Below are 64,712 nucleotides of genomic sequence, written 5' to 3'. Positions count from 1 at the left end.
CCCACAGTCTTACACTCTGAGGTAGTTGTCCTGATGCTCTGGTTCCCACAGCATGCCCTTCTTTTCTTGCACTTATCATGATTTATTGTGATTTTCTGCTTTTATGTCTGTCTCCTGCTCCAGACTGTGAATGAATTCCCTAAAAGCCGAGGTGCCCTGACTGTATCTTCCAACCCAACCTAGCATGGGGCTTGGCAACTGGTGGTAATAACAAAAGCTAATGTTTAATGACTGATTATTTTGTACCAGGTGCTATGCTAAGTGCTTTACATATGGTAAATCATTTAATCCTCATGACAACTTTATGAGGTAGGTGCTACTATAAGTCTCAATTTATAGATGAAGAACTGTAAGAAGTGAGAAGTTATTCAAACTCAGGTGGTCTGGCTCTCTAGCCTGTACTGTGACCTACTATGACAAGTTGCCTCATACGTAGTGGCCACTGATAAATGTTTATTGATTGAAATGATAGAAGGAGTGTTACCAAAGCCAAGGAAAGAGTTTCAGGAGTCAATTAGTCAGCTTCAGCTAAGTTATGCTGCAGTGACAGATAATCCCCCAAATATCAGCTTACAGAAAAGTTTACATGTCAGCTGCAGGTCAGCTATGGTTCTGCCACATATCAGGGGTGCTGGCTGAAGGAAAAGGCCCTATCTAGAGACTTGCTGCCCTCGGGGGAAAGAGAAAAGATAGACAGGATGCTGGAGTGGGCTTGTACTACGGAGAGCTGATAGTACCCATCTCTTTCCAGCTCCATGCTCAGTGGTACCACAATGGCAGCTTGAAATCAGTCATAATGGGGGTATTTACACTATGGAAATCAGCAAATTCTTCCCTCCCCCTCCCCCAAGAACCTGTTGTTAAGCATTTACCAGCACAGCACTAGAAAAGGACTATGAGGTTAGCCCTTAAAGCTTCTGCCCAGCTATGGCTCAGGTCATGGAAGTACCACAGGTCACATACACTCACATTTTACTTGTCAAAGCAAGTCTCATGGCCAAGCTGCAATCAGTGGTACCAGGAATATACTTCTCCCACTGGGAGAGGCCCACTAGGAGGGGCAGTAAATTATTCATGAACGATGAATAATGCAGTCTGCCTCTATGAAGGCATCCAAGATGAAGACTGAAAAAAGCCCCTTGGAATTGGCCTTGAGGAGTTTGTCCATGACCTTTAACAAGGGAGTAGTTTCAGTAGAAGCTGGGGTGGGGAATTGGATTTTGAGGGGGCGAGGTATGAGTTAAGATCCCTCATTCCTGAGGCTGTCAGGGGGAAGGAGCGAGGCAGGTGAGCTGGTAACCGGACGGGGTGACCAAGTGGAAGGCAAGGGGTCTTCTAGAAAGAGACAGCCTGTTTATCAGTGGGCCTGAGTGTCATTTTTAGTAGTAACCAGTCTCTTTCTGCAATCGTTCTTCCACCTTCAATGCCAGGGATGACACTAGGGAAGGCAAAGAACAAAAGAGAAAGAGTCTCATTTTGAGGGTTCTAAAAGCACAAGAGGGAGAGGGGCAGAGGGACAGGGAGGGGAAAAGAATCTCAAGCAGACCCTGTGCTGAGTGTGGAGCACCTTGTCGATCTCATGACCCTGAGATCATGACCTGAGCGGAAACCAAGAACTGGACACTTAACCAACTGAGCCACCCAGGCCCCCAGCATCTGTCACTTTTCTGGTGGTAGGGAAGGTCCAAGAAAGCGCAGGATCTCAGAGCCCCACCCCCACCGCACGATGCAGGGCAAGGCCAAGGACTTGAGACACCCCCGAGGGTTCCCTCATGACTCCATGTGCCGCAGGGGGCAGCAGAATGTGTTGCATCCATTGTGGTTTGGGGGGTGGTGGGCCCTGGTGGCAGGTGGCCTAGAAGAGACCTCGAGGAGGGGACAGGGAGCTCACAGCAGGGACCTCTGTGACGTGCCCGCATGCCTTCTTGGGAGGAGCCAAGTGCGGTAGTCGGCTGCTGCCGCTGCTGTTACTACCGGAACAAGCCCACAGCCTTCTCTAACACCAGAGCTCATTCAGAATTTGGAATTCTTTCGGACCTTAGACATAGGTGATCCGGGGCACGTGCAATGTGTTATGTAACACTGCTTAGTATGGTCCAGGGGCAGCCCCGTGTACTGACATAAAAGAATATTTCTGCAGCAAAGTGTATGGGATACATAAAGATTCTAGAGCCTCGTTTAAATCAGAATGTCTTTGAGGTCAGATTTTGCTGTCAAGTTACTTTTGGTGCCAAATTTTATTTTATTTTATTTTATTTTATTTATTTATTTCTTAAAGATTTTATTTATTTATTTGAGAGAGAGAATGAGATAGAGAGAGCATGAGAGTGGGGAGGGTCAGAGGGAGAAGCAGACTCCCTGCCAAGCAGGGAGCCCGATGCGGGACTCGATCCGGGGACTCCAGGATCATGACCTGAACTGAAGGCAGTCACTTAACCAACTGAGCCACCCAGGCGCCCTTGGTGCCAAATTTTAAAAGTCTTTCCAGTTCAGTCCTGGGAGTCACCCTGGCTCCTTCCTTTCCCTCCTTGCTCTCCCCCAGATCCAAGGGGTCAGCTAATGCCCCCTATCCTATCTCCCTAACACTTCTCACGTCCGTCTCCTTCCTTCCATCCCTCCTGCTGCGTCCTGGTGCCGGCCACCTTCCACTCTCACTGGGACCGGCACACCCACCTCCTGCCCGACCTGCAGCCTCCAGTTTCTGCTCCATACTGCCCCCAGAGGAGTTGCTCTAGAGTGCAAACTTTTGGCCTGGCCTGGGTGTCCCGTCAGGATAGTGATGTGTTTACCTGAGAAATACCAGCAGAATTGAAGAATGTTAAACTTTCTTTTCTTTTTTTTTTTTTAAAGATTTTATTTATTTATTTGAGAGAGAGAGAACACAAGCAGGGGAGAGGCAGAGGAAGAGGGAGAAGCAGGCTCCCAGCTGAGCAGGGAACTCTATTCGGGACTCGATCCCCAGGACCCTGGGATCATGATCTGAGCCGAAGGCAGACGCTTAACCGACCAAGCCACCCAGATGTCCGAATGCAGACTTTCTTTAATGGTCGTGGGTGTGGAAAGTTACCTTTTGGAGTCCACTAAGCAAGAAACGGTTGCCGGCTCCCGGATGGAGGTATAGGTGGCTTGCAATGTTCCACACTGAGGTGTAAGCTGCAAGAAGCTCTCCCCCGCCACCCCCACCCTCCCCCCCGCCATTCTCAGGAGTCTGGTTCCATTCTGGACCCTCCTGACTGCTCAGGCTGGGTATGTGCCTGCCTGCTTGTCAGGTCCAAGTAATTCGTGCAAAACATACATCCCAGTGCCAATTTCTCAGGCATAGGAGGACCAGGCTTCAGTTTGCTGAGAGTCCTCACTGCAACTCCAAAATCCAGTGCTGACCCCCAGAGAGTCTGGTTGGTCACATCCATGGCCCTGTTCCGTAGGCTACCTTGGCCACGCTGTCTAGAATGAATGCAGACCAAGAGGCCAGCTCTCCTTCTTGTGCTCACAAAGGCCAAACAAAATCACAGGGCTTCTCAGGCCCGGGAAGCAGCCCCTGATCCCAGTGGTTGCATATATAAGAGAAAAAAGGAGGGAAATGGCAGCTCCAGGTTCTTGCTGTTCGAGCTGCAATGAAAGAAGTGATCACAGGACACCTGGGTGGCTCAATCGGTTAATCGCCTGCCTTCAGCTCAGGTCATGATCCCAGGGTCCTGGGATCGAGTCCTGTGTCAGGTTCTCTGCTCGGGGAGTCTGCTTCTCCCTCTGCCTGCCGCTCCCCCTGCTCGTGCGCTTTCTCTCTCTCTCTCAAATAAATAAATAAAATAAAAAAGAAAGAAGTGACCACGAGGCTTTCCTTTTACTCTTGCCTTTCGGTGATCAAGGTTTTCCATAATTTAATGTTTAAAAAGTTACCATTTATGGAGCAAGCCTTTATAGCGGGCCTGTGTTCAGCTCTCTCTATACACTCTCACTGAGTCAGTACAATCCTCCTGCTCTGTCAGAACTGTCACGATCTCTACTTTCTGGTTGGGAAACCTGAGTCCCAACCTGACTGGTTGGCTTGCCTGAAATCATACAGTTAGCGAAAGCTCCCATCACATAGCATTTTCTTTTGTGATGAATTAGTGTTTTCCACAAATACTTGATGTCCCTCCCTATTGATATCCTTGCTCTCTTAAACTTAGGCCAGAGCATATGACTTGCTTTGGCCAGTGAAATATGAGCAGAAGTAACACGCATGCTGCGTCCGGGTAGAAGCTTTCAAGAGCTGGTACAGGACTCACATACTCTCTTTTCCCTGCCTCGGCAGTTTTAGAAGCCTGTGGTGAGATGGAGCATTTATCAGCCCAGGTCTCTGACAGCCGACCTTGAGCAGAGACCACATCTCTGAAGTTGATGCTTCAGATGAGCATCAACTATGAGCAAGGAATTTATTTTGTTGTTTTAAGCTCCTGGGATGTTCCCGGTTGTTTCTTACCATAGCAAAACCTAGCCCGTCTTGACCAATCTCTCCCTCATGTGGCGTCAGAATGGAGAGGCTAGCCATGGGGGCCAAGACCCACTTACCTTAAGCTCTGAGTCCCGCTTACCTATGCGGACCAAACCCCTCCCACCTGCCACAATGCACCCCTTCTTCTGCCCCCTTCCTGGCTTCACAACCCCACCTGACCTGGCACCCACTTCCCAATTTGTGTAACACACTTCCTGCTCTTGCCACTCAGACCACAACGCTGAGATGTGGTTTTCTAAAAAACTGGCTAAGCCCGAGCCATCTGAAGAGACTTTCAGCTACTGTTTTGAGGTCACTGTGGCCAAATGCTGATTTCCATATAAGCTGCCAGTATTCCAAGAAGATGTTAGCGGTGACAAATACACACTTTGTTGGGAAATGCTGCACCCTGGGCACTGCCTGTGAGGAAATCTTTGCAGAATGAACCAGAAGTTCTGTTGGAAAACGATGATACAGAACAGAGGGCACTGGGTTGGAAGTGCTCCTAGAACAACATTTATTGAGCACCTACTGTGCCTGGCAATCAGAACTCTGCTGTCCCTGTGTCAGGGAACTCAGATGAGACAGACAAGTATGAGCAGAGGGTGATGATGATACAGCACGATAAATGAGGCTGGCTGCCTCGTCTAGTCATTTATTCATCTAAAGTGTATGTATTGAGTTCTCCTGATATGGTAGGGACTGGGCATTAATTGCAAACCAGACAAGGACCATCTTTGCCCTCCCAAAGTTTGTAGTCTAACAGGCCGAGAGAAATAGACACAGAGTGCTAAGGGAGCATCTAGCCGAGGCAAATAACCTCCTCGGGGGTGGGGGTGTGGTTCTAGGATAACTTTATTAAGAACATGACTCCAGAAGAGAGTCCTGAAGGATGAGCAGGAAGGAGGCAGCAAAGAAGGGGGAAGGGCATTCCAGGCAGAGGGAACCCTTGAAGCAAAGACCTGGAAGCATGAATCAGCTTAGCACATTTGCTAAGTGCAAACAGTTTAGTCTGACTAAAGCAGAGAGTTTAAACTAAAGAGGAACAACAGAGAAGGCGAGAGCCCAGGCTAACAGGGGCGACATCTCAAAGGGTCTTGGATGCTGGCTTTCGGTGCTTGGACTTAACCTGAAGACAGAAGGAGCCCTTGCAAGAGTTTTGAGCTGGAGTGTTTATTAGTTAGGAAACAGGCTGAGGTACAGTAACAAAAACACTAAACTAACAGTGGCTTAAACAAGATAGACGTTTACTTCTTGCTTATGTAAAAATGCAGATAGGCAAGCCAGAGTGGGCATGGTGGCTCCACAATGGTGAGGGACCCTGGTTCCTTCTGGTTTGTTGCTTTGACATCTTATACAACACACGGCTTCCTTCTTGCGGTCCAAGAGGGCACCTCCGGCTCCCACCATCAATTCTGCATTTCAGGCAGCAGGCAAAAGCACGAGGGATGTGGCAGACTTACCCCTTCCCTGGAAAGGCATAACCCAGGACTTGCCCACATCACTTTCATTCACATTGTACCACCCAGAATTCAGTCGCATGGCCTTGGCTAGCGACTGGGCTGCTGGGAAATGTAGTTTCTATTCTGGGCAGACATGTGTTTGGCTAAAAGGCAGAGGCTCTATTACTAAAGGAAGGATGGAGGCTGGGAAACAACCAGCTGTCTTCAACAGGGAGCGACGATCCTCTTTGCCTTTTGGAAAGATCTCTCTGGGAAAGGGAGAAGGAGGAAGGTCTGGATGGCAAGGGACCAGGGCCAAGGAAATCATCCAAGTGAGAGCTACCGAGGCCTGAACCGAGGCAGAGACATCTGCAGTGGAGGAAGTGGACAGAGGCTTAGGAGAGAGTTGGAGGTTGAACGGACCAGGACACAGGGACCAACTGTACTTAGACACACATCTAATTCACTGTACTTAGCACAGGGCTGTGACCAGCATATAGTAAGTGCTTATGAGAGCGTGAATGTACGAGGTGAGAGCAGGAGCCAAGGACAACAAGAGTAATAATAAAGGCTCCTGGAACTAACTTGACAGAGGAATATCAACACTTAAAGGTAAATATCAAATAATTTTTTTTTTCTTTTAGAAAAATAACTGCTACCCACTGGTCCTCCAGCTGGTTCTGAAACTTTCAGTCATTTTAGTTATTAATGCAGTCTCTTCTTTTGGGCATTAACTTGGTCTTTCTAATGCCTCCCTCCTCCTTCCTTCCTTCCTTCCCTCCCTCTTTCCTCTTCCTTTTCCTCCCCTTCCTCCTCCTCTTTCTTCTCTCTCACTCCTTCCTCCTTTCTTTATCCTTTTTTTTTGCCTATTTTCAAATATTAATCTCGTACTGGACTCCAAGTCCCAGCAGACAGGACTTGTGGTGAGAGGGGAGGTGGTCATGGTCTGCCCTCTCCTCTCTGCCCTCTGGTGGGGAGGAATAGAAGGAAAACTTAGGTGTCCCCTGCTGACCCTTGGCGGGCCCCTTCTTCACAGCTTGTAAGGGGGCTGATTTCCTGTCATCACAGCTGCTCAGCTCATTGTCTATAGACATGGAGTGGGGGGCTGGGCCCTGCACAGGCCATGCTGAGAAAGGACTCGGTGCCAAAGTGCTCTCCTCCGCTGGTGGCCTCAGGCTCACCACTTTGCCCCCAGCAGGCCTGCTGTGCCCATCACATCTACCCTGTGTGGCCCCAATCCCGGAGCCTATGGACAAGGTCTCTCAGAAAGCTTACTCTATAGACACTCCTTCTCACCCACTGGCCACCCAGTCACACCCTCGGCCTTCTCTCTCGGGTGCCCTTTGCCCTACTTCAGTTAGCACCGAGGCGGGTCAGAAGTACAGGGGCTTCAGCTGACACCCACGGGAATGTGAGGCCATTCCCCCCATTGGCACCCCAAACTTGAAGAATACTTCTCTGGACTCTGCTCCACTTGTCCTGTGCTGTGTACTAGACCACCCCGAACTTCGTGGCATAAACAACCACGAATTTTACCATCCTCGCAGATTCTGTGGGCCAGGAATTTGAAAGGATGCAGGGGGCATGGCTGGACTCTGATGGAGGTAGGCAGCCTCCGAGATGCCTCCCAGGACTCATGCCCTTGTGTGTTCGTCCACTCTCACTCTGTATCAAGGTGGGTCTCTGTGGCCAGTCAAATATGGCAGAAGGGATCATATGTCACTTTTGAGGCTAGGTTATAAAAGATATTGTGGTTTCTGCCTTTCTGTCTTTTGGATCCCTTGGGGGGAAGCCAGCTGCCGTGTCATTAGGACACTCACCCATGGAGAGGCCAGCCTGGAGAGGAAGAGAGGCCTCCCACCAGTGGCCATGTGAGGGAGCTTGGACGTGGCCATGGCTCCTCTGGCCCTAGGGAAAGTCTAAGACTTTTGCAGCCCTTGGCTGACAGGCAGACTGCGACTCTGTGAGACAGCATGAGCCAGAACCACCCAGGTATGCCGCTCTCAGATTCCCGGCTGTCAGAAACTGTGGCAGAGGATAACTGTTTATTGTTTGAAGTTGTTACACTTTGGAGTCATTTGTTATGCGGCATTAGGTAGCTGATACACTGCTCCAGGATGTCTGTGCCCTGAGCTGAGAGGACTCAAATGGTGGGGGGCTGGGATCTCTTGGAGGCTGCTTCATTCGGGTGGCTGGAGCCTTAGCTGGGATGGCTCAAAGGCTCTGTCGGCCTTGTCACCTGGAGGGTTGGCATGTGGCCTGTCCACGTGGCGTGGCTTCTCATGGCATAGTAGCTGGGCCATGAGAAGAAGTGTCTGTAGAGTAAGCTTTCTGAGAGATCTTTTGGCCTTGCCTCCAAGTCAAGCAGGGTAATTTTCACTGTATTCTGTCGTCACAGGTGAGTCACCAAGGCCAGTCCAGATTCCAGAGGATGGGATTTAACTGGTTCTCTTGATGGAGGAGTGATAAGGTCACATTGCAGAAGAACAAGTGGGATGGGAGATATGATGGCCATCCTTGCAAAATACAGCTGGGGCCCTGCCTCAGGGGAGGAGCCAGTCCATTGGTCTGCCCCTCAGGAGAGAGGGATATGTGGCTTTTTACTGGCAACACGCCTCCAACACCCTTGGAAGAGTGCTGGTTCTGCTGAAGTGGTGCTTCCTATCAAGCCCTGGGAGGAGCCAGTCATCCTCTGAGCTTGGAAGGTAGAGCAGTGCATGCCTTTTCTTCTCAACTCTGGATTCTGGGGCTCATTTCCCTTTCTGGATAAACAAGGAAGGTCCCAGTGGGCACCTTCTCCCACCAAGGCCCACCACCCTCTCCCTACCAGCTACAGTGCTAACCAGTTTCCCTCATTCAGTTCTGTACTCATCTACTAGTTGAGAATTAGGACTTCCTGCTTTTGCAGAGCAGGAAGTAATCTGACCAAGGTCACATAGCCGGAAGTGGTAGAGCAGGGACTTGGCCCCCTGACCCCAAAGTCCAGGCTCTAGGGCCCTGGGATTCCAGAAAGCCTACGGGGCATCGGCCATCGGAGCCTTAGCCCTGGTCTCCTCGGGGCCTTGCTGAGGGCAAGGCCAGTGTGAGCAGTGTGAGGGGGAGGGGATGGACTCTGCCAGAGGGTTTGGGCTAGTTGTCAGGTGTGCTGTTGGGTGAAAGGGCAGGAGAAACAAGTAAAGGAATAATCCATTTTTACCTTCTTTTCAGGCCTGTCCCCAGTTAGTGAGTTTTCCAGGGGCCAGAGGGTGACCTCCAGGGTGACAGCCTTGGACTCACTACCCCTCTGCATTTTTTTTTTTAAGATTTTATTTATTTATTTGAGAGAGAGAGAATGAGAAAGAGAGCACATGAGAGGGGGGAGGGTCCGAGGGAGAAGCAGACTCTCTGCCGAGCAGGGAGCCCGATGCGGGACTCGATCCCGGGACTCCAGGATCATGACCTGAGCCGAAGGCAGTCGCTTAACCAACTGAGCCACCCAGGTGCCCTACCCCTCTGCATTTGTAGGACTGAAACCCCCTCTCTGTCCTGGAGCCTCTGGTCGGAGAGCCCTCTGAGCTCCTGGGACCCATGGATGCTGGGTCTCGGAGTGATTTCCGGCCCCAGTGAACATGTCTCTGGCCAGTGTCCAGCTTGCCTGGCCCCTCCTTTCCCTGTGACCCCTACTTCCCATCCTGCCACACCTCCAGATCCCAGAATGGGACAGTTCCCAGCGCTTACTGCCTGCCAGACACTGAACTCATGTTGCGGATCCAGAAATAAGTGAGATACAGCCTCTGTCCTTGAGCAGGTCACAGTCTAGCGGGAGGAGAAACGTGAAGTGTTAACTGCCCGGTGTCAGGTCAAGGGCACGTTGAATAAGGGTAGGCATCACAAAGGTGAGAGGTGCAAACTCAATGATAAAAAGCAACAACATGGATGAATCTCTGGATCATCATGCAGAACAAAAGAGTCCAGACTGTATGATCCCATCTTTATAAAGCTCTAGGCCAGGTTTATAAAGAGATATAAGTAAGATCAGTAGTCGCTTGGGGGTGGGGGTGGGGTGGCTGGGACGAGGCAGGAGGTGATGGATGTCCTGCAGTGTTCTGAGGATGAGGAATAGTCTGAGGTGGTGAAAATGTTCTAAACCTTGATAGGAGTGTGGGTCACCTGAGAATATTTGCTTGTTAAAGGGGAGCGGTTCGCCTAAGATCTGTGAGTTTCATCATGTGTAGATTATACCTGTGGTGGGCAACATTCAAAATAGCCCCGGGGACCCTTGCCTCCTGGTGTGCATGCCCTAGTGCAAACCCTGTCCCCTAGATGGCAGAAGGGATGGTGAGTCCCTGCTGAGATTGGGGTATAAAAGACTTTGCTGTTCCATCTTAGTCTCTCTCTCTCTCTCTCACGGCTTGTTCTGGAAGAGGCCATGTGCTGAGCATCTCTATGGAGAAGGGCGTGTGGCAGAGGAATTGAGGGCTCCTGCCAAGAGCGATGTGCGCGAGCTTACGGTAAGGGCGTCCCTCCGTCCCAGTTAAAGCCTTCGGGTGTCTGCAGCCCTGGCTCGCTGCTTGACCACAAACTCATGAGAGACTCTGAACTAAGCTGCCTCCCGATTCTGCCTCTCAGAAGTTGTGTGGGATAATAAATGCTTATTGCTTTAAACCACGACGCTTTGGGAGTTATTTGTTCTGCAGCTATAAATGATGAATACGGTATTTCAATAAACTAAACATGTGAGGAAAACAGCTTCTACGTGCTCTTGGCCCAGCTGGCTTTCCCGGGGACTTTCAAGCGCTTTCTGTGACTCAGACTTCTGGGCTCAGTCTCCGGAACAGGGAGATGAGTGGCCTGGAGCTCTGTCTAGACATCAGGAGTTGGCGTCTTCAGCATAGCTACAGCTTCTACCCACCCACCGCACCAGCCCCGAAACACCTGCACCCAGCGCCCCGCCCCCCACACCTGCCATGGGGAGAAGACCCCAGAACTGCTCCTCCATCCCCCTCCCACACGCCGGCCTCATGCCCAGGTGTACCTGCAGGAATCCACACAGGGCTCTGAAGCTAATCACAGCTCCTATTTTTGGAACACTTTTTGTGTGTCAGGTGATATGCAAAGTGCCTGGCGTGCATCTTTTAATTTACTCTTCCCACCATATTAGGTATTTCTAAACCCATTTTACAGCCGAAAAAACTGAGCTTGCCGCCCTGAAGCCAGCTGCCCGGGTCCTAGAGCTACTAGGGTGTGGCTGCTCTAGACTTCAATCCAGATTTGTCTAGTTCCCCTCGCTGAGAGGCCGGGAAGCAGCAAACCCCAGACCTGAAAATATTTTTCTTATCTACTCCCTGTGAGAAAAAACCCACGTGCATTCTTCTGTCAGAGAAAAGGCCACAATCTCAGTCCAGATTCCCCAGGGCAATGATATAAAGAGACGGGGGCGATGGTGATATCCCAGCGCTGAGAATCTCAGAGATCACAGGAGTCGCAGAGGGAACTGAGATCCAGAGAGGGAAGCGACTTTTCCAAGGACTCCAGCCCTGTGCTCTCTGTACGGCACTGTCCTGTCTCTGCCAGACAGAGGGGAATGGTCACCGTGTGGGAGAAGCGTAATAGGGTAAAGGAGGGCTTTGGGGGAGGGGAATGAGAGAGAAAGGGAAGCCAAAGGTAACAATGGCAAAATTGAGGTCTGCTAACTTTGTCTTGGGTCAACCCCGCAATGGCTAGGGGCTCTGTGAATCAGCATCACAGATGGTCCCATTGAGAGCCTCGGAAGCCCCAGAGGACATCACAGAACAGCTCTGAGAACGTGCGTGGCTTGTGGCAGGACCTGCTGAAAAGCACTGTGTTACTCATTTGCTCTGACATTAGATTGCCCTATTCATTCATTCATTCATTCATTCATTCATTCATTCATTCCATGAGTATTTGTTGACCGTCTGCTATCTGCTCAGTACTGTTTTAGGAGCATGGGATATTTTAGTGAACACAAGATCCTCGTCCTTATGAAGTTCACCATACATAGACAATATATAAATTCCAACATATCTTGGAAAGTGAAAAGTGCTGTAAAAGAAGAAAAAGTAAAGAGGGGGTAGGACCTGAGAGTGAAGTCAAAACAGTGCATATGGAGGGGGCGGGTTGACATCTTTATAAGGTGGATTGCGTCGGCCTCCCTGAGGAAGTTTCTTTTGATCGAAGACTTGAAGGAGGTGAGGTGTGCCATATCCAAGTGAGCCCCACGGACAGCTGGACAAAGCACATTCCTGGCAAAATACACACTGATATACTAGGGGTAAAGGGAAATTAGGTCTGCAACTTACTCTCACACAATTCAGAAAAAAATAAATTATACGGACACGTAGGTACAGATACACAATATGCATGTGTATGGACACATATATAAATATACATGAGAAAAAAATGATACAAATAGTGTTAAAATGTTAATATTTGGGGAGTCTGGGTGAAGGGTATGTACTATTTTTAGAATTTTTCTGTATGAATTTTTAAAATAAAATATTGTTTTAAAGGATTTATATTCTTTTTTGGGGGGGGTTTCATTTTATTTATTTGGGTGGCTCTGGACCCAGACCCGGCCAGTCAGAGGCAGAGCCGAGGAGACAGTCCTGGGGTCCAGGGCTGGTGGTGGGGTAAGAGCCCGCCTGAGGAGGAAACCAGTCCCGAGGAAGGCAGAGCCGAGACCTGACGCGAAGTCTGCATCTGAAGTTTTACCCTCCAGTGACTTCGGTACGTGAGGCAAAAAGAAATTCCCTTTCTGTTTGAGCCAGATTTTTTCTTAGTCGCAACAAAAAATGTGTTGACTGCTCCCAAGTGTCGGGGACAGCCTCTCTGAGGAAAGGACGTTTACGCAGGGACCTGGAGGATGAGCAGCCGTGGCGCAGGTGAAGAGGTGGGGAAAATGTTCCAGGCCAAGGGACCTGCGAGCGGGAAGGCCCCAGGAAAGGAAAGGGCAAAGCAGGTTGGAGGAGCTATGGGACAGTGGGCATGGTGGGGGCAGGGAGAGTGAGGAGCTGGGTCCCTCACGGAGGGCATCACAGGCGTTTTCAAGGGTCCAGGACTTGATCCCATTAGCAACCAGGATAGTCTGGCAGTGTTTGAAATAGGGACTGACTTAATTTGCATTTTGACATTATTTGCATTTTAATAACACTCTGGGGGCTGTGTGGGGCCTAGATTGACAGGAGGGAAGAGTAGCACAGGGGATTACTTGGAAAATTATTGCAGACCTCCAGGCTAGAGATGATGGGCACGACTCAGAGTTGGGGCAGTGGGCAGGACAGAGACTGGATGGCTTTGGGGGCACCTAGTCTCCCAAGATGGCCCCAATGAACCAGCTTCATCCCACATTGAATCTGGGTCAGCTCGGTGACCCATTTTAGCCAATAGAATGCAGAGGAAGTGACACTGTGCCTTTCAAGGGCAGGAGGCCTGGTGTCCATGTCATTAAGGACGCTGCTATGTGACCTCTGTGAAGGAGCCTGCCCAAAGGACCCAGAGTCTCTCTCAGACTCCAGGAGGGACTAGAAGCCTCTGGCTCCCTCTAGAGTGGATTCCATTGACCGTGGCTCTGACCTATCACCTGAGCACAGTCTCTGTGTCTCTGATTGGTGCGTTCGCTGGAGGCCTAAGGCTGTGGGGATGTTTAGTCAGCAGCGGGGGAGGGGAGCAGAGTGCCCTGAGGTACAGACATGGCTGCCTGGCTCCACTCTTCCTGGGGGTGAGTGAGCAGTTTTCCAGAGGAGAACATGACTACTACAGTAATTTAGAAAGAGGCCCAGCTTGGGTCAGGCTTGCATGACTCAGTGCTCAGCACATGGGCCTCGGTCCCAATTTCTTGGGGAATGGAATGGAATTCCACCACCCACCCCCTCACACTGGGCTGACTCTCCCTGAGCCCCTGACCGCTGCTGGGTGTCCCTCAGCCCAGGTCCCCAGACAAACCTCCCTGTGGGGCTGCTTCTCCCACTCTGCCCCAGCAATGTCCTTCTGATACATTTCTGGATTTTCTCCTCTGGCCCCCTGCACCCCTGACTCAGGGTAATAATACTAACTGCTACCACTTAGGATGCATTTGTGAATGTATGTGCCAGGCACTAGGCAAAAGCTTTTACACACTCGTGAATTCCTTACACCAGTTCTAGGAAGTAGGCATTCTTGTGCCCATTTCACAGATGAATAAAGGGGGTATTCACATAGGATAAGTAAGTTTGCCAAGGTCACCCAGCCAGGAGATGGACTGACGCTTATCCACCCCCGAAATGTGTTCTCTTGTTATCCAGAGACGGTACAGCCGTTCAGCCCGGGTTGGGTTTTGCCCCATCCTACCTCTCAGGATGAGAACCTGATGCTCTTCTTTCAAGAGTACTCAGCTTTGACCTCTTTGCCGGCCGTGCTTCAATTTCGTTGAAGCAGGGGTTCTCAAAGTGTGGTCCCTGGGCCAGTAGCCTCAGCAGGCCCCGGGAACTTGTCAGAAATGCATACTGTCGGGCCCATCGCAGACTTGCCGAATCTGAAACTCCGGGGCGAGGCCCAGACATTTGTTCGAACAAGGCCTCCAGGTAATCGTGATGTGCATCCATCTGAGAGCTACCGGAGAAGGCGGGGGAGGCCACAGCCTTTTCCGTCCCCTCCCAGTGGCTCCAGGGACAGCAGCTGGAGAAAGGGAGAATTTTCAGCCGAGTAGTTTTTATTTGGCTGTTATTGTTTTCCTATCACATTGGTCAGAAATGACTCAGGTCCGGCTTGAGAGAGGGTGTGTGAATTCCTTAATTGTCACACACTATTACTATTTTTTCACATTTGTGTTCAGCCTAAAAGAGAGTGAAAATAAACGTAAAGAGATCCAAACTACCAAATTCAGCCTCTCAACACCTTGTCTGTCTAGGGAAGGGGTGTGACAATAATCCCATCTTCAGTCAACACACTCGAGCTTCTGTGTCAGGGGACACAGACACCTCACTAATAACTAGAATTCTGGGTTCCCAGGGTTAGGGTCCAAAGTCTGCTCCCACATGACCCAGGGCTACACTGTTCCAATTTCCTCACTGTACAGCCTTGAGTTGGAGTCAGGCTCTGCCATCTGTCAGCTGTGTGGTCTTGGGAAAATCACTTGGCCTCTCTGGGCCTCAGATTCCTCCACCCATGAAATGAGAGTAATAATTCTCACCTTGCAGACTTGTGGTGAGGTTGGAGGAAATGTATGTAGCCTGGTGGTGCCACACACACGCTATGTGACCTTGAGGAGTTTAGCATCTCCTGCATGTCACCTCCCCCCTACTACCAACAAGCATACACCGTATAGGGCGGCTGCGAGGTTAGGGGTTATAACCATCTTACCACAAGGCCTCGTGAGGGCAAGTACTCTGGCAATGTCAGCTATTATTGTCATTAAGCGCATAATACCATGCCCGGGGCCTAGAAGATGCTCAATCCATGGCGGCTACTGGTATTATGCATTTCCATCCTCAACTTGAAGACAGCTCTGACCTTACTTCCAGCTTCTGCTTCCTTGCTTCAGAGTCTCCATCGCACTGATGCCTCCTGGGAGTTTGCAGTTCGTGCCCTTTCTGCCAGTTCATCTTGTGTCTGACTCTCAGTTTCAGCCTCTCTTGGGTCTCCTGTTGTTTGCTCTTGGCCTGGTCTTTGCCTTCTTTGTTCTGGCTTCCTGCCCCATTCCCGGGGCCACTTTCATAGGCATCAAATTTGCCAGACCAGAGTTGTTAAGTCCCAGCTCTGTTACTCACTAGCCGTGTGACCTTAGACAAAGGATTTAACCCCAATTTTCTCATCTGTAACACGGAACTAATAGGGGCGCCTGGGTGGCTCAGTCAGTTAAGCGTCTGCCTTCGGCTCAGATCATGATCTCAGTGTCCTGGGATCCAGTCCACTTGGCTCCCTGTTCAGTGGGGAACCTGCTTCTCCTTCTCCTTCTGCCTCTCCCCTTGCTCCTCCTCCCTGCCCATGTTCTCTCTCTTGCTCTGCTCTCTCTCTCTTAAGTAAATAAAATATTTTCTTAAAAAATATTTTATTTATTTATTTTTTCAGGAGAGAGAGAGAGAGGGAGAAAGAGTGAGAGAGCGAGTATGGGGGGAGGGGCAGAGGGAGAAGCCGACTCCCCGCTGAGCAAGGAGCCCCATGCGTGACTCGATGCCAGGACCCTGGGATCATGACCTGAGCCAAAGGCAGACGCTCAACCAACTGAGCCACCCAGGCGTCCCGCTTTGTGAGTTTTGACCTTTTATTTTCCTCAGCCAAGCCTAAACTGAGCCGATGTCCAATCCCGTGAAGCACTGGGAAGCCTGAATGAAATGATGAACCAGAAAGTATTTTGTAAACTCTCCAGTTCTCTACACACGTAAGGCATTTATATTTTTGTGGTGGTTGTGACTGTAATTATGATTGGTTTAGGAAGAATGGGTTGAAATTGCCTGACACGATCCTGGCCAGAGATGAGAGGCTCTTTGTTCTGCTTCAGCAGCGTGTTTCTGAGGGCTGTGCATGGGTAAGAGCGGTACCGGAGACTGTCAGGAGAGGAGTCACCAGCCTCTGGTCTGGATGCCAGCAGGATGACTGCGTGACTTTTGTTGAGCTGGGGCCCAAACGCTCAGGCACCGGTTGGCAGGTAAGCATAAAGACTGAATTGGGACGGATGGGTTTAAATCTGGGCTCCCCCTTTACTTGCTATGTAACCCTGGGCAGGTTACCGAACTTCTCTGAGTTTCAGATTCTTCATCTCTAAAATGGGAACAATTATAGCCCCTATGACATAGGGTTGTCATGGAGATTCAGTGACATCACATACCCAGGAGGGAAAAAGATAAATCTGTATGCAGTGCAGCGTTACAGATTTTTCTGCTCTGACTACTAACCCTTGACAAATTACAAATGTACAGAGTAGATTCAGGCTTGTTCCTTCTTACCTTTTTTGATTCATTCAGTAAGAATACTGAATGGGCCCCACTATGCACTTAACTATGTACCAGGTGATGAAAAAAGCTAGTGAGGTGGACTTAGACCATGGCATCCAAGCTAGCTCAAAAAATAATTAAAAAAAATAGAGCCAGTTTTTTTGAGTGCCCCTACTCTTCTCTTACTGTCATCTTTTTCTTGAGGGCTCCCTTTGAGGTTTCTGCCATAGCTATGTCGGTCTACCCCCTCCTAATCAGTAGATGTTTAGTCTCAGGAAGACCTCAGTCATAATTCATATTATGGTGCAAATGACTACAAATCTCTCAAAGCATGGACCTGCCAGGACCTGCAATGACCCATCCTGTAAAGCGGACTGCCCCTGAAAGGGTGCTCCTATGCATAGAAAGCAAGAAGTTACCAGGCAGAAGGGCCTAGAGAATTCATTCAGTCTGAACCCTCTCAGTTCACAGTGGGGAAACCAAGCCAGGCAGAGGGAACCTTGGTCGAAGCAGGATGACCCAACCAAGGACACCCAGCGGTCATGTGGCCAGGCTGAGTGGGGAGCAGAAAATGGATCTTCCGTACTCTCAAGGTCTACACCATATATATGCTAAACACCTTCCGATTAGGTTGCGCACAATGCCCTAGGGAGATACTGAGGCAGGACAAGAAGTGCCTCGGGCTTCCAAGAAGCCTACAGCCCGACAGAGAACATAAATACATATGTTAGACTAAAGAGCTCTTTGGCCCCACGGATTTGAAATGCTGCCCCCATTACCTATCAAATTCTCCAATATGCATGAGATTATTCTAGATTCTGTTGTTTTACTGCCGTCTCTTTCTGCAGAGCACCATGATGTTTTAAAGACCATAGCTTTATAAAAAAAATTTTTTTTTTAAAGATTTTATTTATTTGACAGAGAGAGGCGCAGCGAAAGAGGGAACACAAGCAGGGGGAGCAGGAGAGGGAGAAGCAGGCTTCCCATGGAGCAGGGAGCCCGATGTGGGACTCGATCCCAGGACCCTGGGATCATGACCTGAGCCGAAGGCAGACGCTTAACGACTGAGCCACCCAGGCGCCCCTAAAATATTTTGATATCTGGTCGAAGAAATCCTCTTTCTTTCTTCTTCTTTTTTTTTTTTTCAAAGATGTCTTAGCTATTCATGTACAATCACTGTTTCAGATGAACTTTTGGATTAGCTTTTGAGTAACACACGTACTGAATCTTCTTCAGCCAGGCACTGGGCACTCTGAGGAGTCAGGCACTCAGTTCCTGCCCTTGGGAGCTCACAAAATAGCTGGGAAGTGTAACCAAACAAGAGGTGTAAAGCAACAACAGGAATCTCATGCTCTGGGTAACAAGAGCCAAATGAGTGAGGAGTCCACACAGATATATCCGCTGTGAGTTCCATTGTCCCTCCAGGCTAGGAAAGTCATGGGATGCTCGACAGGGAAGGTGACATTATACTGTACTTCAATAGGTGAGCAGGAGGAGTTTGTCAGCTGTAGAAGAGAAAAAATGCTTTGAGTTGAGGAAGTCAGAGAATGCACCTTGGAGGAGACATTTTATTTGAAGGTGAGTAGGAGTTTGCCCCATTCAGAAGGTGGGATGAAGGGAAAGATTGCCCTGAGCTGGGAAAGTCACATCTCTGAAGACATTTTAGCTGGGTTTTGAGTTGGAGGAATCAGAGAAGATGCTGGGAGAGGTAATTAAATAAGAAGGATTTTATTAGAAAAGTAACAGAAGGAGATGACATTTGACATGGGCTTTGAGGGATGGAATGAGCAGATCACCAGAGTAGAGGTGAGAGGCACCCGGGAGAGGAGGTAGTCAGAGATTTCCCAGAGCAATCAGGAAACCTCCTGGCTTCCTGCCCGCTCGCTAAGATGCAAGATCCAGGACCTAAGCTTCCCAGCGTGTAGGCGCTCGGGATTCTGAGGCGGCGGCTCTGCAGGTCCCACTTCACGGTGTGGGGTAGCGGTGGAGCCCGCGGGGCTGGGAGGATTGAGGCTTACTCAGGTTTGCCGAGCAGGGTGGCAGAGCTGAGTGCTTTATGTCGGAATCGACCAATGGGGTGGCGGCACCCGGTTGCCAGGGCTACGGAGCGGGGAGGGGCCTGGGCGCCAGGGGCGGAGCCCGGGCGGGGCTTATATAAGCGGGCGGCAGGCGGCAGGCGGGGCGTGGGGTCAGTGGCTGCTGGGCGGGCGGGGCGCAGGCCGCGGGGCCCGAGCCGGGGGGAGCGGGCGAGCGGAGGCGCCGAGGATCCGATTCACTCGCTGGGGAGACCTATGGGCCGAAGCCGTGTAAATGCGTTTTAAGGCGAGTGCGGGGAGTGGCTCGGGGAGCCTCCGGGGGCAGGCGCCCTCGGCTCCAGTGCTGACCTGCCCCCGGCCCCCTTGCCTCCTCTCAGCAGGGGCCTCGGCTCCGCAACTGCCACTCCTCCTTGGGGTGTTGCACAAGTTTCGAGGTCACCGGCGACCCCCCCTAGCAGCGCGCCTGGCTCTGGCCCCCGCGAAGGAGGACGGGGCTTGGTAAGGGGGTGTGGGGGGCGGGTCCTCGGCCCTGCACTCGGGAAGGCTCACCCGGGCAGAACCTCAGCCTTCGGTTCCCGCCCGGGAGCCCACGACCCCTACCCACCATGTGGCCCCATGCACGCTTAGAATCCTAGCACGTCAGGACCTGCCCCCCCCCCCCCATTTACAAACGGTGAAACTGAGGCTCGGAGAGGGGACAGGGCGTACCCAAGGTCACGGAGCGGGGGCGGACTCGAACCTAAACTCCTGCTCTGGGGCTGAGACTCCTTGGTGGGGCCACTCCCAGCCTCTTTAGTTGGGCGTGGTCAAGACAGAGGGTCCCCTGAAAACTTCCGCACCCGAGCTTCTTGGCTTTCCTGCTCCCTCTCGTTCTTTCCCTTTTTGCTAAAACCCGAATTTCATAACTGGAAAGGATCTCCAAAATAATCCATCCATTTTACAGATGGGGAAACTGAGGCTCGGAGAGGCAGTGACATCTTAGGCATATTATGCCTTGTCCCAGTCAGGATTCCTGGTCGTCCCCACCCTTCCCAGGGGACCTAAACTCCGCAGGCTTGTGCTGGCGGTGGGGTGTGTCAGGACTGGGCGCCCCGGCTTGGGGAGGTCAGAGGGGCAGCGGAGGGCAGCCCCCCCAGGGGGCCCCCTCACTTTACCAACCCCCTTCCCCCTGCAGTGTGTTGCATACTTTCTAAGGCGGCCTGGCGGCGGCTTCATCCAGCCCATCGGCTCCTCCTCCTCGGCATGGCTGGCTACTTGAGCAAAACAGACTTTGTGATGGTGGAGGAGGGCTTCAGCACCCGAGAACTGTTGGAGGAGCTCACTCTGGGGGCCTCACAGGCCACCGCGGTGAGGGACTGGGAGTGGGGGTGGGTCTTTTGTTCCCTGTGCAGGCCCAGCTGCCTTCTCTGGAAGGACCCCTGTGGCCCTCATCTTCCTTCATATTTGGCGTTCAGTCCTTGCTGTTGGCCAGAGACGGGCTCATTTGACCCCCATTTCTTTGTTTTTGCCCCAAACTTTGTTCTTCCTGCCTGCCCTGCCCTGATGAACAGCACCACCACTATCTACCCAGCCCTCTGGTCAGAAACCTGGGAGTCCGGCTTCCCCTTGTCATCAGGGCACCACCAAGCTCCTTACACCACCCGCCGGGGTGCTCTGCCCGGCCCTGGCTTTGTAGTTCAGACCTCATCTCTCTAGGGGCCCACTGACCTTCTCCCTGCCTCATCCCACCGGCTCCGACTCCATCACAGCCATGCTCAAGCTCAGAATTGTCTGGCGGTCCTCCACCGCCTGCAGGGTCAAGCCCGAGCTCTGCCTTCACAGCCCCGCTCCCAGCTTTGCCCACAGTGGACCATGCTCCGTGGGAGCTGGCCAAACGACCGCTCTGTTTCCCGATGACACCATGTGCTGTTATCACCCCTCTGCCCAGGCTATTCCCTCTGCCTGGAATGCCCTTCTGCTGGCCTCTCTCGCCCTTACCTATTTCTGTCCTTCCTCATTACTCATCAGTGTCACTTTGTCCTAATCTCCCAGGCCGATTTTGTATTTCCTTTTCTCTGTGGCCTCCACTGCCTTGTGGAGGAACTCCCGCGGAGCATTTATTGAATGGGCCTGTCATTGCGCAAAGCGTTGGCTGTCTTCAAGACCCAAGCCCCTTCAGGGCTGGAACCCTGTCTGGTCAGCTCTGTCCCTTAGCATCATGTCAGACACCAAGTGGGCTTCAGTAAAAAGAAGTGTAGCATAAAAGGGAAACCGTTCCAGCGAGCGTTGAAGTAATGCCGTCTCACCCAGAGCCTCGTACATGTTTTGCCCTCAGCAAATCTGTGATGACCGGTTGCTCACGGGCATGGGTCGCAGCGGCGGTGGGACTCACGCAAGGCTTCAGCGAGCGCCTACGTGTGGAAGGCCGTGGGCTGCAGGCCATAGCTTTGGCCTGCAAGGAATCTATCTTTTTTGGAGAAGATGAATGTATATAGTTCCGATACTTTGAAAGCATGTGCAAAATGCAGTGAGAGCATTAAAGGCAGAGTTAACGGCCTTATTGTTTGGGGGAGGTGAAACTTGAAGGTAGACTGGGAATTTGCCAGACCCGAGTGGGGGCAAGGGGATTCTGCGCGAAGGGCACGGTGGCAGCAAGAGCTTGGAGGTGGGGAAAGGCAGCCGTGTGGGGCTGGAGCTGGAGCTGCGGTGAGTGGAGGAGGGGCGGGAGCCAGATCACAGAACCCCGAATGCAGGCCTCCTGTGCAGAGGACTGTAGGGTGGCTTGGTGGCCAGAGCCGGGCCTGGGGCAGGTTCGCCGGGAGGACGGCAGGTGGCACGCACCAGGAGGGAGCCGAGCGAGGGTCTCACATTCACTCTTCTCGCGCAGGGTGACGTCGCTGCCTTCTTCGTGGCCGACCTGGGTGCTGTGGTGAGAAAGCACTTCTGCTTCCTGAAGTGCCTGCCTCGAGTCCGGCCCTTCTACACGGTCAAGTGCAACAGCAGCCCCGGTGTGCTGAAGGTCCTGGCCGAGCTGGGTCTGGGCTTCAGCTGTGCCAACAAGGTGAGCCCCTGCCCCCCGCCGGCACAATGGCCCTCGCTGCCTGCTCAGCACGCACGAGGTTGGGGTGCTGCCTGCGGGCCCTGGGGAAGCAGGGGTGATGTGCCATTGGCCCCTGCCCCCTGGGACGGGCCACCCACTTGGGAGGGGGGTTGAAGGGATGAGGGAGGGAGAAACAAGCATGGAAGTTCTAAACGGGAAGCCGTGTGTGTGTGTGTGTGTGTGTGTGTGTGTGTGTGTGTGTCTCTGGGTAGGTGGGTCACCTTTTTAATGGAGATTTTCAAGCCTCTTGGCAAAGAGCTAAACATGGTATTCTTCTAATGAAAACAAGACAAAACAACAAAAATACCTTCTTATCATTGTTTTTTTTCTTTTATAGTCTTAGTAATGTGTGACAGTACATTTTCTCAACTAATCCTTTGAGAATTCTGTTGTGTTGCCAATTTTTCTGCCTTTCTAATGAGATTAATGCTGTTGACTTAATTCCCCTCCTGCTCTCTCTAGATTTACTTTGCTTATTTACTGTCGTTCTCTAGTTGTTGAACTCCAATGTGCGGTCAGTGTATAACTAGGTTGACAATACAGTGTTGAGTAAGACAGCCTCTGCCGTCTTGGAGTTGAATGCTTCGCTCATCTATTTTCTTCCTGTTCTTAGTTGATGAAAGGCTTCAAGCTTACAAAGTTTCCTCAGAGTACCGCTTTGGACATATTTATTCATTCAGCAAACCTTTTTTGAGCACCTACCAGGGGGCACGTTCTATTCCAGGTGGGGATTTAGCAAGCGAACAAACCAAACTAAGTCAAACAAAAAAGGCTCTTCTTTCAGGGAACTTGCTTTCTAAAAACCAAATAAGTTAAACAATGAAAATCTATATTATTTTAGATGGTCAATGGTAGGGAGAAAGTTAAAGTGGGGAAGGGAAGTAGGAAATGTTGGGAAGGAGGATTCTACTTTTATGTAGTCTGGCCAGGGAAAGCTTTGCTGAAATTTGAATACAGACCCGAAGGAAGCAAAGGATCAAGCCAGGTGGATAACTAGGGGAAGAGCTTCCAGGCAGAGGGCACAGCAAGTGCAAAGGCCCTGAGGTGAGAACAAACCTGGTGGGCGTTGCTTTGTGAATTTGTCATTACTATTATTTTTTTTAATGGTTAGTAATGATTGTTTTGAGGGGAACTCCTTTCAAATCCAGGTCAACAGCATGGTTGAGTGTTGTGAGGAGGATTCTAGAAAGGGACCCTGGAGGAGAAAGGAGGAGAGCTAGCCTGGGCAGGATGACAGGGGTGGAGGGATTCTGGGTGGGAAAGAGGTGTGCACTATGGTGGGATGGTGAGAACAAGCAGGTTAACCTTTCTCAAAGACGACGTTAACGCTCTTAGTGATAGGTGAGTCTCTCCCCATTGTCACCTCAAAACCCCCTTGCATTAGCCCTTGCTTTGCACACCTAGATTCATGTGTGTCTCACATCAAGCCCGTGAGGTGCGTAGGGAGAGAGATGGCCATTTTACAGTCGAGGAGACTGGGGGCCAACCGCGCGCAGCTTGCTGGTAGCAGAGCCTGGACGTCCCCCTGCAGGCATGCCGGGGCTCGGCTCTGGGAGAAGAGGGAGGGGCTCCTTTTCCAGCCTTCTTGGTCTAGGGGTGAAGAACAGGACTCAAACCCCCTGACTAGTCCTGTGTGTCTGGAAACCCAGAGGTGGGGCCCTGTGCTTGGCCATCTGGCCTCAGGGCTGGCCTCCAAAGAGCAGAGTTAGAGGGTGGTAAGGGCTTAGACCTTGAAGTCTGCAGGGATGTTAAAAGCATGTACTGTTGCTGAGTGCTTCTGTCCTGCCAGGCACTTTGCCGATCGTTTTCTGTATATGATCTCATTTTATTCTCGTAACAACCCTGTGAGGTAATTATTACTACCCTGATTCTGACAACAGCCCAGTGAGGAAGCATTTAACAGACTGGCAAGGGGGCGCAGGGGGAGAGCGACTCGCTGGGAAGTGGCCACGTGAGTAGGGCCAGCAGCAGTGGGGTCTCCAACTCTCTCGCTGCATCTTTCCCTTGGGGAGGGCAGGGCAGAGCTCAGCCCCAGCTGGTGACGATTGCCTTCCTAACCCCCAGGGCCGACAGAGGCCACGCCCCCTCCCTGCAGGTGGGAGGAGCCGGCTTACTGAGAGGTGGATCGAGATGCACAGCTTCTCTTGAAAGGCCGACGCTGCCCTCTTCTGGTTGGCCATCCCTAGTGGCTCCGCTTAACATTGGCCGACATTGACCCAGGGCCGGTGTGAGCGGGGCGGTAGTTATGCCATGGACAGGTCAAGGGCACAAGCCACACCTTGCGTGGGGCTCTGGTCCACCCACCCACCTTCCCAAGGACTTTATGTCACCTCCCCTGCCCCCATCCTGCCTTCTCTTGCTGTCTCTCTCAGCATCCTCCCATCCCCTAGCCCAGTCCCATGCTCCCTCTTTGAGGCCAGAGTTGTCTACACTCGCCTGTATGTGTGCATCTGGCTCTTTCCCTTAGCCCCGGCATCTGAGCCATGCGTCCCCATTTCCACTGTCACTACTCCAAGGAATCTCTTACTAACATCCCCAGCGATCTCCAAGATTCAGTAAGTACTTGATTTTAAACATGCATTTTGAATTATTCAAAGAATGCATTGATTCATTCACACACACATGTAGGCCTTCAGCTTTCTGTTTCCAGAGATAATCACCGTTATGAGTTTGAGTTTGGTGGGTATATGGTGTTTAAAAACTGGGTACAACTATGATCCATAGAAAATGTATTAAATGTAAAAGATGTTTATGTGGTGGGTACTGTGTCGCAATAGCTTTAAACTCGGCAGGTGTTGAAGATCTGTCCATCCTGTCCATGCATTTAGACCTTGTCAGGGACACTCCTTGGTCCTCTTATTTTCCGGACTCTCAGTAACATTCAACACAGCGACTGTTGTTGTAGTAAGAACATTGAATGTGAGGGGCGCCTGGCTGGCTCAGTCGTTAAGCGTCTGCCTTCAGCTCAGGTCATGATCCCAGGTCCTGGGATCGAGCCCCACGTTGGGCTCCCTGCTCAGCGGGGAGTCTGCTTCTCCCTCTCCCTCTGCCCCATCTCCCTGCTTGTGCGTGCACATGCACCCTCTCTCTCTCTCTCAAACAAATAAAATCTTAAAAAAAAAGGAACACTTACCTTGAGATCTACCCTCTTAACACATTTTTGTGTGTACAGCACAGTATTGTTGACTATAAACACGGTTCTGCAGATCTCTAGGACTTCCTTCGTCTTGCAGGACAGGAACTTTATACCCACTGAAGAGCAACTCCCCATTTGTGACAGATTCTTTTTAAAGACACTCAACAATAACCTATGCTGCTAGTTTTAAAGACTTCAGACGTCAATCAGCTGAATGGGAGTGCTGCTCTGTACCTGCCCCCCGACCCCTGGGAGAGTCGACACCTTCCCTCTGTACAGACACGGGTTGCAAGACAAGGTTTGCCATGACAAGAATATATATATATATATATATAATTTATTTTTTTATTAACATATAATATATTATTTGTTTCAGGGGTACAGGTCTGTGATTCATCAGTCTTACGCAATTCACAACACTCACCATAGCACATACCCTCCCCAGTGTCCATCACCCAGCCACCCCATCCCTCCCACCCCCCACCACACCAACAACCCTCAGTTTGTTTCCTGAGATTAAGAGCCTCTTACGGTTTGTCTCCCTCTCCGGTTTTGTCTTGTTTCATTTTTCCCTCCCTTCCCCTGTGATCCTCTGTCTTGTTTCTCAAATTCCTCCTATCAGTGAGATCATATAATACTTGTCTTTCTCTGATTGACTTATTTCACTTAGCATAATACCCTCTAGTTCCATCCACGTCATTGCAAATGGCAAGATTTCATTTTTTTGATGGCTGCGTAATATTCCATTGTATATATATATACCACCTCTTCTTTATCCATTTATCTGTTGATGGACATCTGGGCTCTTTCCATAGTTTGGCTATTGTGGACATTGCTGCTATAAACATCGGGGTGCATGTGCCCCTTCGGATCCCTACATTTGTATCTTTGGGGTAAATACCCAGTAGTGCAGTTGCTGGGTTGTAGGGTAGCTCTATTTTCAACTTTTTGAGGAACCTCCATACTGTTTTCCAGAGTGGCTGCACCAGCTTGCATTCCCACCAACAGTGTAGGAGGGTTCCCTTTTCTCTGCCTCCCCGCCGACATCTGTCATTTCCTGACTTGTTAATTTTAGCCATTCTGACTGGTGTGAGGTGGTATCTCATTGTGGTTTTGAGTCGTATTTGCCTGATGCTGAGTGATGTTGAGCACTTTTCCATGTGTCTGTTGGCCATTTGGATGTCTTCTTTGCAGAAATGTCTGTTCATGTCTTCTGCCCATTTCTTGATTGGGTTATTTGTTCTTTGGGTGTTGAGTTTGATAAGTTCATTATAGATTTTGGATACTAGCCCTTTATCTGATATGTCATTTGCAAATATCTTCTCCCATTCTGTTGGTTGTGCCGTGACAAGAATATATAATCTATGTGCTGTTCCCCCTCTTCTGGACGTGTCCTTCTTCCTCCCCTCTCTGCAGGTCCTGGGTACCCGACTTCCCTCTCTCTCAATGAGAGAGCTCCTCTGGATTCTGTCTCAGGCTCCCTTTCTCTTGTAAACTCTCCCTCCTCTTAGGGAATTTCATCTCCTCCCACCACTGTAAATACCATCAGTATGCCGCCACCTCCCACATTTTGATCTCCAGCCCAGACCTTATATCTCCAGCAGCTGCCGGGATCCCACAGGATGCCTGGAACCCGGTGTGTTCCAACACGTTCACCATCTTCCCCTTGGAGAAGGGCTGCTTGGCCTGCTGGGCATGGAGTCAGACAGCCCCACAAGCCAGCCACCACCAGGCTTGCCGGCCCTGCCCCCAGATCACCTCTCCCCCATCTGTTCCCTCACCCCGGACGATTGCGACCAGTCCCCCCAGAATCTTCTTGGCCCTTCCTGAGTCCGTGTTCACACGGTAGCCAGAGTGATGTGCGTTTAAACCTTGCAGTTAAAGTGCAAATCTGACTGTGCCATTTCCCTCCTTGAAACCCTTCCAACGGATTCCCTTGACTCGCAGGATGAAATATAAATCCACATCAGCCATCTTGGTCTCCCTGTTGGCTCTGCCCACCTCCCTGCAACCTTATCTTCCCCCATGGTGCACCCTCTGCCCAGGTCACTCCAGTGTTCCCTGTTCCTTGACCAGGCTGAGCACATTCTGCCTCAGCCCCTCAGCCCAGACTGCTTCCTGCTACCAGAACCATTCTTTCCTTCCCTCTGGGCCTGGATGAGGCCTCCTGTGGAGCTCAGCTTAACTTTCTGACCCTCAGAAAGGCTGTCCTTGGCTCCTCACATCCGGGTCCCCCATCCGGCTCTCTAGTATCCTGTGCTTTTCCCTCAGGGCTCTGCGTTTGTAACTCCTTCATTATTTATCGCTCATTTGTTCTTACCTATTTTCCCCACTGCCTGAAAGTTCCACAGGGTCAGAAATTTGTCTACTTTACTCACCACTTGTTTTCTTTAGCACCAGGACAGAGCCTGGCATCTCAATGGGTGCTCAAGAAACACTTGTCAGCTCAGCTTCGAGGTTGAATTCTCCATCACAGTACTGTGGTTAAGAGCTCGTGTGCTGAAGTCTGACAGTCCTGGGTTAGAATCCCAGCTGGGCCACTTACAAGCTGTGTGACTTTGGACAAGTCACTTCACCTCTGAGCCTCTGCTTCCTGCCTCATAAAATTATCATGAGGATTAAATAAAGATGTACATAAAATATTTAATGCTATGGCTGTCATATGGAAACCCTTCAGTGAATAACACTAGTTATCATGTAAGTGTTCTAATCAGAGCTAAATCACAAGCCCCAGATTGCTACCGCGGCTTCCTCCTCTTACCTCATATGGTGAAGCCGGGAGCAAAATCACATTTGCACATCCACTCAGACTCAGGGACTTTGGAAGCCAGCTGTGGGGGCAGCAACTCCAGCTTCATCCCACTCTGCTGCTTGCTGGCTGTGTCTCTGCAGGCAGGTGGACTTCTCTGAACTCAGTGTAGTCCTCTGTAACGTATGGCCAGTGCATACCTCACGGGACAGTTCAGGCATCACGTGAGAATGCACGTAAGTACCGCGTGCTGAGAAATTGCTACATTAAAATTAGTCTTATTAGAAACTCAGGATGGCTAAAGATGGCCCTGTGTCTCCCACGGTGTTTCAGAACAGGCTTCCTCTTGACTTCCTGCCCTCCATCATCTCAGACTTGAGTTTGCAAGCTGGGTCTGCCTCCTCCCTGCTGCGTCATCTCACTGAGTACCAGGTTCCTTCTCTCTAGAGCGGAGCCAGGACCCCTCTGACGGGGTTACTGTAAGGAGTAGATAAAGCAGTGAATCCAAAGCAAGGGTTCGCAGACGATGGATGGTCACCAGATCCAGGCCACTGCCTGATTCTGTCAAGTTCTATCGGATCACAGCCATACTCGTTCACTCATGCACCCTGTCTGGCTGCCTTAGTGTTGAATAGATGTCACGGAACCTATATGGCCAGGGCGTCTGGGTGGCTCAGTCCGTTGAGTGTCTGGCTCTTGGTTTTGGCTCAGGTCATGATCTCACGGTTGTGAGATCAAGCTCCACTCTGGGCTCTCTGCCTGGCATGGAGTCTGCTTTGGATTCTCTCTTCCTGTCCCTCCCCCTCTGCCCCTCTGCCTCCCCCTCTGCCCCTCTCCCTCCCCCTCTGCCCCTTTGCCTCCCCCTCTGCCCCTCTGCCTCTCTCCCTGCTTGTGGCTTGCGCATAAGCTCAGAGGTGCTCTCTCTCTCCCTCTTTCTAAAAATAAATAAATAAAATCTTAAAAAAAAAAATTAAAAGAACCTATATGGCCCACCAAGCCTAAGTAAACTATTTGCTCTCTGGCCCTTTATAGAAGTTTACTGACATCTCATTCAGTGCCTGCTTGTGGTAGGTGCTCAGGGACAATGGTTGCTCTCATCATCATCCTTGTCTGTACCATTAATGCAGCAATCAGGTGGGACAGTGTTCTGTAAAGGTGAGGAAGAGGAGGCCCTGGGTTGGGGGGAGGGGCTGGCCAGAGTCACCCAGTGCAGCCCCATGCACACAGCAAGCCTTGGGATGTGGGATGACCTGTGTCAAAAAGACTCTTGGTCTGGTGAACTTTCCAGTACATCAAGGAATATTCTTTTTTTTTTTTTTTAAGATTTTATTTATTTATTTGAGAGAGAGAGAGAGAGAGAGTGTGTGCAGGTGGGGGGAGGGGCAGACAGAGAGGGAGAAGCAGACTCCCCAATGTGCAGGGACCCTGAGATCATGACTTGAGCCGAAGGCAGATTCTTTACCGACAGAGCCACCCAGGTGTCCCCAACAGGGAATAGTCTTTATTTATTTATTTTTTAAAGATTTATTTATTTATTTATTTGACAGAGAGAGCAAGAGAGGGAACACAAGCAGGGGGAGTGGGGGAGGGAGAAGCAGGCTTCCCTCTGAGCAGGGAGCCCGATGTGGGGCTCGATCCCAAGACCCCGGGATCACGACCTGAGCCGAAGGCAGACGCTTAATGACTGAGCCACCCAGGCGCCCCAGGAATATTCTTTAAACATTAAATCTGTCAGGAAAATGTGTCAGGTGCCTATTGTTAGGGCTATCATGACTCCATGTAATGTCTTTGAGTGAATTAGAAAATGTACCCATCCTTGAGGCACTTATTATAATGAATATACTGATTTTGTGAGACTGAGATGCTTTACTGCCGGGAAGTTGTAACAAATATATAAATCTATAGTGGATTCTCTATGAATGGGACCTCCCTCCTCTCAATTGTACAGTGCGCCACCTGCACAGCTGTCTACGGCAGCCTTGTCTGTCAAAGAATGGTGAACCGGCGTGAGTCCTGATTTTCACATATCTGTTGTGTACAAATGAGGCCCACTTCTTAGGGACCTCCCCCTGCATAGCTATGACTCTGCCTCTCATTTGTGCTTCCTTGACTTCTGTGGGCCCGGTAGGCCCTGAGCCTCCTCACCATCACCTTTGGGACCCCACAGGCAGAGATGGAGTTGGTCCAGCGTATTGGTGTCCCTGCCAGTAAGATCATCTACGCCAACCCCTGTAAGCAAATCGCACAGATCAAGTACGCTGCCAAGCATGGGGTCCAGCTGCTGAGCTTTGACAACGAGGCGGAGCTGGCCAAGGTGGTAAAGAGCCACCCCAGTGCCAAGTAAGCAGAGAACCACTTGTGGGGAGGGCTGTGCTGAGTGTGAGGGCAGAGGGGGAGGGAGGAGTGGCGCTGGAGCAGAGGACCCTGCCCTGGACCCAGCCACATTCCCAGGAGTCAGGGGCGGGCGCTCCTGGACTGGACCCAGCAAGCCGGGGCCTGATGAGGGCCAAGGAAGAGATTCTGGGGGTCAAAGTCACAGGCTGAGGGAGCAAGAGGAGGGTGGTCAGGAAAGCTGCATGGAGGACGTGGCCTTCAAGGTGGGCCTGAGGAGGGAGTGGAATTAGCGGAGCGCATCAAAGCACAGAATGCGAGGAGGTCGGAAGCGGCTGGGGGCGTGTGAGGGATGAGCAGAAATTTGGTGTGGCCGGAACAGACCCTGTGCGAGGGGTGAGGGCAACCGTGATGGCTGGTGGGTCACAGTCCCAGGGCAGGGGCCTGATGCACAGGGGCTTTGGCGGGGGTCAGGGCTGGACGTTTTGCTCTGGCTGAGGCTTTCATGCGGTCGCCTGATGCCATCGGGGGCTCTAGGGAGGGCCTCCTCGGGGTGATGGGGAGGCCGGGGGGGCCACTCTGGTTCACCCAAAGCAGCTTCCATTTTGTCGGTTTTATGTGACATTGGGGTTCTCAATAAGACTGTGTTTAAAAAATGGTTCCCCTCATACAAGAAAAGTTGGAAAAGCCTGGCCGGTGTAGAGGCTGATTCGGAGGAAGTGGAGCTGCCGGGGAGAGCTGGTGAGGTCGGGACCAGGGCAGGGGCTGCGGGATGGGCCCAGAGACGTTTAGGGAATGGAAAGGACGGGCCTCGGAGGCTGACTGGCAGTGCAGGGACAGGAAGGGGTGAGGGCCCCGTGGGGTGGGCGGCTCTGAGTTTATACCCCTGTTCTCCGAGAGGACGTGGTTGGGATCGGGGGGGTGGGGTCCATGCGGCAGAAGTGCGCTGTGTATCTCCTCAGGATGGTTCTGTGCATTGCTACCGATGAATCTCACTCCCTGAGCCCCCTGAGCTTCAAGTTTGGAGCGTCGCTGAAATCCTGCAGACACCTGCTGGAAAATGCCAAGAGGAGCCACGTGGAGGTGGTGGGGGTGAGGTGAGTGCCCGGAAGCCCCACCATCCCTGTCATTGGTATCACTGGTGTCATCCCTGACACCAATACGCTGTCATTTCCCAGGAGTGAATCCATTCTCTATGAGACCTCCCTCAGGGCCTCCAAGGAAGGCCTGTCCCTGGGCCTAGAATCCTGCCATTGGAGAGTTTCCTCTCTTTGGAAAGAAAGTGTGGAGTGTCCCATTGCCTCAACCCCATGGTTCCTCAGAAGATCTTGTCCCAGGAGGCCCCAGGAGGTACCTGGATTTGCAGGAGTTATACCAACTTATTATAGGCTACAGGTTGTGCAGCCACATCTTTGCTGCGCTTCTTTGCTCGCAGGGATAGGGACGAAGTCGTGATAATGACGTAAGAGTATAGCTTTCATTTATTCTGTGCTTAGGATATGCCAGGCACTGTGCTAAACGATTCAGGAACATTATCCCACAGCCTTGTGGGACCTTATCCCTACTTTATAGATGGGGAAATGAAAGCACAGCGCTGACTGAGAGGAACGTACGGACCTGGCTGACTCGGGCCCTGCTCCTCATCCCAGATGGCTTAGCCCCAGTGGCAGCATGAGGGGATGGGAGGGACACCAAGTGCTAAGGGACCTCGGATCTAGTCTCTTGCCCACCCCTCACTTGCCCCGTGACCCTTGGCAATGCATTTACCCTCCGGGCCCTCAGTCACTATATCTGCAGAATGGGCATGATGCCCATTGTGCCTGTCCAAGGCTGCTCCCGGCGGGGGCTGAGGCGGTGGCACCTGGGGCCCTGCATGTAAGCCGAGGGTCTTCTTCCCTTCCCAGTTTTCACGTCGGCAGCGGCTGTCCTGACCTTCATGCCTACACTCAGTCCATCGCAGATGCCCGGCTTGTGTTTGAAATGGGCGCTGAGCTGGGCCACGGGATGCACATCCTGGACCTTGGCGGTGGCTTCCCTGGATTGGAGGGGGCCAAAGTGAGATTCGAAGAGGTAACCCAGGGTCAGAAGTGTGGTACTGGGCTCTGCGGGAGGTGGGGTGGGCATACCCGGCACTGTTGAGTGGGTCCCAGGCATGGCATGCTGTGCTTGATGCTTTACCCGGATCATCTTATTATTAGCCCCATGTTACAGCTGAGCAAACTGAGGCTCCTCGAGGTTATGTCACTTTCTGAGTCTACGGCAGAGCTGGCCACACATCCAACACTCTCTGACTCTAGTCCATGCACATATTTGAAGCTTAACCAGGCCTATTTGCATAAGTCCTGAAACTCTCTGAGGGCCTGGCATGCTCTATTCTCCCTCAGGTGAGCTGATGAGAAATCAAACGGGAGGGCAAGGAAAGGAAAAGCCCACCTTCTGTCTGCTTCTTTCCATCTGAGATGAAATCAAGAAAAATGTGCCCCCGCAATCCCCATTCCAACCACTAGGGGCCGCCTCTCCCTAATAAGAGCCAAGTCCTGGGACATCCGCATCTCAGGATTGACCCTAAGAAAATAATCCCCCACAGACGCAAAGAGTTAGCCCCAAAGATGAGCATCGTAGCAGTGTTCGTAACAAAAACCCAGTGGACTTTCCTGGTCCGTCTAACACTCGGGAAGTGGTTAAATTATGGTACATTCGTATGACTCCCATGTGAGATCATTCACGGAAGTCTGTTGAGTAAAACAGATTATAAAACATGTATAACCTTATCATGTTTATAATAAAAAACAGTGTTTGTATAGAAAAAGAATTAAAGGAACTACTCCAAAAAGTTAACAGTGATTAACAATCTGGATGATAGAATTGCGGGTGATTTTGATTTTCATTCTTCTCTGTATTTTCTGTGAAAAATGTGTCATTTAACACATTGGTCATTTATGAAAGATCTACATCAGGGCTTCTGGAACCTGAGTACCAAGTGTTATGTTAAGAACACCTCTTCCCAGGGCGCCTGGGTGGCTCAGTTGGTTAAGCGACTGCCTTCGGCTCAGGTCATGATCCTGGAGTCCCTGGATCGAGTCCCGCATCGGGCTTCCCTGCTCAGCAGGGAGTCTGCTTCTCCCTCTGACCCTCCCCCCTCTCATGCTCACTTTACCTCATTCTCTCTCTCAAATAAATAAATAAAATCTTAAAAAAAAAAAAAAAAGAACACCTCTTCCCATTGTGGGGGCGTTGAGGAAGGTGATTTACACAAGCATAAGGGTCTTGACCCAGCTCCGTCTGCCTCCTACATCAGGAAGCCTGACCAACTGTCTCTAGTCCCCAGTCTGGGGTCTTAGTAGCTGCCAAGTGCTTCTTTCTGAAATCAAAGAAGCTTTCAAGAAATAGACTTGCAGCTATAGCAAGTCCTCAGTATGTAAACCCCCCATTTCACACATGTCATTGTCCCCCATCCCTGTCCCACCAGATTGCTTCTGTGATCAACTCAGCCTTGGACCTGTACTTCCCGGAGGGCTGTGGCGTGGACATCCTTGCCAGGCTGGGGCGTTACTATGTGACTTCGGCCTTCACCTTGGCAGTCAGCATCATTGCCAAGAAGGAGGTTCTTCTGGACCAGCCTGGAAGGGAGGGTAGGTGCCAGGTGGGCAGCAGAGCCCTGTTTTTTCCCGAAGCTAGGGACAGTGGCTGGCTGAGCAAGGTCCGGTTTTAGGGGATGGGAATCTGGAGGATGGATCCTTTCTTTAGGGAAACTTACAACCAAGTCCCCTTACCCCCAAGACACTTATTTAGTGTTAGTTTTTCCTATGCATGTTTACATTTTATGAAGATTGAGATCAAAACAACCTTAGGGAGAACAGATACTTTATTAACCCATTGTACAGATGAGAAAATTGAGAGCCAAAGAGAATACAAGTGAATTGCTTAATAGTAAAAAGTACAGCCTGCATTTGACCCCATGTCTCTCTCCTCTCCAAAGTATAGGCTCTTACTCATCCTACTGCTGCTCATAACATAATGAAAATAATTAATGACAACTTATATTTGTCTAAGCCTACTTTATAGATGACAGAACATAGTTGAGTCACTAGCCCAAAGTCACATAGCTGGTGAGGGGCAATGCCTGGATTCAAGCTCAGGCCGGGCTGACTCAGGGTTCTCTGCCCACATTGCAACATCAGCACTCATCCCTGCCCTTCCAGAGAGATCAGTCCTTCCAGCAGCCCCTTGAGTGAGTGGGGTCTGGGGCTCTGATCTTGGAGCCTTCTGCTCCAGGGTCCCAGGCAGGAGAGCTGAGGTGTGTCTTCCCCTGAGAATCCATTTGGAGGGGTGGTGGGCTCCAGGTAGAATGTCTTCTGTGTGTGTGTGTGTGTGTGTGTGTGTGTGTGTGTAGAGATGACATTCTTCTGGCTTCCTTTATAAATCTGGGTAATTACCGTATTAGTCCAGCCGGGAGACCTGGTTTCTCATTTCAGCTCATGCATTGCCCCGTGAGGGGGCTGTGAGGGTGGTTTACATACTGAGGACTTGCTATAGTTGCAAGTCTGAGCGAGCGGCTTAACCTCTTGGGGTATCGAGTTTGGGTGGGCTGCTCTTTGGCCTTTGCTGGGGCATCCAGGGGCTCAGATGCAGGCAGGAAGTATGTCCTGTGCAGGGGTGCTCACCTGCAGGGGTGAGTGCACCACGTGAACCTCATGTCATAGGAGGCAGCAGGATCCACCCCATAGCTGAGGAAGGGGCAGCCTTTTTGCTTCAGTTACCCATCATCCTTGCTGAGCCTCCCATTGTGCCAGCACCCCGCTCCCACCCCCTCACACTGCTGCTTGTGCTGCCCCTGACCCCTCCCCTCCCCACAGAGGAAAATGGTTCCACCCCCAAGACCATCGTGTACCACCTCGGTGAGGGCGTGTATGGAATCTTCAACTCAGTCCTGTTTGACAACACGTGCCCTACCCCCATCCTGCAGAAGGTGAGCCTACCCCACGTGGGCCTCTTTTCAATCGTGTGTGTGTGTGTGTGTGTTTAAATAACATTCTGGGGGTGTTTTTATCTCATTTTAAACAAGTAAAACGTGTTCATTGTAGAAAATGGCGGGATGATGAAGATCACCCGTAATCCCACCATGTAGAGATAGACTCTTTGAACATTAGATTTCTTTTTAGTCTTTAAAAAAATGTATTCTATTTTTAAAAATAAAGTTGGATTGTATTGTTTTGTAACTGCTTTTTTCCACTCAGTATGGATGGGTATAGCTCTTTCTATGCCGTCAGCTCTTTGACAACATGCTTTTTGAAGACTACATAGTATTTTAATCCATCTAACCTAGTGGTTGGTTTGCTATTTTCAAGTGTTGTGAGTATATCTATCTTGACGTCCATGTCTGATCAAGCCCTGGAGTGAATTTCTAGAAGCAAAAAGAAACAGTTCATCTTTAATGGGTTTTTCCAGGGTGACAAGGGAACAGGAATGGACAAAGAGGGGAAAGAAAATCAGACACACCATTGTAGTTTCGCATCTCCAGGCCTTTGTTGTGTGGCCCCTTTTCTGGAAGGGAACTTCAGTGCCTAACGGGCACCCAGATCATCCTGAGCTCTCAGTGTGTTTTTGTTTTTCTCTCTTTTTCCACCCTGTCTAGTTTTTTAAGACCCACTCAAATGTCAGCTCCTCTTTGTAGCTCTTCCTGCCCCTTATCTATCACAGGCAGAAGGAGCCCCCCCCTCCACCTCCACCTCCACCTGCCCATGCCATGACTTGATTATGTCCTCGTTCCATAGCTGGGTTGTTCAATGTGGTTTCCTCCAGCTAGTCTGAGTAAGCCTCCCTGATGTGCTCAGAAATTCAGTTTTCCACCGTGATGCACCAGTCCTGCCTGCATTCTTGTGGTTTCCCACATCCGACCGCACTGAGAAAGGACCAGGTTGGCCTAGGCCAGCCGAGCCCCAGGTCACACAGCAGGCGGCAGCTGCTTCCCAGGTCCTGTCCCCCTCCAGACCCCCTCCACCTTCCAGTGCCCCTTTTCCTGTCACATGCCGTCCCTGACCCACTCCGCATTCCCTTCATCAGCAACTCAGATGAGCAGGACTGTGGGCCCAGCTCATTACCACACCCCCCATTCAGGGTCTCCATTTTGATTAATTTCCAGTTGGTATTCCTGCCTTGGACACCAGGATGTTACTGACCCTTTTTGTGATCAGTCCTGTTCCTCCTCTGGACGCTGTTGAAGTTTCATACTTTGGGCTGTCAACCACTTACCAGGTCCAGCCATGTGACCAGATCCAGGGTGGGGCCCCTGGCTGGTGGTGGAGGCAGTTGACGACATACACAGTAAATTAGCTGCAATTGTGTTGGGTGTGTGTTAGAGGGACCCAGCCTGGCTGGGGGTGTCTGCATCTTCTTCCCCAAGGAAGGTCCCCTTCACGAGTCATGGTGGCAGCTTTGCATCCCTGCTCTTCATTCCCCAGGACTTTGTGTTTGGACCCCAGGCACAGAAAGTCCCATTAAACATAATCAATCCTTGGTTCAAAGTATACTTCTTATCGCTGGAGGCTTCCTGGCTCTTTTTTGTTTTCTTTCTTTCTTTTTAAAAATTTAATAAACATTTGAGTACTCTCAGTATGCAAAGCCCTATCCTGAGGCCTGCACAGGACAGTAGGTGAGACAGAATTGTCTACGCTCTGGAAATGTAGTCCTGCTGGGTAGGTGTGTGTGTGTGTGTGTGTGTGTGTGTGTGTGTGTGTGTGTGTGTGGGCATGTGGTGAGCAGTACGCAGGCTACAACAGTGTCATGAGAAAAGCACAGAAAACTACAGAAGAAGTGTTGCTGGATTTTTTTCAAAAATATTTTAATATATTTAAAAGGAAAGGACTTGAGAAAAATAATCCCATCATCAAATTAAAAATGAACAATTCCATAGTATCCCCTGTCATCCTCCTCATCAATGGTTTTTCTAGTTGATTTGCTGAAATCAGCAGCCAAAAAAGGTCCACATACTGCATCTGGTCGATGGTCTCTCTCTTAACCTATTGGTTTTCCCAAACTCACTCTTTTTTTTTTTTTTTTCATTATTTGTTGATGAAACTGAGTTGTTGGTCCCGAAGTTTCCTGCATTCTGGATATTCCTGATTGGTGGATTCCCTGGATTTCCCTTCGGTGTTATCAAATATATTATTCCATGCCCTGTATTTCTTTGAAACTAGATAGTTAGATTTCATGGTTTCAGTAGATTCCTAATCAGTTTTGGGGTAAAAAAGTTTCATGGGAGGACTTGTCTTTGTTTTTTTTTTTAGTAAAATAAGCATTCTTGTCATTTTACCACCTCATTCCTTTGTCTCTTCCCATGCAAAGTACCCACGATTTAGACTCATCTGTTACCATTTTTTTCATATAGGTTTTTTCTTTTTTTTTAAAATATAGGTTTTTTTTTTTTTCTATTGAGGTAAGAATACTTAACATTAAGATCTACTCTTGTAACAGATGGTTAAGTGTATGATCCTGTATATTAGCTACAGGCTGCGCTATAGCAGATCTCTAGAACTTGTTCACCTTGTAGAGTGGAAACTTTATGTCCTTTGATCATCAACTTCCCATTTCCCCCTCCCATCAACCCCCGACACCCATACTTCTATTCTTTGTTCCATGAGTTTGACTATTAGATACCTCATATAAATGCAAGCATGCAGTGTGTGTCCTTCTGTGACGAGCTCATTTCAGTTAGCATAATGTCCTCAACATTCATTCATGCTGCTGCATTTGCAGGATTTCCTTCTTTGATAAGGCTGATCATGTTCCATTATACGGATATGCTGCATTTTTTTTTTAAAGATTTTATTTATTTATTTGAGACAGAGAGAATGAGAGAGAGAACACGAGAGGAGAGAGGTTCAGAGGCAGAAGCAGACTCCCCGCTGAGCGGGGAGCCTGATGCGGGACTCGATCCAGGGACTCCAGGATCATGACCTGAGCCGAAGGCAGTCGCTTAACCGACTGAGCCACCCAGGCGCCCTGATTTGCTGCATTTTTTTAATCCATTCATCCATCCATGGACATTTAGGTCTTGGCAGCTGTTAATAGTGCTGCGATGAACACGGGAGTGCTTATCCCTCTTAGAGATCTTGATTTCAATTCTTTTGGGGGAATACCCAGAAGTAGAATTGCTGGATCACACTGAATTTTTTGAGGAAGCACCATCCTGTTTTCCACAGCGTCCGCATCATGCTGCATTCCCTCCAGCAGCATACCGGGGTTCCAGTTTCTCCACGACTTTGTCAACACCGGTCGTCTTTTGTTTTTTTTTGCTAACAGCCATCCTAACAGGTGTGAGGTGACATTTCACTGTGGTTTTGACTTGTATTTCTTTTATGATTAATGATGTTGAGCCTCTTTTCGTGTGCCTTTTTGCCATTTGTATGGCTTCTTTCACGTAGTGTTGTCACATCAAAGTTTATTCCTCAATGTATTTATAATTTTTTTTTTTTTAACTTTACAAAAAGGCTGTTCTAATGATGTAAACTTTTTGGACTTCTTCTTTTAAAATTTTTTTTAAAGATATTTATTTATTTATTTATTTTAACGATTTTATTTATTTATTTGACAGAGAGACACACAGTGAGAGAGGGAACACAAGCAGGGGGAGTGGGAGAGGGGGAAGCAGGCTTCCTGCTGAGCAGGGAGCCTGATGTGGGGCTCGATCCCAGGACCCCAGGATCATGACCTGAGCCGAAGGCAGACACTTAACAACTGAGCCACCCAGGCGCCCCTATTTATTTATTTATTTGATAGAGAGACAGCAAGAGAGGGAACACAAGCAGGGGGAGTGGGAGAGGGAGAAGCAGGCTCCCCGCTGATCAGGACTCAATCCCAGGACCCTGGGATCATGACCTGAGCCGAAGGCAGACGCTTAACGACTGAGCCACCCAGGCGCCCCCCTTTTTAGACTTTTTAAAAATCGTGCTGTCACAGTCTAAGATGCACCACCGCTGCTGTGTGTACCTGAGGCCCATCCTTGGACTGCTGTTTCACCCTGTCGGTGAGCATGCTGTGGCCGGCCGTCCACTTTCCTCTCCAGGTGCTAGGCTGTTTCTAGGTCTTCACTACTGTGAGATCTGCCGCTCTGAATATTCTGGTTTGTGACTCTGTGGAGTCGCTGGGCATAGATAGAGCACATGATTGTTCCGCCTCATGAGACAGTGCCAGACAGTTTTCCAAAGTGGTTGTACCACTTGGCGGTCCCCCGCTAGAGGCTGGGTAGATCCACGTTTTCCCCAATGCTTGGCATTGTCAGACTTCAAACATTCTCCCAATTGAATGGATGTGAGATGGTTTCTCCTGTCTTGATGTGCATGTCCCTGATTACTAATGAAGTCGGATATCTCTTTGTACATCATGCTGTACATTTATTGGACATACATATTTTCTCTTCTGTCAGAGACTTTGTAACCTTCCCTTCAGTTACTGCCCTTCGCATCCAACGCTCTCCAGCCAGCGGCCTGCGCTCGCTGCCCTTGCTCCCTCAACTCTCATTCCTTCTTCGAACCTTTCCAGTGGGATATTGATCGCACAACCGTACAGAAGATGCTCTTGAAAGTTCCTTGTGTGTGGCCAGCCCAGAGGTGGCACTTCTGTCTTCAGCAACTGATCTTCCTCCACCTTCATGCTCTTGGCTTTGCCTCTTCCTCTGTCATTCTTACCTTGCCTCTCTGGCACGTTCCCCGTGGCTTCACCCCCTGAATGTTGACTCTCAGGCCTCCATTCGCGATCCTCTTCTCTGCCTGCACGCATTTCCTAGGTGAGCTCTTCCAGGCTGAGGCTTTCAATATCTCCTACAGTCTCATCATTTTCAAATTTATTTCTCTGGTCTGGACCGTTCCCCTGAGCTCCAGACTCGTGTATCCACCTACCCACTTGCCATTTCTACTGGATGTCTCACAGGCACTCAAATTTAACTTGTTTAGAAATGAACTCTTGATTTCCAACCCAAACTTCTTCCTTCGCACAGTTTTCTCTCAGCAAACAGCACAGCCAGCCAGCCAGCTGTTCAAGCTGTAATACTTTGGCATTATTCTCGATTCTTGCTTTCTTCTCTTCCCGCACTCAGTTCACCTGCAGTTTTTCAGTCTAATTCCAAAATACACTTGGAATCCATCTAATTTCTTCCCTGCCACCATGGCAGGGCACAAAATGCCATCACCCCTTCCTAGGCTAGTGTGGCAATCACTAACTGGTCTTCTCGCCCCGACTCCTGCCTTCCTACTATCTATTTTCTACACTGTAGACACACTGATTTTTTTAAATACCCAAAGATCATATCTCTCCTCTGCTTAAAACTTTCGGTGGCTCCCTGTTACTCTCAGAATAGAATCCAGACTCCTCACCCTGGCTGGCAAGGCTCCTGCCCACATCTTTAGCTGCATCTGTCCCCACTGAGCCCCTCACTCACCTGCTCCAGTCCCAGTGGCCTTCTTTCTGCTCCTGGAACACCTAAGCTCCTTCAGCCCTATGGACCATTATATTCACCTGCCCGAAGGCTCTTCCCCTTGCTCCTGAGTTGATTTCCTTATTCTTTTCTGATATGTCTTAGGTCAGATGTCACCTCTTTGGGGAAACCTTTCCTGACTGCTCTCTCTCAAGGGGGCTTGCTTCTCCCCATCAGATAATAATGTCACCCTGTTGATTTTCTTCATAATGTGTCAGAATCTGTGATTATTCTTATTTGATTTTGTTTCCTTGCTTATCATCTGCCTTCCCCACTAGCACACAGGCTCTCTGGGGGCAGCCACTTTGTCTACTCATTACCTCTGCATTCCCAGCACCTGGCGCAGTGCCTGGTCCATAAGTAGGTGCTTGATAACTACTTGTTGAATGAATGATGAATGAATGGATCACCCACTATACTGTGAGCCCCTTGAAGGCAGAAGTGTTTCCCCAGTACAGGACCTGGCACATAGTAGGTGCTCTATGTTGGAATGGAATCAATCTTTCAAAATTATGGGAGCAACCTAAACTTTTAAAGGAACAAAGGAGGGAGAAGCTCTGCAGTCTTCTACCCTAATTTATCCATAATGTCACCCCTCTTTCGCCAGACACACCGAGTGGTGCATGGCTGCAAGCCTCATGCTCAGTGGTGGCAGCTGAAGCCACCATGTACTTACTGTAGCACATGCTGTATGAAGCACTTCACATGGCATTACTCATGTAATCTTTATAATAATCCTATACGGTGGATGCTATTATCAGACCCATTTTACAGATGAGAAAACTGAGGCATGGGGTGGTGAAGCAACTTGCTCAAAGTCGCATGCTAATGAAGGGTACAATTTTTAAACTGCAGCCTGGGAGCTGCTTGGGGGTGTGGTGCATGGCTTATTTGTCTTCAGTTATTTGGGTGTCACTGGAGAACAAGCTCTTAACTACTTTCCTATAAAATTATTGCCTCCAGATAAAATCTTCCCATCACTGGGCATTTGGATATTGCTAATGGAGAGAGGGGGGAGGGACGACGGGAGAGGGAGAGGGAAAGCAGACTCCCTGCTGAGCACGGAGCCTGATGCAGGACTCGATCCCTCGACCCTGAGATCATGACCTGTGCCCAAACCAAGAGTTGGACGCTTAACCAACTGAGTCACCCAGGCGCCCTGAACATCGCTAATTTTTGGTTCTGTTCATTCATGTATCCACGAGTATTACCTCCGCCTAGGATGTGCTTTGTGAGTCTCTTTGCATGGCTGGCTCAAGTTACCCACTGAAAGTGGGTTCCCTTTAAAAAACTCTTTTCGGGGCGCCTGGGTGGCTCAGTCGTTAAGTGTCTGCCTTCAGCTCCGGTCATGATCCCAGGGTGCTGGGATCGAGTCCCACATCGGGCTCCCTGCTCTGCGGGAAGCCTGCTTCTCCCTCTTCCACTCCCGCTGCTTCTGTTCCCTCTCTCTCTGTCAAATAGATAAAATCTTTAAAAAAAAAACCAAAAAAACCCCACCTCTTTTCTTATGATGAGTCCCTAGAATAGGATTACCAGGTAAAAAGATATGAGCACTTTTAGGTCTCTTTTTTTTTTTTTTTAAAGATTTTATTTATTTATTTGAGAGAGAGAGCACATGTGAGGGGGGAGGGTCAGAGGGAGAAGCAGGCTCCCTGCACAGCAGGGAGCCCGATGCGGGACTCGATGCCGGGACTCCAGGATCATGACCTGAGCCGAAGGCAGTCGCTTAACCGACTGAGCCACCCAGGCGCCCGAGCACCTTTAGGTCTCTTGATACATAATTGCCAGATTGTTTTCCTCAAAGCTTGGCCCGGTCTATACTGTAGCAGCTGTGCTCATTTCGTAGGAAGCTCACTAGCAGTGCACGCTGTGACTTTTTCTTGTTGGCTAATGTATCTGAAATGGTATATACCTCAGTATTTCTTTCATTTCTGTCTTCTTGACAAGGATAAAGCATTTTGTTTATTGTTTTATGTCCTTTGATGTCAATATCTTTTTATATTCTCCATTTACCTAATTTAGAGTTTTTTCTTACAAATGAAGATAAGCTTGCATAGGGATATGTGTGTGTATTTCATATAGTATTTGATACAAATAGTTTTTTTTGGTCAATCGGTTGGTCTTATTCTAGTTTTGTGATTCTTTGTTATTCTTTCATAGAAGTTTCAACATACTATCATGTGTCTTCACTAAGTGCTCTGCAATTAATAGTGAGGGAATTTGTCCCTCTTTACCTTTTGTGCTCTGCGAGTTATAGATTGCCTTTATTTTATACATATTTTTTCTGTTGTAGAAATAGAATGTGTAGTGCTTGCTTCAGCAGCACATATACTAAAATTGGAACGAAACAGAAGATTAGCATGGCCCCTGTGCAAGGATGATATGCAAATTTGTGAAGTGTCCTATAAATTAAAAAAGAGAGAGAGGGAATGTTAATTGGGGAAAATCTAGTACAAACAGCCATATAAAGTGATCCCTTAATCCCACCATACAGAGATGATTATTGTTAAAATTTACTTTGATTCCTTTTTTTTTAAGTGTCATAGTACACATTGTTTTTAACTTTTAAAATAACATATTGGGAGATGTGGTTTTCTTTAAATACGGATATTTAGGTGAACTTTTTAATATATAAACACTTTAAATGTTGATTGAGTGGTCTAAAATGACATATATTGGGGCGCCTGGGTGGCTCAGTCGTTAAGCGTCTGCCTTCGGCTCAGGTCATGATCCCAGGGTCCTGGGATCGAGCCCCGCATCAGGCTTCCTGCTCGGCGGGAGGCCTGCTTCTCCGTCTCCCACTCCCCCTGCTTGTGTTCCTGCTCTCACTATCTCTCTCTCTCTGTCAAATAAATAAATAAAATCTTAAAAAATAAATAAATAAAATGACATATATTTAGGGTTAGAGATACAATTTAGTAACTGTGTAATGGCACTTTATAAATGCAAGGTAGAGTTGGGTGTGGGGAGGGACCCAGATAGGGCAAGTACCTCAGGAGTTTTATAAGAATCTTGGGAACCAAATTTCAGAGTACAAGCTTCCATCACTCCACTCTGTCCAGAGCCTCTCTCTCTGTTGACAGGATTGGACTTTCTTACTTGCTAATGTATTTTATTCTAGTGATTTGTGGTTACAAAGTGTGACTCTGTTTTGAGTATACTGCAATAGCATTTGTCAAGGGTGGATCTGGTTAGTTCTTGTCTAATCTCTAATGCTTTTTTGTTTTATTATTGCTTTGCCATAATGTACACTGGTTTTATTTTTTTCATCTCTTGTCTTTATCCTGTCCTTTTGATATTTTTTTTTCTTTGTTTGGCATATTCCGTAGCGTTTTGGCAATAGCTTTGTGCTGTGTTTAGAAAACCAGTAGGGTGCCTTCTATTTCCAGCAATGTGGCAGTCTAGATACTCTGAACAGCCTCCCCACTGACAACAAAGAAAACTGTATCCTGCCTTACAAGAAAGCAGGGGATCCTTCAGAGGTCAAAATTAAGTGAAAGCAGGCATCTCCAATTAGAGTAAAAGCCAGCCTATTCTCCACCCACTAGCCAGAGGGATTCTTTTAAAATGTAAGTCAAATCATGTCTAGTTTTATTAAAACTGCCTAAAACCCTGTGCTGGCTCCCGTCTCACTCCAAATTAAAGCCAAAGTCCTCTGAGGGCTTCTAAGGCCCTTTGTGATCTGCCCCGTCTCCTCTCTTGATTCCCTCCCTCCCCACTCTCCCTCCTGCTCATCCCATCAGTCATGGCAGCCTCCCTGCAGTTCCTTGAGCTCCCCCAGGCACTGTCCTGCCTTTGCACCTTTGCACCAGCTTTTCCTTCTGCCTGGATCATCTTTCTTCCAGGTACCACCCAGGCTCACTCCTTGACCTCCTTTGCATCTTTGCCTGAAGGTCATCTTCTCAGTGAGGCCTATGCTTTATTTAATCCTGCCATCTGCCCCTCCCCCCTGCTCTGTTCTTTCTTTTATGCAGTGCCACTTATTATCTCCTAATTTACTATATAATTTACTTCTTTATTTTGTTGTTTGCCTCCCTCCTGCTGCACTGTAAACACTATGAAGACAAGGACTTTGTCTACTTGGTTCACTAGTGTGTTGCCAGCATGTAAAATCGTGACTATTCAAATATGTGGTAAATGAATTCATTAACCCAGAGAGAAAACCTAACTCTGAAACTGGCTTTCTCTCTGGGAGTGTATGCCGAACCTTTGTGGCATTGATCTTCAGCTTTGATAGCTGTATGCGTTCCTAGGGGCTCAGTCAGGATGGGGAGTCTGATACGATCCCTCGCATAAAGCTAGGAACCTCCCAAAAGGACATCATCATTAGTGTAAGGGGAAACCAGAAAAACACCTATCCCACAGAGGAGGACAGCAAACAAACCAACAAACAAACCAACAAACAAAAACCCCACAAAACCCATGTCTTTTAGATCTTGGTGGTGGTTGGAAGAGGGCATAAAATTGGGACTTTACAGCCATAAGCTAGCCTTTTCTCGGGTTTGTTGTCCAAATTCATATTAACTGTGTTGTCTGAAAAACCTCAAGGCTAGAATTTATTTTATCTTGCAGAAGCAAACACAACGTCTCTCTGGAGTGGAAATCTTCAGCCTAGACTTCTAAGAATTCTCACAAGTAAAGTGCCAAAGTACATGGGCTTGCAGTCAAAAATCACAAAACACAAAGAACCAGGTCACCATGAGGGCAAACCTGCAGAAGTAAGAAACAGCAGAACCAGACCTGCAATTATTTCATGTATTAGAATTATCAGATGTTAAAGATAAACCAGAATGTTTACAATGTTTAAAGAAATAAGAAATTGAAAATGTGACCAAGGGGTACCTGGGTAGCTTAGTTGGTTAAGCCTCCAACTCTTGATTTTGGTTCAGGTCATGATCTCAGGGTCATGAGATCAGGTCCACATTGAGCTCCACATCGGGCTCCATGCTGGACCTGGAGCCTGCTTAAAATTCTCTCTCCCTCTCCTTCTGCCCCTCCTCCCCAACCTGTGTGCTCTCGCTTAAAAAAAAAAAAAAGGTGCTCGCTTCGGCAGCACATATACTAAAATTGGAACGATACAGAGAAGATTAGCATGGCCCCTGCGCAAGGATGACACGCAAATTTGTGAAGCATTCCATATTTTTTTATGTTGAGTGAAATAAGTCAAACAGAGAAAGACATGTATCATATGGCCTCACTGATATGAGGAATTCTTGATCACAGGAAACAAACTGAGGGTTGCTGGAGTAGGGGGTGGGGTGGGAGGGATGGGCTGACTGGGTGATAGACACTGGGGAGGGTATGTGCTCTGGTAAGTGCTGTGAATTGTGCAAGACTGTTGAATCTCAGATCTGTACCTCTGAAACAAATAATGCAATATATGTTAAGAAAAAAAAAAGAAGAAGAAGAAGAAGAAGGTAGCAGGAGGGGAAGAATGAAGGGGGGGAAATTGGAGGGGTAGACGAACCATGAGAGACGATGGACTCTGAAAAACAAACTGAGGGTTCTAGAGGGGAGGGGGGTGGGAGGATGGGTTAGCCTGGTGATGGATATTGAGGAGGGCACATTCTGTATGGAGCACTGGGTGTTATGCACAAACAATGAATCATGGAACACTACATCTAAAACTAATGATGTAATGTACGGGGATTAACATAAGAATAAAAAAAAAGAAAGAAAGAAAATGTGGTCAAAGAGTAAACAAATGTAAAAATATGTTCTAGCAGATTTTTTTTGAAGTAGGCTCCGCGCCAAGCATGGAGCCCAACGCGGGGCTTGAACTTATGACCCTGAGATCAAGACCTGAGTTGAGAGCAAGTCAGCTGATTAACCAGCTGAACCACCCAGGCACCTCTCCAGCAGATTTTTAAAAGGATTAAATAGAGCTTCTAAAAATAAAAAAATATGAAAATTGAAAGAGTGCACAGAGTAAGCAAGCTCTTAGAGACAGTTGAAGAGAAAATTAGAGAGTGGGAAGATAGACCTAAAGAACTGATGCTAATGCAGCACAAAGACAGGGAGATAAAAAATAAGAAAGACACGGGAAATGGCAGACAGAATGAGCACACATCAGACACAACGTCTAATTAGAGTTTCAGGAAGAGATTGCATAAGGATACAGAAACCATACCAGTAATTTGAGCAGGCAAATTTTAATATAAAGAATTGGCAACTTTAAAGGTGGTTGATTACTAAAAGGGGCAAAAGCAGTTACTACTGCTGGTAATGGAGAGTGAACAAGGAAGTACCTTAGAGGAGAGCTCCTCCCTGCAAGGCTGAGGTTGAAACCTTTGAAGAAAGGCTGACTGTCACAGAGACGTGCAGCCTGCCAGTGGCAAAGTAACTTGTCAGAGGGTGCCCAGCACAACTAGATCATAGGAGCAGCCTGCTGCTGAGTGGAAGGGAAGCTTGCTGAAGGGTGTGGGCCAAGGCTGCACTGTGTGGACTGCTGAGGTGAAGGCTACCAGACCCTCATGCTGAGCCATAGAGGCCACACAGGAAACAGCACACTGAAAGAGGGAAAGTCTCTTCTTCCTGATATGTCTTTCTAGCAACTTCTGTTGACAAAGCCTAACATAGAGCTACCTGGCAAAGAAGGAATGTCTAGGGTTCAGCTCCAGTACCACAAAGCGAGACAAAGAAGGGTGGATTGGGACTGAGAGGCAAAAAGTTAATAACTGGCAGAGTCAATAGATGGGAGAGAGGAAGACCTATCTTCAGATTTAGGAAATCCAACAAATCCCACACTTAGACAACATACTAGTGAAACTGAACACCAAAGAAAAAGAGAAGATCTTAAAACTAGTGAGACTAATGAGACAGATAGAAGACTACCTGTAGAAGAATGACAGACTTAGAGCTTTTCTCCCATAACAATGGAAGGTAGGAGATACTGGAATAGCAGCTTTAATATATCAACCTAGAATTTTGTCTCCAGCAAAATGTTTTTCAAGAATGAGTATGAAATGTAGGCATTTTCAGACAAGCAAATACTGAGAGACAGAGCTTCCTTAACAGAAAATCTAAAGGATATATTTCAGGTATAAGGAAAATGATTCCAGAGGAATGGTCTGTGTTGCAAGAAGGAATGGTGACCAAAGATAGCTAAATATGTGGGTACATCCAAAGGATCACTGACTGTCACCACCACCACCACCACCAATAACATTTAATTCATGGGGTTAAAAACAATTTTCAGGGGCATCTGGGTGACTCATTCGGTGAAGCGTCTGCCTTCAGCTTAGGTCATAATCCTGGGGTCCTGGGATCGAGCCCCACATCAGGTTCCTTGCTCAGCAGGAAGCCTGCTTCTCCCTCTCCCTCTGCCTGCCACTTCCCCAGCTTGTGCTCCCTTTCTCTCTCTCTCTGTCAAATAAATAAATAAAATCTTAAAAAAAAGTTTTCAGTTATGATTAGGTTCAGCTGTGAGTAGCAGATCCCAAATACATGACTTGAACAAGATATCGAGGCTTATTTCACTCTTATGTAAATGTCTCAATACAGGCAATTCTGAGCTGGTATAGTGGTTTAAAGTCATGTGGAACCACATTGCTTCCAGTTGTACCTAGCACGATGAGTCAGCCTCATCGTGCTAGGTACAACACGAAGTGCCAGCCATTATAGGAAGGAAGGAAGAGGTGAAGCCCATGTGCAGTTGTCTTTTAAGGAAACTTCCTGAAAGTAGCCACATAATACTTATGTTCTTATCCCATAGCCATTGGGCTAAGATCTTAGTCCCATGGCCATAACTACCTGCAAGGAAAGTTAGCAAACATGGTCTTTATTCTAGGTGGTCATGTGCCTAGCAAAAATGGAGGGTTGGAATTGCTGGGGTAGGCAATTAGCAGCCTCTGCCACAAATAAGATCAACTAAAACACTGGACAGCAATAGAATATAAATTGGGAGGTAAAGGAACCAAGCTGGTGTTGTCAGTTTTTTAACTGAGAGGAAGATATTGATTAATTTTAGACTTTAAGTTAGGCATGCATGTTAAAATGTATATGTTTAGAGTAACCATAAGATAATAAATATAGATAACATAATGGATAATAAATTATATGTAATAGAAATATATATCTATATAAGTAGATAATATAATTGCCAACATTGAAGGTAATTAAAATGGTTTATTTTAGATACCAGCATGAAAAAATAGACAAAGAACATAGTTGAGAGCACAGGAAAAACCCATATATATCTAGAAACTTGATTTTCAACAGGGCTTGCAAAGCAGATCACTGGGGATTGTTTAATATATGATCCTGGGACACCTTATTGTCCACATGCAAAAAATGAAGTTGAATCCCTATCTCAATGCACATGTGAATATAAATCCCAGACATCCATATAGGAGAATATCTGTTTGACCTTAAAACAGGGAAGAACAGTAAAGAATCTCTTACAAACCAAAAAAGGAAAAGACTGATGTGTGTCTACATTAAAATGAAGAGCCTCTGTTCATCTGTTAGCAAAAGGAAAGAGGCAATCACACCCTGGGAGAAAATATGGAAACACATTACAACTGGATAAGGGATCAGTACACAGAGTTTATGAAGGATTCTTTTTTTTTTTTAGTATTTTATTTATTTGAGAGAGAGAGAGCGCACACTGAAGGAGAGTGAGAGGGAGAAGCAGACTCCCCGCTGAGCAGAGAGCCTGATGTGGGACTCGATCCTAGGACCCCGAGATCATGACCCGATATGAAGGATTCTTAAACAACAATCTTAAGAAAATAAGAAGAAAAGCAGTAAAAAATAGAAAGCAATAGAAATATAGACCTAAGACTTTAATAGGCAGTTCACAGGAGAGGAAATCCAAATAGAAAATGAAAAAGTTGGGGTGCCTGGGTGGCTGAGTCGTTAAGCATCTACCTTTGGCTCAGGTCATGCATGATCCCAGGGTCCTGGGATTGAGCCCTGCATCGGGCTCCCTGCTCAGCGGGAAGCCTGCTTCTCCCTCTCCCGCTCCCCCTACTTGTGTTCCCTCTCTTGCTGTCTCTCCCTCTCTCTGTCAAATAAATAAATAAAATCTTAAAAAAAAAAAAAGAAAATGAAAAAGTGCTCAACCTCGTTGGTAATCGAGGAAACATAAATTTAAATGAAAAGGAGACACCATTTTCTACTGACTAGATTAGAAAAAAATTAAAGGCATGACAATATCAAGAGTTGGTGAGGGTATAGAGTAGTTGGATCTCTTAGACACTGGCAGGTAGGAGTTGCTATTTCTATTTTGGGAAACAAGTTGGCATTACTCATAAAGTTAGACATGTGTATACCCTACCTTCCAGCAAGTTCTTAGATATATATTGAAAAGAAACTCTTGGCATGTATATCTGAGGATATATATAAGAATGTTCACAGGAGCTATTTTTAGAATATAAAACATTGGAAACACATTAACATTTGTTGGCAGGGTAATAAATAAATTACGGTGTGTTCCATATAATGAATTCGATGCAGCATATTGTGAATTATGGCCACATATATCAGTTGGATCAATCTTGGGAATGTGGGTTTCAACAACAAAAAAAGCAAGTTGCAGAGATTATGTATTCTATAATTTCATTTTGCACAAATTTCAAAAGTGTACTAAATATTGTGCCAAACAGAGCAGGAGAATAATGAAAACAAAATTCAGGATAATAGGTACCTCTGGAGGGGTTAGGGAAGCAGCATGTCATTGGGGTAGACCACACGGGAGTTTCAAAGATCTTGGGAATTTTATATTTATTTAGCCAGTGGTGGGTACACAGATATTCATTTTATTGTTATTCTTTATATCTTACATGTGGTACAAATATTTTTGTAGGAATTATTTAACAAAAATTGAGTCTGTCATTATTGCTTATTAGTATTCTTTGATAGGCTCACATTTATTCTTTTTTTTTTTTTAAGATTTTATTTATTTATTTGACAGAGAGAGACACAGCGAGAGAGGGAACACAAGCAGGGGGAGTGGGAGAGGGAGAAGCAGGCTTCCCGCTGAGCAGGGAGCCCGATGTGGGGCTCGATCCCAGGACCCTGGGATCATGACCTGAGCCTAAGGCAGACACTCAACGACTGAGCCACCCAGGCGCCCCTCACATTTATTCTTTTATCACGCCACTTCTAACATTCAGAAAAATATCTTGAGAATTTTAATTAGTAATAGCCTACTTAATCTATTTATTAAATTGGGGAGAATTCTCCTTTTTGCTTTATTAAGTTTTCCAGCTAGGAGAGGTAGAGCTCTTGTATTTTATTTCTCTCATTAAGGTTTTCTTATTTTCTTTGAATAAGTTATTGTGGCTCAAGTACATCCAAGAATTTAATAACATAATGCTTTCATTACTATCGTGAGTGGAAACATTTCCCTGTGTTTCTGAGCTGAGACAATGGCTTGCATGTTGAGACTCACTGATTTCCCCCCAAAACTACCCCTTCCCTTTGGATTTTTCAGGTAGGCAAACATGTCATCTGCAATGTATATTTTTTTCATTTTCTATATATTATACCTTTTTGTTTCTTCCCCCCCTCCCCCCAATAGCTATTGACCACATTTCTCATGATATATAAAATAGGAATGGTGACAGAAAGCTTCAGACTTGGTAGTCAGAAGACATGGGTTAGAGTCCTGACTTTACCATATAGTAGCTGATGAGTAACTTTAGGCAAGTTAACTTAATCTCTTGGACCGTTTCTCCCGTTTCTTCATCTGGAAAATGAAGGGCTGAACTTAATTACTAAGGTTAGTTCTGGTTCTGAAATGAGGCCATTCTAACGTATTTCCATTAAGTTAGAGTTGCCTCTTTATTTTAAATAGTCTCTCTGCATTGCAGGGTTTGACTTTGTTTTGTCTGTAGTTTTAATCAGGAATAGATGCTATAGGCTATTGAATGCCATATTGACATGTACTGGGAAAATTAGATTTGAATTGTAGATTTATATTTTCCGTATTATGATGAAGCCAGGGGTCACCTTGCTCATATTGTTCCTGTCTTCCAAAGGGGTAAATTGTCCATATTGTTCCATATAGAGGTAAATCACTGAAGGTGAATCTTTGGCTACGAGTGCAGATTTGGTTAGTTACGGTTTCATTTCAGATTTTCCTGTATGTTCACAAGTTAAATTCTGTCCATATGTTTTTGTTCTTTTTTCTTTCCTTTTTATGTGCTGCCCTGGTTCACTCCATTTTTTTCTTTTTAAAATATTTTTGTGCTCTTTATGTAGAATAGGGATTATTGACTTATTCTTTAAAAGTTGGGGAATTATTTAAGGACTCCATCAGGGCCAGAAGATATTTTAAATGTTTGACCTTGTTTCTTGTGTGGATCCACTCACTTATTGGGCCTGTTTGAGGAGGGCAGCCAGTTGGTGCAGCTAGGAGGCCCCTTGTCTGGGACCACTCGGGAGTTCTGCTACTAACTCCCTCCAGAACCTAGAGCTGGTCACTTCCGTTCTCTGACTTTTCTCATCTGTAAAATGGGATCTGCAGCTGCCTCCCAGATGTGGTGTGAGGCAATGGTGGGCATGCTCTGTAAACTCCCTGCCCTCTCTCAGGGAGAGGGCCTGGTAGCAGATTGGGCAGCTTGTATTTTTACAGAGGCTTGTCCATTTCCACTCAGTTTTCACACTCATTAAAAAGAGCTAAGACTTAATAAGCCTGTTGCCACATGCTTTTGGAATATTTATTTTGCAGATTTTTTTTTGTTTACTTTTTTTTTTTTAAGATTTTATTTATTTATTTGAGACAGAGAGAATGAGAGAGAGCACATGAGAGAGGGGAGGGTCAGAGGGAGAAGCAGGCTCCCTGCCGAGCAGGGAGCCCAATGCGGGACTCGATCCAGGGACTCCAGGATCATGACCTGAGCCGAAGGCAGTCGCTTAACCAACTGAGCCACCCAGGCGCCCTTTGTTTACTTTTTTCTTAAAGAAGGGGGGGCTTTATTTTTTTTAAGATTGATTGATCAGAGAGAGAGAGAACCCAAGCAGGGGAAGCTGCAGGCAGAGGGAGAAGCAGGCTCCCCGCTGAGCAAGGAGCCCAATGTGGGGCTCCATCCCAGGACCCTGGGACCATGACCTGAGCGGAAGGCAGACGCTTAACTGACTGAGTCACTCAGGCATCCCGGGGTGGGGTGGGGGCTTTAAATAGCAAAAGGGTAGCTTTGCATTATTTCCTGAGAAGTTAAAATTTTTTTCCACTGATTTTTATTTATGCCACTAATAAGAAGAGAACTCTTATTATAATGCAAGGGTGTCTTTTCTTTCTACTTTATTGTGGAAAAACTTTGGAACCTCGTTTCTCAGGATCCTCATGGATTCATTTATATAGCATTTCCCCCCAAAAGCTTTAAAAGTTAGCTTAATGCTTTTTAAGAAGTGGAGCTAAGGGAAATAATTCAGAGCAACTGAGAGTAATTTTATTTATTAACAGAAAGCTCATAAACAAGAACATTAAGTTATATGAACAAGGATATATTTGTCTCCCTTTTCCAGAATATATACTTCCCAGCTCCTAGATTGAAGCCTGGTACATAGTAGGTGCTCAATAAGTATTTGTTGACTCAGTTAATGAATATGGATAGCTTTAATATTTTACTTTAATATGTGCATGTTTTTCTTTATTGAGACTAATGGCTTATTAGCTTTTTATCATATACATGAATATTATTTCTGCTTCTGCAATCTGTGGCTTTTCTTTCTCAATTTTACTCATCCCTGCTGCTGGCTATGGTGTTATAACTTTCTTTTTCCCCTGTTGGTCTTCTCCATTACCTCCTTCTAGACTCTTTAGATGGCTTCTATTAATCTCTTCTTCCTTTCTTCCTCCCTCCCTCTCTTTTTTTTCTTTCTTTCCTTTCTTTCTTCTGGTTCTTTCTCTATCACTCATGTATTTCCTATTCATTCATTCATTCACTTAAAAGATATTATTCAAAAAAGCACCTACTCTATGCCAGACTGTTAGGCATGGGGGAGACAGGGGGGAACAAGATGGTCATGATCTCTGGGGTCATGGAATTTAGAGTCTGACAGGGAAGACAGGCCTGAGCAGGTACATTTCACAAATACTTAATTATAAATTATGACAAATGAAGGCTAAGCCTGTTGGGGGGAGCATGGAGTTTTTTTGTGTGTGTTTTTTTTAAAGATTTTATTTATTTATTTGACAGAGAGAGACACAGTGAGAGAGGGAATACAAGCAGGGGGAATGGGAGAGGGAGAAGCAGGCTTCCCGCGGAGCAGGGAGCCCGATGCGGGGCTCGATCCCAGGACCCTGGGATCATGACCTGAGCCGAAGGCAGACGCTTAACGACTGAGCCACCCAGGTGCCCCAGCATGGAGCTTTAGGAAAGGTTTTCATGAAGCTGTTGTAGCTGAGATCTAAAGGGAAATTAGGAGTTGGTGGGGTTGGGGCCTCAGGGAAGAGCAGGGGGGGCTGGGGTTGGGGGAAGGGAAGCGAGGTTTCCCTGGGAGCCCAGAGCAATGGGAGTGACTGGAACACAGTAGCACAGCGGGGATGGACAAGGGGACTAAAGGGCACAGTCAGGGTTCCTTCATATCCATCTTTCAGTCAGGACTCCTCCTCTAGGACCTGCCTGGCAGAATCCCACACTGTGACAAATTGCACTGGTTGTCAGCAGATGGTCTGTGTTACAGATTCCTTTTCTGCATTTTTAAGTCATTTAAGAAAAAAATTTTAATTTTATGTAATTGGTAGTTGTGTCTTTGGGCAAGTCACATAACCCTCAGAACCTCAGTTTTCCTGAAATGGGAAGAATTTTGTCTACCCCATGGGTTCCTCTGTGACCTCTGCCGGGTCACCCTGTGATTATCTGTTGGAGGCCCATCTTTCTCCCCAGACTGAGAGCCGAGGTGGGGAGGGTCTAACTCACCTGTGTACTTCTGGCTCCTATGATGGGGCCTGGCATGGAATGAGAGGGCATCTGGGAGGCCTTCACAGAAGAGGAAGCCCCAGGGCTGGGCCCAGAGGCCAAGATGGATTTGAGGGAGGGGAAGGGCTGGAGAGGTGTGGACAGACCCAGGGTCTGGAAAGTGGCAGATAGGCCAGTGAAGACCAAAGCAGAGAGGTAGTAACAATAACAACAATAATGATAGCGCTATCTTACTGGGCCCTTGCCATGTGCCAGACGCTGGCCTAAATGCCCTGCATACACTCATTTATCCTTTCAGTGACCCTACGAGGTAGATACTATAGTTATTCCCATTTTACAAACGAGCAAATGGAGGTTCAGAGGGATTAAGTACCTTGCCCAAGGTCACATATCTACTAAGTGTTGGAGACTGGACTGAAGACCAGGCATTGTGGCTTCGGAATGTACAAGGCAATGAATGCAGAGAAGCAGGAGGGGCTTAGATGCCAGGCGAGAAGGCCCCTCCCGTCTTTATTGTACTGGTTATGGGAGCCATGGAAAGCTTTTTTTTTTTTTTTTTTAAAGATTTTATTTATTTGAGAGAGAGAGAATGAGAGACAGAGAGCATGAGAGGGAGGAGGGTCAGAGAGAGAAGCAGACTCCCTGCCGAGCAGGGAGCCCGATGCGGGACTCGATCCCGGGACTCCAGGATCATGACCTGAGCCGAAGGCAGTCGCTTAACCAACTGAGCCACCCAGGCGCCCGCCATGGAAAGCTTTTGAGGGAGGGAGTGCTAAGCCTGGACTGAAGACCAGGCATTGTGGCTTCAGAATGTACAAGGCAATGAATGCAGAGAAGCAGGAGGGGCTGAGATGCCAGGCGAGAAGGCCCCTCCCGTCTTTATTGTACTGGTTATGGGAGCCATGGAAAGCTTTTGAGGGAGGGAGTGCTAAGGGTGTGCCCAGGAAAGCTGAATGTGACTGTGCCTCTCTCCTGCAGAGATCATCCGCGGAGCAGCAGTCCCTGTACAGCAGCAGCCTGTGGGGCCCTATGGCCGATGGCCGTGACCGCGTGGCCGAGGGCCTGTGGCTGCCGCAGCTACACGTAGGGGACTGGCTGGTCTTTGAGAACATGGGCGCCTACACCGTGGGCATGGCTTCCCCCCTCGGGGGGACCCAGACCTGCCGAGTCACCTATGCCATGTCCCGGGTGGCCTGGTAAGGGGGCCCTGCTGAGAAGGGAGTGGGGGAGGAGAAGGGAGCAGGCGGGGAACAAGAGACATCTGAGATTTGAGACTGGTTTCCGTGTAACCCAGTTTGACAAGGAGCTCTTGGCTATCGATTCCAAGTGAGGCCTGCGCTTGGCACCTGGCCGTGGCCGTGAATGAGACGGAGCTTCCCTTGAGAAGCTCAGCACCCTGTGAGAGACAGAGGAGCAGACAGTCACTCCTGATAATACGGGGGGGGGGGGGGAGGGGGGGCGGGCTGTGGAACCTGAGAGCCCAGACTGACCTCCCAGAGGAAGGAAGATGGTAGATGAGTAGGACTCCCAGCAAGAGGCAGCCCGGGGTTCCGGGCAGAAAGAACAGGGAGTGAGCATGCTGTCTTCAAGAAACTACCTGAGGTTGGTTGTGGCTAGAGAGGGAGCAGGGCTGGAGCTGGGAAGGGCCTTGAAGGCCAAGTGAAGGGCTCTGAGCAGTGGGAAGCATGGACTGATTTGAAGCAGGGGAGTGACATGGTCTGGTTTGGATTTTAGAAAGACCACTCTGGCTACTGGGGACAATAAGGGAGGACAAGGGCAGACGTGGATTGAGCTCTGTGGCCTGGGAAAGACTTGCCTGCTGGCTGAGCCTCCTTAGGAAATGCACACAACACTCGCCCCACTTGCCTCACCGGGCCAGTGCTGGGATCCAGTTAGGCAAGAGGGGCACGAGACAGACAGAAGTCACTTTTGTTGAGCCCTCCTGTCTGGCCTTCTGTCAGGCATCTCCTCTCACCTGCACAGAATCGTGCTATCACAAAGAGAGAGGTTTGGTCAGTGGAGATGAGCCCCTCTGGGGGCTGGGAGGCGCCCTGCAGGGGCAGCAGCAGTTGATGGGACTTCTGTGCCGGGTCTCAGGAGTGAGTGCAGCCTGTGTTCTGGGGGACATGCTGGGTGCTTGAGCACCCCGCTCCCCAACAATGCTACCAACCCCCAGCCTGATGGGGCTCAGTCTCAAAGTCGCATTTCATTCATCACAGACCTTTACTGTGTCTATTCCCCGCGGGGGCACAGGATTGGGCTGATGCAGCCACTGTGACATCAGGGGTGTTGTGACAAGGCCTGAACCAAACTTAAAAAGCCAACCACACAGGCCTCCTTATACCATCCCCGCTCCATCATAAGCAAACACTGGCACAGGAGGTGCGGGGAGTCCGTTTATTCATTGCTAGAAACAAAACATTTTGATGTATTAAAATGGCTGTGCCAGAAATTCCCCATATCAAAGGCATCCCACCCAAACACCCTGCTTTAGAGCCTGGCTCTGGGCCGGGTCCCAGGGGGACAAGGGAACCCGAGATGGCGTAGTGACCTGCACACACAGACTCTGGCACAGAGAGCAGAAAGGTCACTGGGGAGCGAGGGACAGCGGGGTGCGGAGGGGTCGTCAGGGCTAGGAGATGTTAGCCAGCCGCAGGAAGGCTGACGGGGGTGGTCGAGGCTGAGGGAGGTGGGGGTTTGAGTCCCGTTCATTAACTGCAAATAGTTGCATCGGGCTGGAGTGGCCTGTGCAGAAGACTGGATGAAGAAGGACCCTGGAGGCCCAGGTTGGACTTGATCTCAAAGGCAGTGGGAAGTCTGTCATTGATGCTTTTTTAAGAAATTGGACCAACCCATTTTGAGAGAGAAGGAGAGAGACAGAGGGTGTAGGGTGCCTGGCCTTGGGAGCTTCCCGCCAGAAAGAACAGCCTGACCACTGACTTGCTGTTGAAGAGTACATGTCAGCAAGGAGGGAGGCCTTCCTGCAGGTGGGAGCCTGGGCTGGGCAGGGCCTGAGAGCAGACGGAAGCTGCTGGCTGCTCAAGCGCAGGAATTCGCCTCCTGGAAAAATGAACCTGGGCCAGAATTGTCTAGAGGAGGCAGGAGCAGAGCAGGGACACTGTGTAGCCCTGGCTAGAGATGGTGGTGGCCCTGGGAATGGAGAGAGGAATAAGGAAGTTCAGGAGCTGGGCTCGGCAGGGATGGACTGGGCACAGGAACAAGATTCCAGACTTGTGGCTGAGCAGCTGGTCAGACGGTGGGGCCATTTATCAACCTGGGTAGGTAGGTTTGTAGGAGTTTTGAGGGGAACAGGAGAGGATTTTTTAAAAGTCCTAAGCCTGGGATATAAAGAATGTGGGCTTTGGACTGAGAGAGTTGTGTTGAATCCTAGTTCTGCCACCTTCTGGGGATGTGACCTTATGCAGGTCACTTCTCTCTCGGCCTCAATTTCCTCATTGGTAAAATGGGGATAGTAATGCCCTTACATGGTTTGGGGGAGGACACAATTAGTGCTGTAAGTAAGGTGCCTGGCACAATGTGTGGCCTGTAGTAAGTACTCAATAAATGTGGGTTCTTTTTCCCTTGTAGAGGTGGGCCACAGGGGAGAAGAGAGCGGTGGGGGAAGAGGTCAGCAGACCCGCCCCTGCTCCTGCCCTAGGCTGTGCTCTGGGGCCAGGTGGGAACCATATATACAGAGCGGGCTGGCTCTTCTGGTGCAGGGGCCTTCAGGAGCCCCTGGCCTGTGGGCTCCATGCTAGCTGCCTCCAGTGCCCCTCTCTCACCCGCAGGGAAGCGCTTCGAGGGCAGCTGCTGCCTGCAGAACAGGAGGAGGACACTGAGGGCATGTGCAAGCCTCTGTCCTGTGGCTGGGAGATCACAGACACCTTGTGCGTGGGCCCTGTCTTCACCCCGGCGAGCATCATGTGAGCGGACCCCGTTTCCCCCTGGAGAACTCCAGCGGGGCCGCAGAGATGCCTCTGGGAGACGTGGGGAAGGCAGCAAGCAGGGGCACCCTTCGGCCAGGACTCCGGTGCTCACTCTGCTGCCCCCCATGCTCCACCTGTAGTGTTTCTGCCCTCTAAATAGGACCAGTCTTACACTCGCTGTAGTTCAAGTATGCAACATAAATCCTGTCCCTTCCAGCTGTGTCTGCCTCCTCTGCAGCGCAAGGGGCCTGGTCAGCCAGGTGTGGGGGTGTTCTTGGGGTCCCCTGGGTCTCCTTCCTACCTTTGTAAATATGAAGCAAATAAATATTTAGGTTTTTTTTTTAATACTCCAGTGGAATCTAGCAGTTCAATTCACAAAGCAGCCTGGGCTAGGCCAGGGCCGAGACTTTCCCACCCCACACTGATGACCCCATGCCCTCTGCTTCAGTCCTGACCCAGCTGCAGCGTGGACATCTCCCACCGGCACCCGGCTTCTCTGACTCATCTCTGTCCTCTGCACAGGCCGCTATGCCTGGTGTCATGAGGAAGAGTGAGCTGTTAGGGGTTGAGGCAGGGGTCAGAGTTGCCATCCTTCAGCCCTGGAGCTGCAGCTCCCGACTGGTGGGGGGCCTCTATGTGAACCCAACACCCCGCCTAAGGCCTGGCCCAACGTGAGGGCGACTGAGTACCTGACACAGCTTTGGAAATTCATACCAAAGATAAAGAGCAAAGAGATGGGTGTCAGAGACGTTCTGAAGAGACCCTGTACCCTTACTGTCCTTGCAGGTCTGCAAGGCAGTAAAAGTAATGCAGAGATGGGTGATTGGGTTCGCTTATTCAGGCAGTAACTGCCAAAGCAGGGCTGGCCACAGAGCACCACCACGTCCAGTGCCAAGGGCCCTGACACTGATGTCCCCTCAACTGGAAGTTCATTGTCACTGCTATGGTCCCAGGCGATGCACTGGAGGCGGGGGGGTGAGCTGCTTAGCAAAGGAGATCAGATGTTAGAGTTGCCCCAGCTGCTACAGGGGACCTGAAAGATTTTTTTCTTCTGCAATTAAAAAAAATTGAAATATAAAATTCACATACCTTAAAACCTACCCTTTCCAAGTACAGAATTCAGTTTTTTTTTTTTTTTTAAGATTTTATTTATTTGAGAGAGAGAGAATGAGAGACAGAGAGCATGAGAGAAAGGAGGGTCAGAGGGAGAAGCAGACTCCTTGCTGAGCAGGGAGCCTGATGTGGGACTTGATCCCGGGACTCCAGGATCATGACCTGAGCTGAAGGCATTCGCTTAACCAACTGAGCCACCCAGGCGCCCCCAGAATTCAGTGGTTTTTAGTATATTCACAGATTCTGCACAACCATCACTACTGTCCAATCTCAGAACATGTTCATTACCTCGAAGAGGAACCCTGTGTCCATTAGCATTCACGCCTCATTTCCCCCTTCCTCCAGCCCCTGGCAGTCACTAATCTACTGCCCATCCCTGTGGCCTGGGCTGTTCTGGACATATCATTATGAATGTTTTTATACCTTCACTTGAGCTTCTCTCTGGGAAGCCTGGTACATGGGGTTTTTTCCCCACACTGCCAAGCAGTCCTCTGACAAGCTGGGTGTCCCGCAATTCAACTCGATTCTGACACTATCTACCCAGAGATAGCTTCAGATCCCACAGGTTAAGGACTCGGTCCTACAAGACCACCCCACTCCCCCCACTTCAGACACCCATCTCCAAATCCAGGTCGTGACCTGTGTTTGGACCAACCGGCTATAGATTGGAGCTTCCAATAACCCCCTTCCTTGGGTTCAATTAATATGCTAGACTGGCTCACGGAACTCAGGGCAACACTTTACTATGTTACTGGTTTATTATGAAAGGAAATAGCCAGAGAAGGAGCTGCACGGGGCAAGCTCTGGAGAAAGGGTGCAGAGCTCCTGCACCCCCTAGGCATCACTCTCCTAGCACTCCCATGTGTTCACCGGCCTGGAAGCTCCCCGAACCCTGTCCTGTGGGCTTTTATGGAGGCTTCATTACCTAGGCAGGACTGATTAAATCACTGGCATCAGTGACTGAACTTAATCTCCAGCCTCCTCCCCTCCCCAGGGCTTGAGGGTAGGAAATAACAAAAGACACCTTTGTCGCTCTTGTCACTTAGGAAATTTTAGGATCTCTGTGCCAGGAATGGGGATGAAAACAAAACACGTCTGTTATTGTAAGTCACAATATCATACCTGGTAGCCAGTTTCAGCGTCTCAGCCAATCCTGGGTCCTGCATGTGGCTCTGAGGTCACCTCATGAGGCAACGTGTTCTGAGTGAACTGGGCGCTTGTCAAAAGCAGAGATGCCTTTTCCAGGCTGGACCTAGTTTGTGGTACTTCGACAATAAACAGGCTGAAAGGTCAGGGCCCCAAGAGACTCGGTGACCAAGCAGAGAGGGTCACTGTACTGCCTGCTGGTTCTCTACCCACCACCAGGTTTTTCATCTTCCCGTGCCAGGCTCTGCCCTCGTGCGTGAAGCTGTTTCTGAGACTTCTTCCGTTTTGATGCCCGAGCAGATCTGGACCCGCTCATGCTCCTCCTTTGGAGGAGAGGGAAGGAGGGCAAACACAGGTTCTGCTGGAACTAGCCATCTGCTTCCAAAGGCAGCAGATGCACTGCTAAGACCGCTGGCTGCAGGGAGATCCAGGCATAGCCCATCGCCTAGGCCCCATCCGAGGCTGCTTCAGGCAGATTCGCTGGGGAGACGCTTCTGTGGCTTTTAAAGCGCCAGCGGCTGGCACGGAGTTTGAACGGATTTCTCACTGGAGCCTTTCAAATGTTTCATGTTCCATTTGCTGCAAGAGTGTGAAATTTATACTTTTCTGAGAAAGATATACACAGAGGTTGCTGTGATTTGCTTGAGAATAATAAACAGTCATTTCAGTTGTTTTCGTCTGTCATTTCCATCTTTTTGTGAAGAGAAGAGTAGTAAACAGGTGGAGGATGTGAAGGCCCTCAGGCCTCTCCAGGGGAATCTGACCTGGGTCTCCAGGAGCTCGGGCTGCACAGGCATTTGCCTCCTTTGAGTGCCTCCCTAAGCAGGCCACAGGCAGTGAACTTGCATGCCATGCTGGCTGCCCCAGAGGTCACTTTCCTGTTGGCCTCTGCTAGACCCATCCTGCCCTGGGACCTCACCTAAGGGACACCCTCCTCTCAACAACTCCCTACAACCCATCTGTGCCTCCCGAGGCTTCTCCTGTGGGCTCACTCGCTCGCTCACTCATTCTGGGAGGCTCACGGACCTGCTCCCGCCACTCCCAGACCAAGCTGCCACCCCTCTCACTCAGGGACTGGCCCCCTCCTGCCCCTCCACTGTCCACTCTGCTCAGCACTGGAGCCAGTTGCCGCCGCGATTCCCATTTCATCGAGAATAACCTTTAAAATCCTCATTCAGCTACTTCTCTGGCTCCCTCTCTTCCTCCCTTACTCCTCCGCAGACACACTGGCCCCTCCATTCCTCAAACACTCGATACATCGCACCCATGCTGGGCCTGCACTTGCTGTCCCCTCTCTCTGAAATGAACTTCCCGGGTTATCTGTGGGGCTCACTCACTTCCGGTTCTACTCAAATGTTTTCTCCAGGCAAAGGCTTCTCTGATCAGTCTTTAGAAAATCTCCCTCAACTGGTTTTCTTTTTCTTCACAGTACCTATCAGCACTCGCCACACTCCATTACATGTTGTTCTGTGCATCATCTGTCAGCGCCTCCAGAATGTGAGCTTGGCAGCAGGAACTTTACTTTTTTCACTGCTAGGTCTTCACTACTCAGAACAAAGTAAGTGCTCAAAAAGTGGATATCAAATGGACAAGTGAATAAACCTAGCATCAGACCTGTCTGAATCTGTTTCCTCCTTTGTAAAATGGAGCTGCTAAATATATTTCCCTCAGAGGGCTATTGGTATAAAGTACTCAGCTCAGAGCCTGGCACATCATTAGGTGCTAAGTAAAAGATGCTGAAAGGTATTCCTTGAGCATTTACTGTGGTCATGCCCTGTAGTAGACGCTGGTGATGCAGAGATGAGTCCTCAAGGAACTCACAGTGCAGTGGGGTCATAAAGGACCCTGAATGAGAGTAAGGAGTCTGACCTTAATTCTGTAGGCAGTAGGGAGCCCCATATGCTTCTGGAACAGAAACATGACAGGATCTTTGAGAAGATAATTGAAAGTATATTCAAAAGGGGCAGAAGGAGAAGAGCTGGTGGGCTGGTAGCCGCCAGGGAACCTTATGGAGGTCCCAGGGATACAAGTTGTCCTGTCTATGTCTGTTCTGGAGGGAGACTGTGCCTCTCTGGGTGTCATCCCTCCCTTTGGAGGCTCAGGCCAGCTCATTCAGTTGTACAGGGACCACAGGGAAGGCCACAGGATGGGACTTCCCTCTCAACACTTTGCTCCATTTTATTTTTATTTTAATTTTTAATTTTTTTTTAAAGATTTTATTTATTCATTTGAGACACAGAGATACAGAGAGAGAGCATGAGCAGGGAGAGAGGCAGAGGGAGAAGGAGAAGCAGGCTCCCCGCTGAGCCAGGAGCCCGATGTGGGGCTCGATCCCAGGACCCTGGAATCATGACCTGAGCCGAAGGCAGATGCCCAACCATCTGAGCCACCCAGGCGCCCCAACACTTTGCTCCATTTTAAATCCTCTTCCTGGCACCTCTGGGATGAGCAGCTAAACTTTTGTAAATTCAACCAGGAAATTATCCAATACAGCCTTCTAGCAGTCAGAGGGATCATACTGAAATCTGAACCTGAACTTGTCAGTCCTGTGCTGAAAGCCCTTCAGTTGATTCCCACTGTGATGCCAATAAAAGCGAAATTGCCTGAGGCCTCTGCCCACCTCTCCCTTCTCATGCCACTCTGCTCTCACCATGCTCCAGCCTACTGGCCTCTTTTCAGTTCCTCACATTTAGAGTTCTTTCCTGCCTCCAGGCCTCTGCCCTTGCCGTTCCCTCTGCTGTTCCTGGGCTAACTCATTCTCATTTTAAAGGGTCACCTTAAATGTCACCTTCTTGGGAAGGCCTTTTCTGAATACCATACAAAGTGGTCCCCCATCTGTGTTAGGTGGAGTCACACTTTATAGGAATTAGATCCTTGAAAACGTTATTTAAGGTAAGAAACACATCAAGATTATCCCTGAAAATCCTTAGAGCCCTGAACAGCTCCACGATCTCTCTCCCTCACCCTTTCAGGTCTTTGCTCACATGTCACCTTCTCAGTGAAGCCTTCCTGACCACCACTCTTTAAAACGAACATTCCCACCCCAGCATTTTGTAACCCATTGGTACCCTTACTCTCCCTCCCGCCCCCCATAGCTCACCATCTGACATACTATGTATTTTATTTGGAATTAAGCTCTTAAAGGTAGAGATTTGTTCACTGCCTGTCCCCAGTGCCTAGACTCTGCTCTATACATAGCTGTTCCATAAATAACGGTCGAAGGAAGGACTCTCTCAGGTCTCAGCTTAGGGGTCTCTCCCTTTTTGCTAGGTAATGCTTAGGCATGCACAGTACCCTGTATATCTACCAGTATTAAAGAACAGTTGATCACAAGGTAATTTTTCTCTACATTTGTTAATCTCACAAAGACGGGGAGCTTCTCCTAACTGCCAAGGTCACCTGGAGCCTGGGTTTGAGCCTGGTAGAGTAGATGCTTAGCGTCTTTTGAATAAACTAGGCTTGGAGGGCGAGGGGAGGCGGGTGGGCATCCGGCCCCTTCGGCTCAGCTCCCGAACAGCAGCCTGGATCCCGCAGAGGGCCGACCGCAGACTGGCACGGGCTGGGGGCCCTGCAGGCCACCTCCGCAGTACACGCAGGCAGAGTGAGGTCGACGCACGGGTGAGCCTTGGCAGGCAAGGCATACAGGGTGCCTCAATAGCTCTTTCTGCTCTTCCACTCAGCTGGGTGAGCTTGGCCTAGGCCTGCCGGATAGATCGGAATTCAGACAAACGACGGACATTTTTCTTTAAGGAAACGTTACGTCTCGGAAAATACGTGGGATATTCTTACAGACGGACGTTACTTGTGGAGGGATGACACCGAAATTCAGCTCTACTGGGCGTCCTGCATTGTATTTACTAACGCTGGTAACCTTACTCTCTCTCTGGCTTTCGCTTTCCCCGTCTGTGAAACGGAGATACTTCTGCAAGACCGGCCTCGGGGGCTCCAAAGGCGGAGCAACTGGCCGCCTCCCCCACCCGCCCCGGCCCCGGGGCGGTCCCTCTGCTAAGTCGTGTGCGAGCGCGCTGGTC

The 64,712-nt window shown here is 48.9% G+C and overlaps 1 protein-coding gene, 1 long non-coding RNA gene and 2 other non-coding genes across 10 annotated transcripts; all 4 read left to right on the top strand.

Annotated features, from left to right (window-relative positions):
- The first annotated feature begins 6,080 nt into the window (after positions 1 to 6,080).
- On the top strand, positions 6,081 to 10,708 carry LOC123858412 (uncharacterized). The gene is made up of 3 exons (XR_006794156.2): positions 6,081 to 6,528; positions 8,315 to 8,621; positions 10,320 to 10,708. It is a non-coding gene; the product is annotated as an uncharacterized LOC123858412 (long non-coding RNA).
- A 5,059-nt stretch (positions 10,709 to 15,767) lies between these two features.
- AZIN2 (antizyme inhibitor 2) lies at positions 15,768 to 58,769 on the top strand. Of its 7 annotated transcripts, XM_064589513.1 has the most exons (12): positions 15,990 to 16,270; positions 16,394 to 16,537; positions 18,307 to 18,401; positions 20,034 to 20,206; positions 21,726 to 21,899; positions 29,991 to 30,163; positions 31,117 to 31,251; positions 32,059 to 32,224; positions 33,624 to 33,786; positions 35,011 to 35,123; positions 55,475 to 55,692; positions 58,285 to 58,769. In XM_064589513.1, the coding sequence occupies exons 3-12, from the start codon at positions 18,371 to 18,373 to the stop codon at positions 58,421 to 58,423; spliced, it is 1,485 nt and encodes a 494-aa protein (XP_064445583.1). In that variant the 5' UTR covers positions 15,990 to 16,270; positions 16,394 to 16,537; positions 18,307 to 18,370; the 3' UTR covers positions 58,424 to 58,769. The 7 variants fall into 7 exon arrangements, with proteins under 7 accessions (XP_064445586.1, XP_064445583.1, XP_064445587.1 ...); XM_064589516.1 differs by lacking the exons at positions 55,475 to 55,692; positions 58,285 to 58,769 and adding an exon at positions 45,198 to 45,870 and having other exon boundaries at positions 15,768 to 16,270; XM_045898151.1 differs by lacking the exons at positions 15,990 to 16,270; positions 16,394 to 16,537; positions 18,307 to 18,401 and adding exons at positions 19,009 to 19,145; positions 19,237 to 19,357.
- Positions 42,933 to 43,037, top strand: LOC123860627 (U6 spliceosomal RNA). Its single transcript, XR_006794755.1, has one exon. It is a non-coding gene; the product is annotated as a U6 spliceosomal RNA (small nuclear RNA).
- On the top strand, positions 45,663 to 45,769 carry LOC123860597 (U6 spliceosomal RNA). Its single transcript, XR_006794727.1, has one exon. It is a non-coding gene; the product is annotated as a U6 spliceosomal RNA (small nuclear RNA).
- Positions 58,770 to 64,712: the final 5,943 nt, after the last annotated feature.

Source organism: Mirounga angustirostris, unplaced genomic scaffold (assembly GCF_029215605.1).
Source record: "Mirounga angustirostris isolate CCGP_5_RB_7025 unplaced genomic scaffold, mMirAng1.0.hap1 SCAF_4, whole genome shotgun sequence".
Taxonomy (NCBI): domain Eukaryota; kingdom Metazoa; phylum Chordata; class Mammalia; order Carnivora; family Phocidae; genus Mirounga; species Mirounga angustirostris.
The sequence above is the reverse complement of the archived record's forward strand: the minus strand, read 5'-3'. Positions and strand labels throughout refer to the sequence as shown.

What these genes read in the sequence shown, in the direction of transcription:
- AZIN2 (XM_064589513.1), top strand. Translation starts at nt 18,371, where the DNA reads ATGCACCTTGGAGGAGACATTTTATTTGAAG. An exon ending in AAGAGCCACCCCAGTGCCAA is followed by an intron (nt 30,164 to 31,116) that starts GTAAGCAGAGAA and finishes GTATCTCCTCAG; the next exon opens with GATGGTTCTGTGCATTGCTA. An exon ending in CCAAAGTGAGATTCGAAGAG is followed by an intron (nt 32,225 to 33,623) that starts GTAACCCAGGGT and finishes CTGTCCCACCAG; the next exon opens with ATTGCTTCTGTGATCAACTC.